Here is a 72089-nt window from a genome sequence, read left to right as displayed (position 1 = left end):
TATCAAGCCAATTTTTTAAAATTTAGATTTAATCTTTAACTTACAAGTTGCATTACATTATTTATGTGTAAGTCTAGTCCTTAACTTCTACATCTGTAGGTGTTTTAGCTATATTAAATTTGAATTTAATTCTGTTTTGGGATACCACATTCTAAAAAACTTTATTATTTAAAATTTTGTTAACACTTGATTTATTGCCTATCATTGTTTAAGTTTGGATTGTATATATCCTATTTTAGTGAATGCCCGTGTGAATTTAAAAATAAAATGTTCTTCTGTTGCTCATATAATGCTTCATATATAAAAATAAAGTACAGCTTGTCAATCATAGTGCCAAGTCCTTTATTTATTTACTGATACTATGGGCTGTTTTATAGTTTACTGACATACTTTTTAAAATCTGCTGTATAATTAGGGATTTGTTCTTCTATCATAATTATCACATTTTATGAATACAATAAGTAAAATATAGTTTTAAGGTATAATAAATAAAAATTAAAAATACATAAAATATAATTTTTATTTCTAGTAGCATGTCTTGTCTAACATTTTGTTTTAGGCAATACTGATATAGCTATGCTAGCATTTGTGTGTGTGTGTGTGTGATCTATTTATTATTCTTTTACTTTGAGTGATGTGTATCCTTATAAATACATAGTTCATAAGCAGTGAATAGTATACTGTAGTATACTCCTTTTATAAAATTACAGTATGCCGTTTATGACAATTTATTTTATGATAGTTTATTTTCTAATACTTCTAAGTGGAATATTTCTTTGATTTAAACTTAAGGGTATACATATTTTCAGATTAAATCTACTACTATATTCTTTGCTGTTTTTCTAGCTGTTCTTTGTTGTTTCTCTTTATCTTCTTTTAGATGAATCAAATACTTAATATTATTCTATTTATCCCTTTATGATTATCGTGATTATAATTTTAATCACTTTTTAGTCAGATCCAGTTAAAAAGAGTAATGCCCATTTGATTTAAAAATGGGCAGAGAATGAACGAGAATGAAATTTTGCCATTTACAATGATGCAGATGGAGCTAGAGTGTATTATGCTAAGTGAAATAAGTCAGAGGCAGACAAATACCATATGACTTCAATCACATATGGAATTTAAGAAACAAAACCGTGAACATGGGGGAAAGAAAAAAAAAAAAAAAAGAGGGAGGCAATCCACAATAGAGACTCTTAGCTATAGGGAATAAAGTGCTGGCTGCCGGAGAAGAGGTGGGTAGGAGGGTGAGCTAGATGGGTGATGGGCAGGCAGGACACTTGTGATGTGCGCTGGATGTTGCACGTAAGTGATAAATCACTAACTTCTACTCCTGAAACCAATACTACACTATGTGTGAAGTAACCAGAATTTGAATTAAAAAAGTTAAAACATTGAACATATAAAAATAATTTAAAAATGGCCACAGGACCTGAATAGACAGTTGTTCCAAAGAAAACAGACACATGAAAAGATGCTCAACATCAGTAATCATCAGGGAAATGCAAATCAAAAGCACAATGAGATATCATCTCACACCTGTCAGAGTGGCTGGAATCAAAAAGACAATAGTAAGTGTTGATGAAGATATGGAATAAAAGGAATCCTCGATGCACTATTTGACTATTTGTAGGAATGCAAATTGGTACAACTGTAGAAAACAGTATGGGTGTTGCTTGAAAAAAATAAAAATAGGAGCACCTGAGTGGCTTAGTGGGCACTGAGCATCTGCCTTCAGTGTAGGTCATGATCTTGGGGTCCTGTGATCAAACCCTGCATTGGGCTCCCTGCTCAGTGAGAATCCTGCTTCTTCTTTTCCCACTCCTTCTACTTGTGTTTCCTCTCTTGCTGTCCCTGTCAAATAAATGAAATCTAAAAAAAAAACTAAAAATAGAATTATGATATGATTCAGTAATTCCAGTAATGGATATTTGCCCCCCAAAAATGAAAATAAAAACAATAATTTTAAAAGAAATGTGCACTTCTGTATTTACTGAAGCATTATCTGCAATAGATAAGATATGGGAGGAAGCCAAGTATCCATCAACAGATGAATGAATAAAGATGTGGTGTGTGTATATGTGTATATGCACACACACATACACATATACACTCACTGGAATAATACTCAGCCAGAATAAAAAATGAGGTCTGCCATCTGCAACAACATGGATGGACCTAGAAGGTATGTTAAGTAAAATGAGTCAGAGAAAGACAAATACCATATGATTTCAATGTGGAGGCCGAGAAAATGAAGGCCATCCCACCTCAAGTTTAGCTGATGTGGGAAACAGGGGCAGAAGAAAATTATTAAAATTCCTTACCTACTGACAAGCCCTTGAAACAGACAGAGTAGCTCTCCCCTGGGAACTCAACTGCCCTCATCTTGAGGTTTTGCTAAGGACAATCATGTGCTATAAATTTTATGTGTATTTTTATAAGGGTTTCAAAGTGTTCTATGATACTACATAAATATAAATATTTAACCCCTGACCAACCCCCTACCCCAACAGGTCTGACCAGGATCCTGTAAGTCTACTTTAGGAAACTTTATCTCTAAACCTCCAAGATAGTGTCGAGAATCATTCCCAAGCATATGGCCCACTGATATACATCTAAAGGGTCTCACCAGAAGGTTTTTTACTACTGGTGATAAATAACCTTTCTCCCAACAATAGCTAGTCCCTTAAGGTCCTGGAGACCTTGCTTCCTTAGAGACTTACATCATCCATAATCACCTTTGTCTTCACCCACTGCCGAGTCCACCCCTACTCTGCCTTTAAAAACTCTGACTATAATCTGGTTTGGGGGCCAAATCCCTACTCCACTGCATCGGGTATACTTGGGCCCAAGCTTAAGCTTGTCAAATAAACCCTCATGTGATGGTGTGATCCCATCGGTGCTTGGCTCCTTGGTGGTCTCTCCGACGTGAAAACACAGGCATAACACACTAATATGTGGAATTTAAGAAACAAAATAAATGAACAATCAGGATAAAAGGAACAAATGATAAAAACGGACTCTTAAGTACAGAGAACGAACTTGTGGTTACCAGAGGGCAAATTGGTGGGGGAATAGGTGAAATAGATAATGGGGACAAAGAATATGCTTATTTTGGTGAGTACTAAGTAATGGATAGAATTATTGAATCATTATATAGTATATTTGAAACTATTATAATTCTGTATGTTAATTATACTTCAATAAAAATAATAATTTTAATCATTTAAAAATATTTAATGATTATATTGTGTATCTTTGACTTGATAGAATGCATCCAAAATTAATATTTTTATATTTTAAAGAATAAGGAGGACCTAAGAAACTTTTAAGGAGAACATCTCTTAAATTCCAGTTTAAATTTATGTACATAGATGCATATATAATATGTGCAGATGCATGGATTGTTGGTATACAAATACCACTTGGGGGTTAGCAGATATCTCCAGGGGATGTTCATGCTTAGTTTAAACTCAGTTATTTCTAACTCTCTTCTCTCTGAGATCTTGGCTCCTCAACTCATAACCACTTTCAAAGTCTAAACTTCAATCACAGTCTTTCCAATTTATATTTTTAAGAGATTTTGTTTATTTATTTGACAGAGAGAGATATCACAAGTAGGCAAAGGGGCAGGCAGAGAGAGAGAGAGAGAGAGAGAGAGAGGAGGGAGCAGGCTCCCTGCTGAGCAGAGAGCCTGATGTGGGGCTCAATCCCAGGACTCTGAGATTATGACCCAAGGCAAAAGCAGAGGCTTAACCCACTGAGCCACCCAGGCACCCTCAGTCTTTCCAATTTAGTTGCAATAAAGGAAACACCAAGCTAGCTGCTGCTTCCCAGAAGGCCTCTGTTCTCTCCAACTACTATATCATTCTTCCTCTCTCTTCAGCCTTTTGATTGACTTGATTGCTCTTTGTAATGAAGAGTGACTTTTCTGGAGGTACTGGGAGTAATTTTTTAGAGTTTTTCTCAGTGAGAGAATTATTGTAACATCAGCTGCTTTCTCGTGTCCAGAAAGAGACACTTGTCATAGTCTTTATGTGCTTTCCTGACCCCCTTGGTACCCAACATGGTTGCATGGTACACATACTTCTTTAAGAAATATTAATTTAATGAAATATTGTAGAAGCTATTTTAATAATGCAACACCCTTAAACTACATGGAAATGAGAACCATGCAAAATACTAAATCTAAGAGTACTTTTGAGAATTATCTGAAATATGGGGTGAATTCTTTTAAATGAATAACAATGAAAACATTAACTGTTACATAAACTTTTAATTGTAGAAAATCTGACTAAAGGATAGGTAAGTAAAATAATAATCATACTGTATTATAGTAAATACATTTAAAGATATAGTAAAGAATCATGTGTGAACAGGGAAGATGAACATTTGTATCATCAGTGGAGAGTTTGAGAAGGCTTCCTTGAGGTTAAATTTTGCCTAAAACTAGAAAGTAAATTAATAATCCAAGTAAAGAATAAGAAAAGGTCATTACAGACAAGAGGAATGGCACATGTGAAGGCCCAGAGGTATGAGAGTAAATCTACAACAAAAGAAAGGGGCATGCAAATGTAACTAAATGCTAGGGGCATAATTGATCCCATTAAATATTAGTCAAATAAAGAAAGGATAGTATTATAAATCCTTGACATTTGTTAGTCCCATAGTAATTAACCCCTCAATATGAATAGCCTCAAGAATATTTGTGATAAATTAAAAAAGATATCAGGATAGTGAGGAAAACTGTGTTATTGAGGAGCAGAACTCTAACCCGTATTAGCTCACGTGATTGAGAAAGACTACTAGGTCTCCTACAAAATATTCACTCCTGCTACTCTTGCAGGCAGTGCACTTTATCGACTAATCCTTTTTCTGTTGAACACAGAAAGTATTTTCTTATAGAATAGATGTTCTAGATAAAAGCCCCATACTGCTTTGACATAATATTTCTATATTTATTAGTGGTTCAAGTGGTTTAAAATACAAATCTCTACATCGAAAACTAACGATGATACAGTAACTAACATAACAATAAAAAAATACAGATCTCACCTTTTTGAAATGAAAGTATTGATGTTGATATGTTTTCTACAAACACAATTTTTAAAAAGATTTTATTTATTTATTTGACAGATGGAGATCACAAGTAGGCAGAGAAATAGGCAGAGAGGAGAAGCAGGCTTCCCGTGGAGCAGAGAGCCCGATGTGGGGCTCGATCCTAGGACCCTAGGATCATGACCTGAGCCAAAGGCAGAGGCTTTAATCCACTGAACCACCCAAGTGCCCTAAAAATACAATCTTAACTAAAGAGTTTTCCCTTGCAGAAATTTTTTTGTTGTTGTTGGAAGAAGAGTAATATATTATGGCCACAACTCACTTCTCAGTGCTGCCAATAGTAGTACAATTAAATTGTACTTAAATATACGAAAATGAACCTCAAGTGAGTGTTAAAAATCATCATTTTGTTAGCAATGTTTAGACCTAGAAAAGGTCTTATTCATTTTAGTGTATTAAATATAATGTATAAAAATTCTCAGATCCTCATTAAGAACATCAGACTTCCAAATATAAAATTTACTTAATACCCCATTATATTTTGAGCATACTTGGTACAATTTAGAAAATGGGTTGTTACAAATCAATTTAAAAAAAAATAAAGAAATACATAAGACCTAAAGAAGAAAATAGCTTTTCAGTAATTCAAGGCAGCACATAAGAACTTAAAAACCTGGAGTAAGAAACCTAGTAACTGTCAGCTTAAACTTGTGATTCAAAACTAGCAGTAAAGAATTAGGATTGCCTTATAAGTGCAACACAGGGTGTCTAAGGAATAATAAAAAAGGAATAAGTTTAATTGCCAATATGTTACAAATGGGTTTCATTTTGCTACTTTAAAGTGTTGCCCTATTTTAACATCTTTTTCTAATTAAAAGGCACGTTTTAAGAGCTTAATTGTTAATACAACTTCACCCTTTTATTTTAAATTATTGATATGCTCAGGGCTAAAAATACATTTCTCAGGGCACAGGCTGGCTCAAATGAATTCAATGGCTAATTCTCTAGGAGAAAGACGGCTCTGCAGATCTATAAAAATCAAAGAAGTGGAAAACTGCAGACTTGAAACCGTAACCAGTTGTTCAAACTCAGACTATGCTTCATAGGCAAATAGGTGTTAAGTCACACACACTGGAGCCTTTATTAAATGGCCCAGTGATATTTTGTTAAATTGATGAGTTACTATAAGTTATCTTGATATTGATATCAAGGTATCTGTGTTGTTACAGCTATACTCAAGAGAAAATTAGAAATCCTTGGAAGAGGCTATAAGATAATTCCTTTTTTTTTTTTTTCAGGGAATATACATTTTATGAAAGAAAGAGAAAAAGAAAGGAAAAAAAAGAAAGAAGGAAGGAAGAAATAAAGGAAGGGAGGGAAAGAAAAGAAAAGACAAAGAGAAAAGAAAAGAAAAGGAAAGGAAAAGAAAGAAAAGAAAAAAAGAAAAGAAAAGAGAAGAGAAGCAAAGCAAAGCAAAGCGGTGCCTGGGTGGTCAGTCTGTTTGGTGTCAGTGTGTTGGATGTCTGCCTTCGGCTCAGGTCATGATCCTGGAGTCCCTGGATCAAGTCCCTCATGGGGCTCTCTGTACAGCCCCATGGGTAGGTAGTCTGCTTCTCCCTCTGACCCTCCCCCACTCTCTTGCTTTCTCTCTCTCTCACCCTTTAACATAAATAAATAACATAAAAAAATAGAAAACTTAGTTTTCTAGTATAACATGTAACTTCATTTAAATCTGGATTTGCATATTTTCAAATATTGCATGTCACTAATAGTGACAGTGAAATAATTAAAACAAAAAAGATATGTTAATTATTATCAAAAGAATGGTAACAGATTTAGATAGTACCTTCATTTTTTAAACTGCTTGAAATAGTATTTTCTGCTTCCTACAATTAGAATTAAAGAATTAAGTCAACAAAATTAAGAACAATGGCAGTCTGTTAGTTTCATAACTTCTAACTTCATAATTACACCTCTATGATTATTCTCTTCATTTTGTATAATTTTGATATTTCTAAAATAATGTCTTTATTCCAGACATGGAATAAATAATGTCTTTATTTTTTATTAAAAATTATTTTTGTTCTAAAACTCTTGAAGTCAATGTTCATCAAAGTGTGTTGTGTCCAAAGACAGAGAAACGGTCCAATCACGTGAACCTGAAAACTTCAGAAGAAAACTGATTTTCTCTGCTCTTCTTCCAATACTGACTTTATTTAGAAAAAGTGAAACAATAATAAAATAAAGCATTTGAGCTTCCAGAGTAAAGTTTAATAGCTAACAATAAAAATATTTTAAAATGCATATTTAATAAATTACAGAATGGCAAGTAAAAGAAATATAAACAGTATTTGGCATTTTCAATTGAACAATATATCTCTGTCCTTCAAATAATATAAAAAAGCATTCATAAACTATCAAGTAGTTCTTCAGGCAGTGAAATATTTTCAGAGCATATCTAATGAAAGTAGAAATGAAAAGCAGTAGAAATCATTTGAAGTGTCAGTTTGAAAAACTTACTTTAGATATAGTTTTGCTTATTTTTTTTCTACAAGAAAGGTATTTAAGAAGAAATATAGTTATTCTCTTTAATGTGTGAACAAAATAAATCACCAACTTAGTTTTAGATGGTGAATTGGTTAAGATTTCATATCTATGGAAGGGTTTCATATGTAGTGGTTTCAAGAGAAATAGTGCCTAAATCTATTTATTATATGTAATCCTTTTGAATTATAATAGCCAGCATGTATTAAAAAAACTAATTTGGTACAGACACTGTGCTAAGTATTTTCTTGAATTTTCTCCTTTGGACTCCATGACAACTCCATATAGTAACTCCATATTGTAATATTAGTAATTATCTTTCAAAAATTAGAGAACCTACATAACTTTTCCAGTTTCACAGAGTGGAATCTGAAGCCACATCTGTCAGCTTCCAGAAACTGAAAGTTCTTACTTTCATGGCATACATCTTCTGTCATTTATTTTATTATTTTATTTTATTATTTTTAAGATTTTATTTATTTATTTGACAGACAAAGATCACAAGTAGGCAGAGAGGCAAGCAGTGGAGGGGGGAAGCAGGCTCTCTGCCAAGCAGAGAGCCCAATGCATGGCTTGATCCCAGGACCCTGAGAACATGACCTGAGCCGAAGGCAAAGACTCAACCCACTGAGCCACCCAGGCACCTTCATCTTCTGTCATTTTAGAAAAGTGTTTCTGATAACCTTCACTTTTAAGCAGAGAAACTTTGTTAGAAGTTAGTAATAGCATCCACTGCAGAAATAAAATGATGTGTTGTTTATGACTTGATTAAAATATATTTCTACCATATTGACATCTTTAAGGAAGAGGTGAAAACTGATTTATAAATTAGGAATTTATACTGTATAATGGTTCAGTTATGTAGTATGTTACTTAGTATATTTTTAATCAAAATTATAAATCCCATTTTGTACCAAATAAAATTGAGGTCATGAGTGTTAAGAAGTTTCCCTTTTTTATAACTTTTTACACACTTAACATAATGCAGTTGCAAGAATAGTAAAATAATTTCCTTATACTTTTTACCTAGATTTAAAATTTTTGTCATTTTTAATTTATGTATGTATTATATATATGTATATATATGTCTCTCATCAACTTTTTATCAGTGGATCTGAGCATCAGTTATTGAATCTTACCTGAAACAATGATTAATATGATTGGTAAAAGACCGTTTTTAAAAATCTGCATCATTCCATCATTTCTGTCCATTAAGTGTAGTTCAAATCTAAATGCTTAACTCTTTTTCTCCCTCTTTATATATTTCTTTATTTAGGTGTGAACACATGATTTATCACTTTATTTATTGGGTTAGAATTTGTAGGCATTATTACTGCATCAGGCTGGAGTCAGACAGGCTGAAGTTACACAAAAAGGTAGTGGTCTAGAAGCAAGGCCTCAGAGGGCTTATTGAGTCAGTTGAGGCAGAGCCCCAAGCAGCAGTCTGAGGGATCTCCCAGTGGCAGGAGATCAGACTGGTAGCCCACAATTTGTGTTGTTGATGTAATTAATACAATTTTGCTACTTATCAATCTAAACTCATGGAAACCTTTCTTGCTGGTGGTTTAGAGCAATTCTATAGTAAAAAATTTGAGAGTTTTAAATTTCACTAAGGAATTTGCTGCAGGAATCAGACCAGTTTAGGTCTGTATCATCTATCTGTAAGTAAACAGGGAAATAGGATTTGAATTAAACCAGTTTGTACATATGAAAAACCTTAAACATGGTCTAGCATATAGTAAGCACAGAAAAAATGTTAGTATCTATTGTTGCTGCTGTTAATGGTGATGTCATTGCTAGAGCAAGAACCATTTCCAGGATAGCCGGAACTCTGAGATTGCTAAAAACTTGGTTGAGTTTTGCTCTTCTGTGGTGGATAACTGCAGCACTGCTTGAATCTTCTATCGCCTTAGGCTTCTCTGTTTGCAAATACCAGGTTCCTGGATATTGAAGTTTAAATACTGGGAGGGATCAAATATTAGGCATTTCTGATAACCTTCTATCCATCTCCTCAAAAATATATCCCATCTTCATTCTGTTTTGATCTTACATGACCCCAGAAATATATCTGCTGGTATTATCAAAGCCCCAAAGGAAGCATATGTGACAACAAAGTGTGAGAAAAATGGCCATCCCAAAAAATTGCTAGACCAAAAAGGAACTTGAAAGAATGGATTGTCTGGGTGGCTCAGTTGGTTCAGTTATCGACTCTTGGTTTCAGCTCAGGTCATGATCCCAGGGTCATAAGACTGAGCCCCACGTTGGCTCGGAGTTCAGCACAGAGTCTGCTTGTCCCTCTCCATCCTCTGCTCCTCTCCCCTTCTCTTCTCTGCAGGCAAGTGCATGTGCTCGCTCTCCATTACAAAGGAAGTAAAATTTCAGGGAGAGAATAATTTAATGGGCTAGCAGATCCTCCTAAGAGATGCTCTGTTTAATTTAAGAATGTGGGCAATTCATTACAGCACTTTTCAGTTGTTCATTCGTTAATATAAACATGACCCTATATCGAGCAATCACTGAAATGAGAAACTGGAAGTTCACCTATAGGGATGATGGAAGGGAAGCTTTGAACATTCATTCTGCTCCTGCTTTCAGTTATGTCTCCTCTCGCCCTTGACTCTCTTCTTGGAAAATTATGTCTTTCCTCAAACATTATTCAAACATTAACACCTGAAACTTCTCCTGCCGTCTGTGACTACAATGCCTTTGAAATTTACTTAAATTGTAGCTCATGACACATTATTGTCATAGGATAGCTAGCAGTGATGATCATGGTAGTTAATTAACTTAAATAATGCTCCGCTTCTTCATTATAAAAGAAGGGAAGATGTTATACATATCTCATCCTGTTCTTAGGATTGAAAGAGGGTATGTATTGAAACAGTGAGAGTCAGAAGAGTGGTAGGAGTTACTTCTTTGTAGCTAGCGCATGCTTATTTTCACATATAAATAAAGAATATTCAAAGCCTGTGTAGCCAAACGGAAATAATTTTGTTACATCTACACTTACCATCTCGGCTACAACTATTAAAATTAGCAGTGCTTCTCTGTGGTCCATCTATTTATGCATTTGCCAGTGAAATGCAATGATGAGTGAACACAGACACAGATCTGCTTTCCAAAAGTTTACAGATATTGACCAAGAAGCAAGCCAATAAATAAATAGATAAGTAATAGTGATCTGTGTTTCTAAGCAGATAAAAACAACATTTGAAAGGACACTTATTGGAGAGAAAATGGCCCATTCAACAGAAAGATGTTGCTGTCACTGACGAGAAGAGAATGTAAGAGAATGTAAGTAGTATTCCAGTGACCAGTGTGGCTGGAGCAGACAGCAAGGACTTAAATCATGTAAGATTATAGAACAAAGCTGAATGGATGGCAGATGCCAGATCATATACAGCTTTGCATGTATCAATATTATTTTTATATTTATCCTAACAGCAATGAGACAAAATCTAGCAAATACAAATTAACAGGCCCAAAGACAATATTTCATGAAGATAAGATGTATTAGTTTCCTAGGGCTGCTCTAAATATCTCAACTGGGTGTCTTAGGATGATAGAAATGTATCTTCTCACAGTTTGGAGGCCAGAAGTCTAAAATCAAAGTGTGGGAAGACACATGCACCTTTTGAAGATGCTAAGGAAGGATCTTTTCAGATATCTTTCCTAACTTCTGGTAGCTCCTTGGCTTGTGGCAGTGTAACTGCAGTCTTCTCATGGCATTTTCTCTGTGTGTGTCTGTGTTCTGGTTTCTTGTTTTTATAAGGATGTCAGTCATACTGAATTAGAGACTACTCAAGAGGCCTCATCCTAACTAATCACATCTGCAGTGATCCTATTTCCACATAAGGTCATATTTTAAGATACTGGGGGTTAGTAAGTCAACATAAGAAAGTTGGGGAGAGGGGCACCTGGGTGGCTCAGTGGGTTAAAGCCTCTCTGCCTTCAGCTCGGGTCATGATCACAGCATCCTGGGATTGAGCCCCACATCGGGCTCTCTGCTCAGTCAGGATCCTGCTTCCTCCTCTCTCTCTGCCTGCCTCTCTGCCTACTTGTGATCTCTATCTGTCAAATGAATAAATAAAATCTTAAAAAAAAATAATGTGGGGGAGACACAATTCAACTTATAAAACAATACATATTTTAACGGTACAAAATTGATCATAGCAATCAAACAAAAAACTTACTTCTTATTAATGCATATTTTATTTTTATTGTTACTACTAAACACTATTGTGTATTTACAGCTTATTGTCCACCATATTTGAGATCTTCTAAAAGATTTAAATAATTTTATTTTATAGACTAAATGATATTTAAGATATACTTACATAAACTATATTCATTTTCCATTAATTATGTAGGGTTCAATTTAAAAAATATGCTAGGATTATATTGTCACATATATTTTCTATATAAAATCTAAACATTTGGATTAACATGGCACTCAAAAGTCACATGTGTTCACCTTACCTTTTATGAGAAACTAACACTACAAAATGCAAAAAATAAAAGATTTGAAAAATAAAAAAAGACAGGCATGAAACAGGAGATTAACAATTCTGGAAGAGAGAAGGAGAGTAGAATTGGGAGAACATAAGAGCAGTAGAAATGTGAATGAGGTAGGGCCTTCATGTACCTTGTGTGTGGGGTTGGAAACACACAAGATAACCAGGATGAGGGCATAGAGGTAAGTCAGAAGAAAAAAGAAAGTTAAATCAAAATCACACTTTTAATTAATTTTAGTAAAAAATATTGAGCACTTACCACAGTTAAATAATAAATACGGCATGTAAGCAGCTAAAAATTAAAAAGTCCTAAATATTAGATACATGACTGGTCAAAATAAAAATTCCATGGAATGACTGGTAGATAAAAATTCTGAAATGTTTTCAAATGTGGTGGAGGAAAATAATCCCAGAAAATGGAAGAGAAAAGAAGCATATATAAAAGCAATAAATAAGAGCAAATATATAAAAAGAATCCTGCAAAAGAGGGAAAAATAGAGCAGGAGTATTACACATGTGCATGCACACAGTATACCAGCATTGTAAGAACGGAGATATAGCCTGGATCTTTAGATTGAAAATGAACAAGGGGGGGGGGGGATGACCAAGTGACTAGAATTGTATTTAAAAAGGAAAAGGAGAGGGGCGCCTGGGTGGCTCAGTGGGTTAAAGCCTCTGCCTTCGGCTCAGGTCATGATTCCAGGGTCCTGGGATCGAGCCCCGTATCAGGCTTTCTGCTAGGCAGGGAGCCTGCTTCCTCCTCTCTGCCTGCCTCTCTGCCTACTTGTGATCTCTGTCTGTCAAATAAATAGATAAAAACTTTAAAATAAATAAATAAATAAATAAAAAGGAAAAAGAGATATTCTTACAGTTATTTGACTCTCTCTAGAATGTCAAGGGCAAAATCAGGTAAAGATCTAAGAATAAAGGTAAAGATTTAAAAATTGGGTGTCCTCTAAGATGTAGTATCATAGAACACTTTGAAACCCTTATAAAAATACACATAAAATTTATAGCACATGGAAATAATGAAGCCTACTACCAGCAGAAACTTTCCAGCTGTGTGAACTGTGATTTTATAACACTATGTAAATATGTCCTATGACCTTTCAGAAGTGTCAGCCAGAATGTTGGGTAAGCAAAGTGTTTGTTACAGTTGGAAGATAGATGTTATGTGCCAATAAAAGTCATGTCGCTGCACAGATTATATTCTTCAGCTTGTCATCCTTTCAGCATATGTCAGTTAAAAAATGTGTGAGTTTAAAAAAAATTAAAAAAAATAAAAATAAAAATAAAAAATGTGTGAGTTGTGACATCAGTTATAGTAGTTCATTTTTTTTTAGATTTGTACCACAAACATAAGTTGTACAAGTTAAGAAATACAATAGATATAGCAATTAAGGAAGCTGAAGATAAAAATTAGTGACAAAGGGAAAGATCTTTGCATTCCTTAATTTAGGGAGATATTTGAATAGCCCCAGCCTTCAGTGTATGCTTACTATATGGAGCTAGTCTGTAACCACCACATTGATTAAGAAAAAGAGTTCAGACTCATATTTGGGAGAATTGTTTTGAAAGTATTGAAGTTTAACATCCAAAACTAATGATGTACTATATGTAAGCTAATTGGATATAATAATAATTTTTTGAAAGTACTGATGTTTACATTTCTATGATAAAAAGTAAATTGCAGTGGAAGTTATACAACCAATTAAGTAGATTTTTAAAAATAGAACTTACACTGTGTGAATATGTATTTCTTTCTTATGAATGACAATATATTGTATCCAAATCTAATCTAGTCAAGAAAAACTAAAATTCCTGGCATTTTGTTTTATGAAGGAAAACACTGACTTTCTATCACTTCTTAATATGCCACCCTGAAAATGCAATGAGTTTAAATAAAACAATGAGCTTAATTACATGAGCTCTAAAATATTGTTTATTTAATTCTCTTGAAGCTTTCATTTACATAATGCATTTATTTCATGAGCATTCTTTTCCAATGTATGATGTAGATTATAAGGGATGATATTTTAGAACAATTAAATGTATTTCCAAAAAATATGTTAAAAGATAATTGTGGATTGAGAAGGACAGCAATGTCTTTAAAATGTCTTCACATTGATTCTTCATGGTCACAGGTGAACTTTTATTTTATTTTATTTTATTTTATTTTTGAAAAATGGTTAGAAGTGATTTTTTTCCTTTTTTAAAAGATTTTACTTATTTATTTGCCAGAAAGAGAGAGAGAGATTCCCCATATGGGGCTCAATCCCAGGACTCTGAGATCACGACCTGAACCAAAGGCAGAGGCTTAACCCACTGAGCCACCCAGGAGCCCCAGTATTTTTTTTTTTTTATAAAAGTTTAATATAAGAATTTCTGAACTTAATCTGATTATAGTCATCATTTTTCAATGGCAAATGGGGGGAAGTGATTTTTTTTTTTTTTTGGTAAAAATATTATGATAGGCTATAAAAATATAAAAGCCAAGAAGTATTAAAAAGTTCAAAGCTGGGGCCACTGGGTGGTTCAGTTGGTTAAGTGTCTGACTTCTACTCAGGTCATGACCTCAGGGTCCTGGGATGGAGCCCTTTATTGTCATTAGGCTCCCTGCTCAGTGGGGAGTCTGCTTCTCCCTCCCTGTCTGGCCATCCCTCCTGCTAATGCACACTTTCTCTCAAATTAAATCTTTAAAAAAAATAAAAAGAAGTTGGCTAATTTTATTCATTAAAAAATGCTGCCATATATTACACAATAAAACATAGAAATTCACTTTACCAGAAATCACAATAAATCAAAAGATGAAAAATATTTATTTAATACCCAAAACAAAAATAATAAATATAAAATATGCTATGAGAATGAAAACATTATTTATTATGTAGCTAGGTATAGCCAATCTACTTTATTACAAATAAATTTTTAGTGAGCTTGTTTTAAAAAAAAGTACATATATATGTATGTCTAATATATAACAGTTAAACAAATACTTGCTAAAATGGATTGTTCCTTTAGAAGGACATGTCTTTTTTACTAACCTATAAAAGTTTTGCTCTTGTTGCTTTGTTTGATATTATTTTTTACTCTTAACTATATAGTTTATAACAGATATACCACCATGCATTATCAAAGACTTCAGTAGAGTTTCTTAGATTAGGTTTTCATATAAGCTTTTACTCTTTAGCCCCAAAGAGTCAGGTTATAAAAGATAATTAAAGATAATTCAGAATTGAATTCAAGTCAATTGAATAGCTCTAAAACAGTTTAGAACTAATGTTGAAAGAGATGGCATTAATTTTATTTAGTCTTGACAAAAATCCTATTTGATATACTGGAATCCAATATAATTCAATCACTGAATAAAAAGATCATGTAAGTGTCCATACCCAGTGTTTCTACTAAGTAACAATGCCAAATAAAGAAAGGAAAAACAGCCTAACAGTAAAAAGGTTATAATGATTTGAGAATGAACCTTCAACATTAAATGAATCCATTTAACTATATTCTTGAATCTGAATTATTGACAAATATTGTTTAAATGTAAGCAGAATAGAAGCAGCTGTAGCTTTGGTAACTAAAAGAGAATATGGTGTCAGGGTCCCAGTTGAAATGCTGGCAGAGGTCTGGCAGGAAGTTGGCAGGGACAGTTGATTGCAAGATTTAAATGTAAAGATACAACATCAAGTGTAGAAATTAAAAAGATATAGAGTAATTCTCTGAAGAAATTGTACACTCTTCGGGGAAAGCAAATTTTTTATAGTTTCGGTAATCATCCAGGGCAAGCATTTATTTATGAAATACCACCTGTGGGGCAGGTCGCACTAGTTTTCAAGCAAGCATGCAACATGCAGCTTCATCTAAATATATGCCCAAATATATATGCCAATATAGTTCCCAGAGGTACAGATTTATATAGACTAAGGCAGAAGAAACACACATTGGACAACCAAGCTGATAGTTTTTAGTATAAAAAGTGACAAGAGCTATATAGATAAGATAAAACACAATTTAAAAAAAAAATGATTAAAGATGTGGGAAGAAATATAATTTAATTTATAGGTGAAAATACATAAAAATACTTCCTTAGAGATCAATGCATATACAAGAGGTTTACTATATACTCTTCAGTATATAGTAATACAGTAGTGTAAGAATTATAGAAGTATAGGATTAAAAGGATATTATGCAGAAATAAGCAATAGGACAAATATAGAGTTGATGCAAGTAAAAATTATGATTGACAAGGAAACCAAAGATTCAAAAGAAGTATAAGAAACTATCTACAAAAGTGATGATGCAACATGGGGGCTTAAGTGGGTAGGAGAAGAATAAATGAAACAAGATGGGATTGGGAGGGAGACAAACCATAAGTGACTCTTAATCTCACAAAACAAACTTAGGGTTGCTGGGGGGAGGGGGTTTGGGAGAAGGGGCTGGGATTATGGACATTGGGGAGGGTATGTGCTTTGGTGAGTGCTGTGAAGTGTGTAAACCTGGTGATTCACAGACCTGTATCCCTGGGGATAAAAATATATGTTTATAAAAAAAAGAAACTATCTACAAGACAATTCTCTTAAAATTAGGAGCAAAGATACAAGTAAGGAAAATATATGAGAAATGGTAACAGATAAAAAAGATACAATAGCTGAAAATAACAATCTAAGAACCTGTAAGAAAAGAGATTATCAATCAAATAATAAAGTTTCCAAGAACATTTGGAGAATAGCTTTCTAAGAAAAAGGGTCCACTGCGTACTGTATCAAATAATCTGACACATAGTAATTACTCACTTATGGAGTCTCATGTCTACAAGAACAAAGAGAACCCAAGTGATTCATGTCATTTACAAAGAAATGCATGTCATGTTGGCACAAGTCTTGTTATCTGCAAGTCCGGATGCCAGAAAATCATGCAACAACTCTTCAAACTTTGAGATGAAAATGGACTGCATATGGATTATATTAAAGTCCACAAAAATTGAAATAAGTCAAAGAAGTGAAGAGAAAAGATATGAGAACCAGAAATAGTCACTCCCATGTGGGAAACCATGCAGGGGGTAATACCAGAGCAATAGTTTTAGTGCAGTTCTTAAGAGTAAATAGGTCAAATTAGAGGTGGAAGACAGGACACTAGGAAAGAGGTCTACAGGAAGGAAAACAGGATTCTGCTAAACATATGTTATGTTACCAATCTAGATAAGTGCAGAAATAAAGCAGACCTGTTTTTGTAAACAGAAAAAATAAGGTTAATTTCAAAATATCACATACACCCCCCCACACACTCATACATGCACAAACACAAATGGCATAAAAGAAAATGTTAATTCATGTTCAAAGCAAACGATTATGTGGCAGGGTTTTCAGTAAGTGAGGAGTGTTAAAAAAAAAGGTGGGGGAGGGGGCGAATATCAAGATCTTAAGCAGACTCTGCCAAGCTTCTCCATCCCAGGACCTCAAAATCATGACCTGAGTGGAAATGAAGAGTTGGACTGAAACTTCCTTCCAATTATATGTAATTATGTTGCTTTTCTGGCTCAGATTTCAGGAATGCTATTCATTGATAATACCCATGCCTTTGAATGACTTTTATCCTAAATTTTATTGCAGGTCATCTGCTTTATGTATAAAAATATTCTGTAGAGTATATTTCTATGATTTCATGTATTTCACCATAATCATATGTTTAGTTAAATTTTATAAATTTTAGATTTTTCTATATGACTTTAACGTAGTATATTATTTTGATTAAATACATTGTTATTTTTTAAATTCTCCATATATTCCATCATAATTACTAATATGACAAAGAAAATACTTCTCCACTGTCTTCTGTTTTTAATGTTTTATTTGTAGTTTTTGTGTTAATATTTATTAACGTGATTGCAAAAGTTTTCTTGTTTTTAGATAGTTTTGAATATGAGTCATACATGATTTATAACATAATCTGTTAAATGCTCATTCTGTTTACTCTGGAATATTTTCATACACATGGGATTTCTGCATCTTATAAAGTTGCAGACTTTGATTCCAATATGTAGTTTATGTATAGGGGCTATTCTTTGGTATACAGTGATCATTAGAAAACACTGGGTACTGGAGACGAGAAAGAAAGCTTGATTGACAAGACCACAGATGGGATCCTGGAGGAATTAGATATAATGGATTGTAAGTCAGTATAATGCCAAGGGCTTCTTGAAGCCAGTTGAAAGGAAGGCAGACTTTGAAACTAAATAATAATTCATGAAAAAATAAATGCAGAAGATTCCATGGGTGGAATGTAAATATATAGAAAGTATTTATTATATTAGTGGGTGAAACTTCCAAGCAACCAACTAATCATATAAAGATTTCTCAGTCAGCAAAGCTTCCTACTGAGAATATAATAGAAGCCAAAGCTATATGTGGTCTAGTAATTCCTGCCGGTAGTTAGTGCCCCGTGGCTGAGAATGCGGGGAACAATCTCAGTATACAATAAAACAACCTCCTGGTAGTTACAGGTCTCCAAACAATAAAATAGGCCATTGAAAAATAGTAGGCTCTTGTTATGAGCAGATTCTTTGACAAATTATAAAAGATAATAAGTTATAAAGGGCATTTCTATATAAATAGAAAGATTATTCCTGATTCCTGTCATTTCTGATTCTTCTTTTTTTTTTTTTTAAATGGAAGTCTGCATAGGAAGCTAGCTTGCACCAGGCTTTCCTGACTGATTTTTAAAATTTAAAAGAAGAAAAAGAAATTAAGACCTAAAATATCCTGCTGGGCACCTGGGTGGCTCAGCCAGTTAAGCACCTGGCTCTTCATTTTGGCTTCAGGGTCCTGGGATCAAGCTCTATGTCAGGTGTTCAGTCTGCTTAAGGATTCTCTCTCTCTCTCTCTCTCTCCTTCTTCCCCTCACCTGTTGTGTCCTCTCCCCTTCAAAGAAATGAATATTTAAAAAATAAAATACATTTCTATAAACTACTAAAGTTTATAGAAAGTTCAAAAAAACAGACAATTTTTTATCATTCACTCAACTACAATTGCACATAAAAACAGCAACATTACTTAATGGTTGCAGTACTGGAATTGAATATTAAGCAGAAATAAAAGAATTCTGTTTTCTTATGAGCAATAGCTTTAGTGCAGTTCTGAAGAGTAAGTAGGTCAAATTAGAGGTGGAAGACAGGACACTAGGAAAGAGGTCTACAGGAAGGAAAACAGGATTCTACTTTGTTTTGTTTTGGTTTGGTTTGGTTTGGTTTGGTTTGGTTTTGCCAAATACTGAGGAGGACAGTAACTTTACATTGTAACATCACTTTTTTAGTTTGTTTCATCTTATTTTTTCATCTTATTTTAAATTAGAGTTGGACATCCTTGTTTATTCTGTTTGACTAAAGTATCTTTCCTTATTGTAGACAAATATTGAAGCTTCCTTAATGATAAATGTAATGCAAATCAAAATGGCTGAGCTTTAAAACTAAAGGTATTCCTTAAGTATGTTTCTAGGGATACTTTTATTTCACTGGTTTCTTATATTCCTAGTGCTCTCCATCAACTTATCCTGAAAAGGAATAGCGAAGTAGGATTTTATTTTACTATAAAACGAAAGAAAAAAAAGGGGGGGAACTGTGGCAAAAAAGATGGCTTGTTTTTTGTTTGTTTTAGATTTTATTTATTTACTTGATAAGGTAGACACAGTGAGAGAGGGAACACAAGCACAGAGAGTGGGAGAGGCAGAAGCAGGGTTCCCGTTGAGCAGGGAGCCTGATGTTGGGTTTGAGCCTAGGACCCTGGAATCACGACCTGAGTCAAAGGCAGATGCTTAATGACCAAGCCAAGAGTGGCTTGCTTATACCATCTAAATTTGAAGAACATCAGTTTTCTTGGTTCATAATACAAATGACTGGTAACTATCAAACCTAAAGGAAAATATGTTTGCTAGAATTCATGTAGTTTTCTATTTAATGTGCTTCAGAGATTGAAAATAAATTATTTAAAGATATACATATTTTATGTTCTCTGATTTAATACTTCCCAAAATAAGTCATAACCCATCAAATATTTTAAACATGGCTGTGATTTCAAGCTTTTATATCAGCATTTTATAACTTTTTTATTAATTGCATGTTTTATATTCATAATAGCTTGGTGAATATTTTTTTAATTTATGGCATTCAACTTTGAAAAATAAATATTTGACAAATTTTACAAAATATAGCAATTTATTTACCTTTTCTTTTTTTTTTACAGTTGACACTGGTGTGGAGATATTATAGCAGCAAAACTTGGATACATGGATATATGGATACAAAACCTGGATATATGGATTTTTCCTTATTCAGATACAGGTTAGATTCACTGCATGTAAATAACATGGCATACAGAAAAATCTAAATACATAAAATTTGGTGGGTTTATTATTAATTTAACCTCAGTTGTAATTTAACCATGAACTTTTAAGTAAATTATGCAAATGTAAATACTTATAAGCTTGAGTAGTAAATCTTCTGGTTCTGTGTTTTAATTCTCTTAAGTCATCACAAGTTTGGGTAAATGAAATTGGAACCTGAGAAACTTCTTGTTAAATAAAAGTAAAATGGCATGAAATTTCAAAATATACCTGGGGGCTTAAGTGGGTAGGAGATGGGATTGGGAGGGAGACCTGAAAACTCTTTTTAGGCAGACATAATGTCATTCACATTAGTATGAATAGATTTCTAATCTATAAAGTCTGTCATTTTGATAGTTTTTCTTTATTTTCAACTCTACTCAAGTAATTAGTAAATTCTCCAAATTTAAGAAATAGAGAATTGTTTTATAACTGATATTGAGGTTTTGTTTGTTTGTGTGCTTTCTGTTTACATATAGGACCAAGAAAGAATCCAATCCTTTATTCCCTCGCCAATGAACTTTTTAGACTTCAAGATCTTGAGCACAAGTAGTCTTGAGCATTACCGGATACAAGAGCACGCCATATACATAAGAATATTAAGCACTGGAACACCTGGGTGGCTCAGTTGGTTAAGCAGCTGCCTTCGGCTCAGGTATGATCCCAGCGTCCTGGGATCGAGTCCGACATCGGGCTCCGTGCCCCGCAGGGAGCCTGCCTCTCCCTCTGACTCTGCCTGCCACTCTGCCTGTGCTCTCTCTCTCTCTGACAAATAAATAAATAAAATCTTTGAAAGAAAAAAAAAGAATATTAAGCACCAAGGAAAGCAGGAGACTGTCTTGCAATATTCAGGATCTATATTATTGAGATTATTTCTTTATTTGTTCCGTAACTGAAAGACTGTACCTCCCGTTCCTCTTCACCCATTTTCCTCTCCCCCCATCTCCGTCCTCTCTGACAGCTGTCAGTTTGTTCTCTGGTATTTATAGGTCTGATTCTGCCTCTTCGGTGTTTATTCATTTGGTTTTAGATTCCATGTATGAGTGGAATTTGTCTTCTTGGTTTTAGCAAGTATTTTTAAGATCTGTATCAGTTAGAATGGAATACTATTTGAATTATTTCTTTGTAAATAATAACATTATAAATCTTACAAGGGGTTCAAAAATAAAATATTCAGCACATTCCATATTGGATTTTGCTGACTTTTTCCTACTTTCTATTGATTCTAGTTTTCAGTGTTTATTTATTCAACTAATAATATAGTACTTTATAGCATTTTGACATAATTAGAAATGTATTTCCAACTACAAAAAGAATTTCTCTTACAAGGTAAAGAAACCAGAGTAAGCCTATACATCATGGAAAAAAAGTTGTGTGATAACAAAATATTCTAATATATGAAAATGTCTGCTTCTCTAGTCATGTCAATAAGAATTTTTTCAGTTTTGCTCACTATTTTACCTCAGTGGCTGAAATTATGCCTGGCACATACTGGGCACTCAATAAATATTTGTTGCAAGAATAAAAAAAATCAATTTTTTCAACCCAATCACTACTTTCATCACAATAGTCAATTTGTAATTAGTTCAACTTAATTTTACTATGTTAAGCATTTGCATGTACCAAATTCTGGAAAGTGATTTAAATCATTAACACATATAGAAAACAAGAAAAAAAAATAACAAACTACATTATTAAAAATTAATGTATACACTAAGCATATAATTAAATTAATATGTAAATTACAATATGTAAGATGTGAACTTTAGAAAGAGAAACAGAACATAAATATTGGCTGTGGAATATGGACATAAAATGACTCCATAGTGCTCTAAATTATTTTCTGTCAATCTGTCTCTTTCTTCCCCTTCCCCTCTTCTCTCTGTTTCTCTATCTTTCTCACACACACATACTCACTCGAGAGACAGTCATATATTACTACATGTGAGCCATTGTGCTAAATGTTCAGAATAAGGCAGTAAACAAATAAATAAAGACTGTCCTAGTGGAGTTTATATTCTAGTGTTTGAGGCAGATAATCCAACAATTATGTAAACTACCACTTGTATGACACGTTAATGGTAAGGCAAAGCAATAGCAGATATGAAGCTCATTAGCAAGGAGGTGTAGATTCTGAAGAAGAGTATCTGACTGCAGAGGTTAACTAAAGAGTTTTGGAAACCCATCCATATTAACAGTTTATTTCTAGTGTGGAATTTCTTAGACTATTGCAAAGATAAACTATTTTGTAAATCTGTAAGAGAAAGCCATAGTAAATAGCATTTGCCAAATTAAAAAGCCATAAATGGAAATGTTTGGTATTTAAAGGAATGTCAAGAAGACTAAGAAAAGTAGAATAAATTAGAGGAAGAGTAGAAATGTGGTTTGAAACAATGATTTTGTTTTTGAAGAGGTATAATGCATTTATTAAAAATTCTTCTTTATTCTTTTTTAAGAGTCACAAGAGCACATGGAAAGAACCTCGATTTTATTTTAAATGTGATGCCATTTGGCTTTAAGCAGGAACTGGCGTGACCCGATGACTACACTGAGGCCTTTGTGGAGAAGAGACTGCAAATAAGGAAAAAAATAAAAGCTGAGCAATTGGTAGGAGGTATGAGAAGATAATAGTGTGGGATTGAGGTCTTAGGGATAGAATTGGTGAAAAGTGATCTGATTTATAATACAACTGGAGGATGTGAGATTTGCTGATGAAATGAACTATACGAGAGAGTATAATATGTATTCTAAGCTTTTAATGTGGGAAAAACCCAGAATAGAGAAACTGAAAGAGTCACAGGTTTGAGGCAGGGAATCGTGTTCATTTAAAATTACTCATTAGTCATCCAGGCAGGTGGATAATAAGTTTGCAGTTTCAAGATCATTTCAGGACTTGAGAGAGATATTTGGGCATTTGGAAGCATATGCATGGTATTAAAACTGTATAACTAGATGAATTCATTCAACTAGTATGTAGACAGAGAGAGAAGCCATAAAATGTGAACTCACATTCCTAGAGAACTCCAATAATTAGGGTCAGAAAGAGGAGGAAATTCAGCCGACAAGATTGAAAAGTAGTACTCATCAATGAGATCACCCGGGCACCATGATGTCTTTGAAACTAGATAAAAGTATTTCAAGGAGTCCTCAATAGTTTCAAATGGGTTGAGAATATGTAGGGCATCCAAGAATGTATAAAACAGTTTCAAATTCATAATTTCATTAAATAACCAAATAAACATCACACAATATTTATTTCTATTTCCATAGTATAGATTTAAAAAAAAAAATAGGGTCTGAAGAAGCCACATAGTTAAGCTATCAAGTAACGCAAGGAAGAAATTAACCCAAGTTTTGATTCCCTAAGTGCACATCCCCAAAATAATAGATCTTGTCACTGTTATCTCCCATTATATACACCTTAAAATGCCTTTCTTGCATTGATACTAAGTTTAAGTTGTTCTGGAACATCAACATCCACATGCAAAAAAAAAAAAAAAAGACTCCAGGCACAGATTTTACATGTTTCATAAGTCAATTCAAAATATATTGCAGACTTAAATGTAAAAATCAGTGGGGCACCTGGGTGGCTCACTGGGTTACAGCCTCTGCCTTCAGCTCAGGAGGTCATGATCCCAAGGTCCTCTGCTCAGCAAGGTTCTCTGCTCAGCAATGAGCCTGCTTGCCTCTCTCTCTCTGCCTGCCACTCTGCCTTCTTGTGATCTCTGTCTGTCAAATAAATGAATAAGAGCTTTAAGAAAAATGTAAACATCAAAACTATAAAACTCCCAGATGACAACAGAGCAGAAAAGTTGCATGACTTTGGATATAATGAAAACTTTTTACATATAACACCAAAGGCATGATCCACAAACAGTATATTGATGAACTAGACTTCATTGAAATTAAAAACTCATACTCTGTGAAAACAATGTCAGGAGAATGAGAACACAGCCCTAGATTGGGAGAAAATATTTGCAAAATACATATCTGCTAAAAGACTGTTATCCAACATGCACAGACTTCTGAACAACTCAACAATAAGGTAACAAAAAACCCTATTAAAAATAAGGTAAGGGCGCCTGGGTGGCTCAGTGGGTTAAGCCACTGCCTTCAGCTCAGGTCATGATCTCAGGGTCCCGCATTGGGCTCTCTGCTCAGCAGGGAGCCTGCTTCCTCCTCTCTCTCTCTGCCTGCCTCTCTGCCTACTTGTGATCTCTCTCTGTCAAATAAAAAAATAAAATCTTTAAAAAAAAAATAAGGTAAGAAAAACCCTATTAAAAAACAGCCCTATTAAAAAATTAAAAATCTTAACCACAGAAGATATACAGATGGCAAAAAAGCATATAAAAAGATGCTTCACATCATATGTCACCAGGGAAATGCAATTAAAGTATCAGTGAGGGGGATGCCTGGGTGGCTCAGTCGGTTATGCATCTGCTTTCAGCTCAGGTCATGATCCCAAAGGTCCTGAGATCAAGCCCCACATTAGGCTCTTTGCTCAGCAGGGAGCCTGCTTCTCCCTCTGGCTACCACTCCCACTGCTTGTGCCTACTCCTTCTCTCACTTTCTCTCTGACAAATAAATAAAATATTAAAAATGAACGAACAAACAAACAAAACAGTGAGGTACCACTACACACCTATTATTATGTCCAAAATCCGGAACACTGACAACACCAAATGCTTCTGAGGAATGGAGCAACAGGAACCCTCATTCACTGCTGGTGGAAATCTAAAATGATCTAGACACTTTGGAAAACAGTCTGGTGATTTCTTTCAAAACAAAACATATCCTTACCATATGATCCAGCAGTTGCATTCCTTGCTATTTACACAAAGAATTGAAAACTTATGTCTGTGTAATCACTTTAACATGAAAGTTTAAGGCAGCCTAATTCGTAACTGCCACGACTGGGTGTTTAACTCTTGTGATAAAATATATGGTTAAAATAAGGTATGAACAAGGGTTGGAAAAATTTTTAAATACTTGCTTTTTTTCAAATATATAGTTATTTACCTGTTAATTTTAATATCCATTTAGAGTAATTAGTGCTTTCTGTATTCATAAATAATCTATGCTTATACACACATTTTTCAAGTACACATATATATTTATATATACATGTATATATAATATATATGAACAAATCTTATTGACATGTGATATATTTCTGCATTTTCAGACTTCCATTTTTATTTAAATTGAAGCTAATTTTCAAAAGCTTAATTTGCTGCATGTCTCACAAGCAAAGATTTTGAAAGAGAACACCGGAATATAATTTTATCTTAAATGAGATTCTTAAAACCGATAATCCTCTGCATTTTTGTGGATTAAAGGTTTTTCTAGTACACCTTTGGACCTTTCTTGTTTCTATTGTTCTCTCTTGTTCTTTCTCCACTTAATTTGGTGAATTCTTGTTTTTTTTTCTCCATGTAATTTGTGAATTCTTGTTTCACTTTTGCCAATTGGCTGTATATTTTATTTTTGTGATCATAAGCCCACATGCGTAATTATCTGTACCCCTTAAGAAAGTTACCCAAAAGCATATGTCTTGCTTTAAAATAGGAAGAAAAAGCCTTCAGTTTTGTAGTTATAAGACTTAGGACATAGGAAACCATCCCCAGAAAAGCACTTTGTGTCACATCTTATTGCTTCATACCCTTTTCATTGCATTGGGAGAAATGAAACGATATAGAAGTTTCTGGAGCTAGATTGCACAGGAAACAATTGGTATATTAGAAAGCTATCACAACTAAAATAGTTTCTGGAAATGTAACTGAAAGTATTTGAGTAGAGAATAATTGAGATTTTGATATTAGAAAATAACTTAAATGCATTTGAAAGAAAATGCAATTAAATGTTTTAATAATGAAAGTAGAAAAACATGAAGCTAGAGTTTTGTGTTCTAATATGTGACATCTAAATTCTCATGGTATATACAGAACTGAGTACATTGTTTTCATACATTTAATATTAATAACTTCCATAGAAATTACTTTGCATATACATTTCTGTTTTTAATTAGCAGTTTCTTTTAGGTATAGAAATTTTTGTATCATTTTCATATTGTAAACATGCCCCAAAGATAGTTATTTTAAACCTCTTAAATAATAATGACAACTGATATATTTTTATTCTTTAACATATGACACAATATCTTCTCACACTATATTAAGGCAAGATGAGTGATTTGAACTTTTGTGCACTTTTTCTTGCCTATGATGTCATCGCTGATGCTAAGTGAGGACGGACTTGACAATATCTAAGCCCTAAATTTTCTTGTTCCCATAATATAATAGATCAAAATAAAATCACAGGAGACTGATAATACTTGACGGAGGGAGGACAACATGTCAGACTTCTGTTTTAATTTGTTCTAGCCACACATGCTTGAAATAAGCTTTACAAAGAGAGAACATAACTTTTGATGCATGCAATGGATTGGTTAGTGCATATTTAAGGAAACGTAAGTACTCTTCTTCTGTGAGGGACAACTACATTCCTTAACTGAACCAAAAGACAGATAATATATGCATATATTTTCCAAACCAACCAACCACGCAGATGTAACATTTTCACAAGAAGTTATCCACTGAAGCACAATTAAATAAACAAAAGCAATAAAATTAGAACATTGAAGAATACCTTTTATAAATTAAACAGATAATGTTATCTGAATTTTTGTGACCTTAATACACCTATTTCCTGAGAGAATATTTTCCTCTAAATTACTTACATTCTTATTCCTGTTCTTCCAATTCCTTGTTAAGTACAGCCAACAATTAGAATAACAACAAAGGAAACAAATCGAAACAAAATTACCCCAGAAGTTTTTGTGTGTTGTAACTCGTATAATACTCTGTTTTTCTTTTAACTATTCAAAGAAGGAAAAGTAACATGAGCAGAGGGAAAAAATCATCTCTCATATTTGTTAAAAATTCATGAATAAAAGAAAATAAATGAAATGAATGAAATAAAGACGGCAGAAAACATGGGCAAAGAAAAAGGGGAAAAATGAATTAGGTCAAGATGATGTAAAAGTGGGCAGATTCTACATAAACTCAAGAAGCCTATCACACACAGAGTGATTAACTCCGAATCACTCCAAAGCCATTGGGGAAGTTTGATGTTGTTGTTGTTTTCCAACAGCAGATTTTTTTCTTTGAGTAGGATTTCCTGTGATAGCTAATAGATAATAGAGATTAAAGTAAGGCTGCTTAGCTTGAAGCAGATGGGTGAATGAGGCCCCATGAATCATACCTCCATGACTGCTAAGGGCTCCATGTATTTTGGAGTAGTCTCCTTTGCTAGTGATTTCTTTTGGTCAGGAATATAACCCACACTTTCTGCATTAAAAAAAAAAAAAAAAAAAAAAAGGCTTTCACTTCTTATTTCCTTAAAAATAGAATGTAATAAAAAAAATAAGGTATATGGAAGAATAAAAAAATATTTTTTCTAACTGCTATAATGGAAAGTTGACATCCAAGGGCAGAAATTTTGATTTGTATTAATACTTAGTTTTATACAATCTGAATGCTAATAAAACTAGAAATTATTTTCAGTTTTAGAATACTGCTTCCTGGGGTCCTTACACATTAACACCCTTTGTATGTTGCTATTTTGTAAGATGGGTAAAAATTAACACTTAGAAGCAGTTTCTTTTTCTGGTGTGAAAAGACAGTTTTAGTAAAGCATGGGGACAAGACCCATGGGCAGAAAGGTTAGAAAGGTTAGAAAGACCCGTGCCTAGAAATAATTGTTTTTCAACCATTTCTTAGAAAGCAAAAACAAATCCTAATTTAAGAACAAAACACAGTAATATGTTTAGAGCAATATTTAAAAAGTATTCATGCTCTGTTAAGTTGCAAACAGAAAGATAAAATGTTAGCAGTTTATTTAGTAATGGTTTATATAATTAGAAAAATAGATACTTTTTAACACATAGAATTTATTTTCATGAATTCCCTATAAGATACCATGATATTTGCCTTTAGCTTTTCTCTAAGTAGTTTTTGTTTTATCATCTAACTTTCATATTAGTGCCTTATAGTACTGACTAAGGCCTTACCTAATTAAACTTATATATCAAAAATATTTTTTCAAAAGAATATACATATAAAATTTAATGTGGACAAGACCCAAATGATAAATGGTAGTAAGTTTAGCAAGACTTTTAAGAAATGTCTATTAACAATGAACTGGGAAAATTTTAATATATTCAGAAGTGATAAAACATATAATACTGTTAATATGAATCATAGTTATAAATGAGCTATATTTTTATTGGTCAAAAAGAAAACGATGGCTTGTAACTGTTCAGTTATCTAGAAAAAAAAAACCCACACAAACAATTCAGTGGCAAATATTAGAAATAGACATTAACAAACAAATTTATTTTCAAGACTGATATATTTGCATATTTCTGTTGAATAAGGAGTGATATGCAGAAAGTATGAAGGCACGAAATTCCCCCCAAATTATTTTACATAAAAAATTCTATAAATTTGACCTATTGACAAGTAATAGTGAAAGGATTAAAAATATCAGTGTGTTGGTGTTGATAGCTTTCATCTGCACTCCTATCAGAGCATTTGGACATCACCACAAAGCTGCTTTCATCACCTGTGTGGACAACAGAACCTATAAAAATTGGGCAGAATTCATGACAATGTGGATGGACCTAGAAAGTATTGCATAAAGTAAAACAAGTCAGTGAGAGAAAGACAAATACACTATGATTTCACTCATATGTATAATTTAAGAGACAAAAAAGATGAACATATAGAAGAAAAAAAGAGTGAGGCAAACAGTAAGAGACTCTTAACTATAGAGAATATACTGAAGTTTGCTGGAGGTGAAGGGTGGGGGATGGGGTAACTGGGTGACGGGCATTAAGGAGGGCACTTGTGAAGAGTACTGGGTGTTATATACAAGTGATGAATCACTAAATTCTACTCCTGAAACCAATATACTTGAAACAAAACAAAAAAAGTGTATATTAAAAAAATGGTGGGCAGAATCCAGAACATGCAGCCTGAGAAGAAACCCTAAATTTCTAGGGATAGTAGTAGTAGAAAAACATTCAAGAGAGGAAAGGTTCCCATGATTTTGGATTACCGGAGTTAGGGCAAAGAAATTTCCATAATACTCTTAGTAGAACACTTCCTGTTAATCCTTTCAGGTTTTCAGAGAATAAATTAATGACTGAAATTTCTGTTGTGACCACATTAAAAAAAAAAAAAGTTACCACTTCTTAAGTGAAATGTGACAGTTTTAACTTTATCTGCCAAATATAAGTCAAAGAGGCAAGAATTTTGGAAATCTTTAGAACTTCGTATCCCGTGATTTATTTTCAACCCCATCCCAGTGCCTTTTGCCTTCTGTCACTTGACATGGCTGTCTGGACCCCTACTGGGTTACAGGACAGTCATAGCATAGTCCGTGTTCTGGGTTGTTCCATGTAATAACTCGCAACACCGACTTTCTTTTTTCTTAGCCGTGTTTAAGGGTGATTCTGATACAAGTCTACTGAGTTCTTGAAAACACAAGGAAAATATATCAAATGTTCTGCAGGGTTCTGGTGAAACTCCATTTCCTAGGGTTGAAGTAAGCACAAGTACCTCCCAACCTTTATGGCTGTCACTGAGAAGAGTGGGGGTGCAAACACAATCAGTGGCTGTATTTTATTAGTACACTTTTCAGAGAATTAAAGGCAGTAATCACAAGAATCAATGCCACTAAAATACCCCATCATGGCTACATTAATAGTTCTGCTGAATTTTAGAGTCTTTAATTTTTTTTTTTTTTTTGTAAATTTTCGTTCTGAAAATGACTCCCAAGAGATTGCACAGGTAATGCAGAGGGTTCTCATTTATCTTTCACCCAGATTCCCTCAATGATAATATCTTCTATAACCATGGTACAATGCCAAAACCAGGAAACTGACTTCAGCATAATGTGATTAACATAGTTAAAGACCTTATTCAGATTCACTTTATTTATTTTTTTTCGTGCACAGTTTTGTTGGTGTATCATATTATATAATCTTATTTATATAATCTTATCACATATGTGGATTTGTATAAGCATGATCACAACCAGAAAACAAAACATGTCTCATTACCATAAGAAGTGGGGGCTTAAGTGGGTAGGAGAAGAATAAATGAAACAAGATGGGATTGGGAGGGAGATAAACCATAAGTGACTCTTAATCTCACAAAACAAACTGAGGGTTGCTTGGGGGAGGGGGGTTGGGAGAAGGGGGGTGGGGTTATGGACATTGGGGAGGGTATGTGCTTTGGTGAGTGCTGTGAAGTGTGTAAACCTGGTGATTCACAGACCTGTACCCCTGGGGTACATGTTTATATGTTTATAAAAAATTAAAAATTAAAAAAAAAAAAAGAAGTTCCCTTGTGTTACAACTTCCTCCAAACCTTAATACATGAAGGACAATAACTGTATAACTAAGAAAATTGTATCAATGGACTTACACAGTATGTAAACTTTTGAGATTAGCTTTTTTTTCATTTTTTCTTTTCCACTCAGCGTAATAACCTTGAAATCCTTCAAAGTGGTTGGGTTAAAACAACAGTAAATTCCTTTTCACTGCTGAATGGTATTCAGTTGCACTGGTGTACCACAATTTGTTTCCATGTTTACCCATTAAAGAACATTTGGATTGTTTCTAGTTTTTGGCTTGGTATAAGCCCAAAGTTGCTATGAATATGGATAAAAAGGTTTTTCTATGAATGCAAATTTTTCATTTTTCTAGTATAAGTAGCCAACAGTGTCATTGTTAGGTTATATGGGAAATCCATGTTTTATTTATATAAGAAAGTGCCAAATTGTTTTCCGGAATGACTGTATCATTTTATTGGCCTTAAGGAATGTGTGAGAGATTCAACTCCACATTTTCCCCACCATTTGGAATAATCAGGGTTTTTTTTTTTTTTTTTTTTTAATTTTAACCTTCCTAATATGTGTGTAGTACTATCTCAACATGGATTTAATTTGCATTTTCCTAATGACTAATGATGTTAGACATCTTTTCATGTGCTTATTTTCTATCCTTTAATTTTTTTTTTTAAAGACTTATTTATTTGAGAGAGACTGAGAGAGGGAATGAGTGGGGTGGGGCAGAGGGAGGAGAGGGAGAGTCCTCAAGCAGACTCCCCACAGAATGGGAAGACCACCAAGGGGCTTGATTCTAGGACCTGGAAATCAGGACCTTAGTTGAAATCAAGAACCTAACCAATTGAGGTACCCAGGCACTCTATAAACTCTTATCTTTTTTAATGAATGTGTCTGTTTAACTCTTTTGCACATATTCTAAGTGGATCTGTTGCTTTCTCACTGTTAAGTATAGGGAACCCTTTATATAGTCTCGGTAAAAATCCTTTCTCAGACACATAATTTGCAAATTGTTTCTCCCATTTTGTGGTCTTTCTTTTCATCTAATTCATAAGGTCTTTTGCAGAGAAGTTTCTAATTTGGATGGCATATAATTTATTGGTTTTTCTTCAGTGAACCTATTTTATTTTAAAGATTATTTGAGAGAAACAGAGTGTGTGGCGGGGGTGGGAAGGACATGGGGGAAAGGAGAGAGAGAGTCTTAAGCAGGCCTCATGCGGAGCGGAGAGCCTGATGTGGGGCTCAATCTCACAATCCTGAGATCCTGAACCTGACATCACTACTTGAGCTGAAATCAAGAGTCTGACATTTCACTGACTGTGCCACCCAGGTGCCCTAGTGAACCTACTTCTATCTTAATCTCCAGTTCTGACCATTTTGTGTCCTGATGTGGGTGATGTTGAACGAGTCACAGACCGGTTTTTGGGAAACTTCTTTGCTTATCTTGCAGATAATATATCTTATATGTATATCTCACTTTGATATATGAATAGTTGATATTTTATTATCTTGGAATTTGTATTATATGTGAAATTTAAATAGCCTGTTATAACAGTCATTAATTCTTATAATTTTCTCCAATGACTGGTGACAGAACTATCTTTTAAGAGCAAGATAGAAAGAGTATATATATAGTATGGTGAGATGAAATAATAGAACCCTGAGGCCTCACCACATTTCAGATATTTTGTATGGGAATTAAAGGTGCTACATATATGTAACATATAAGATCATATGATCATAAGCTCCCAGAAGTTTATTTTAAGGAATCTTAGAAATTAAATTCACTCTATATTTAACTGAAAAATATATTGCTAAGATCATTACATGCATATCAATAACTCTATCACACAATTAAGTCTGAGAGTTTGCCAAAAATTCCTAAAATTATGTATTATCAGTGGATGATGGGAACCCTAAGCTTCTATTAGAACTTTTATGATATACTCATATTTTTCAATTAATGGCTTTTCATCATCCTTAATGGATACTAATTCATATAAAGTCTATGAGGTCAGATACTTTGAGTTTTTCGTTATGGTCTGACAAAGCTATAATTTAATCTCTTCCTTTTATATAGCTCATAAATTTAGTTATCAAAATGAAGAAACTATATACTGTTGGAGATCATCTTGATGCTTATATCTTATTATATGAAAGCAAGAAGCTACAAAATTAGAACAGATATAGAAAGAAAACAGTTCTATTTCAAGTACATATTTAATTGACATTAATAGAAAGGGTAGTGACCAGTAACAATGATTGGCTATCCATAATCATTCTTATTCAAGAAGTATTTGTATAATGATAACAGAGCAATTTGTCTTTATCATGAGAGAAGAGATAGATTTTTATTTTTTAACAGATTGATATGTGACTTTTGACAAGGTACTTAACTTCTGTTGTTCAGACAACCTTCTGTGTAAAATGTCTGATGATTAGTATTAGTTACCACTATATCTTCTAATAGCTTTTGATGATTAATTAGCTACCTGGGTATATATACATATACACTTACTAAGATAGTGGGCAATAACTAGGGTTTTCATATCCTGTTTGTTACAGCAGGCAATTCAGAATACTGCCAGCATTAAAACTGGTTCATTTATATAGTGTTTATTCTGTCCAAATTGGGATATACTGGTGAGTGAGTGAAATTATTTCCTGACTTTTTTTTTTCCATTTCTTTCTCCATTTATTTAAGATAAATGAGCTAAAATGACAGAGGAAAAGGAATGTAATTGACTTTGTTGTATTAGAATTTTGGCTGAGTACATTTGGTAATTCAATCAAATCCTTCTGTCAGTACCAATTTGTTTTAGCATTTGATAGTCTACTAACAATAAGGATTTTGCCATAATAATCTGACCTTCCACAAACTAGGAATAAATTTTCAGTGCATCAGTTCCAAGAAAACAAGTGGCTCTCTGGATTGGCTAGCAGTTTTCCATTTTACTTTGGCAATTTTATAAGAAAAAAGTAACATTTTAGACTTAATTAGACACAAGGTAGCAATAAGTAGTACTCTTTCTTTTCCTCTGTTTTTAACCTGCAATTCCCTATATATTTTGTATCAGTTTCTATATGTATAGTTATGTTTCTGGATTCTGCTCTCTTCTTTTAATATTTATAAATTTTCGTTCCAAAACATAATTTCCTAATAACCATAATTTTTATTTATGTCTTGCTGTATTAAAAATTATACCTAAGCTTAGAATAACAACAAATGTTTATTACCTCATACTATTTCAGGGTCATCTATTTAAATATGACTTCGTCATGTGGTTCTCAGTCAAGGTCTCTCAGGAGGTTGTAGTCCAAATACGGTCTGGGCTAGAGTGTCAGCCTGGGGGAAGATCTACATCCAGATTTGATCTGTCTTGGTCCCTCACCACCTAGAGTTTTCCACAAGGATGCTTCATGAAATGATAACCATTTCCCATGCCACAGAGAGAGCCACCTGAGGAAGAGTGAGAAAAGCACTCAAGACAAAAGCCACAGTCTTTTTACTTTTTCACATATTACCTAAATTAGCATCACATCATATCTGCTCTATACTATTTATTACATTTAAGTCAGTAAATCTAGGGTCACTTAAGGTGGGAGGATTATAGTGTGTGAAGACCAAGAAGTGCAGAGCATTAAACTCCATCCTTGAAGCTGCCTACCACAAGGTGTATTTAAAATTAGCATTCCTATCTGGCAGGGAAGTGCAACCAATGTAACTTTCTTTAATATATTGGCTATCCTTGGGTCTTTATTACTTTATATAATGTTTACCAAGTTTTCAAGAGGAAAAAAAAATGTTTATTATCACTTTGATTTAAACTTCATTGAATCTCTGAACCTATTTGAAGGTTGATAAGTTTGTAATGTTGATCATTCTTATCTGTGAAAATGGGTTAAATGTTGATTTTATGCATCCTTTAAGGTCATGCCATAAAATTAAATTTTTTTCTCTTTTAAAGTGCTCATATTGTGTGTTAGATGCATTCACTAATTGTTAATTCATGTATTTATGTAGTTATTTAACATCTAGTATCTCCATCCTTTCTACCAAGTTCATGGATTAAAGAATTGAACACAACAGACAAATATCCCTACACTTACATGATTTATACTTATTTAAAAGAGAACTAGAACAAGAGTGTAAACAAATTAAGTTATGTTTACAGATTACATAGTAAAAGTGTTATAAAAATAAGATGAGGAGAGAGGAAGAATAAGGAAAGAGAACTTGATTTTAAACTTCATGGTTAGGTATCTCCCACTGAGAAGTTAGAATTTGAGAAAAGACTTGAAGCTGATGAGTGAACAATCCAGGTGAATAGCAGGGGAGACAGTATTTAAGGCAGAGAGCCAAGGAAATGACAAATCCTGGAGGACTGAGCAGGCTTGGTTTGATTTAAAAGATCAGTGAGGCCTTTGTGACAAGATCAGAGAGAATATGTGGAAGATGACACAGGATCTGACTGGGAAGCCAAATCCTCTCATCCGTGCTATCCATTTTAATAGCCATTAGTTCTTCTCTGAATGAGATAGGAATGGATGGTTTTTGAGCAGAAGAGAAATATAATATGAATTACTTTTATTAAGATCTCTATGGAGGCTGTTGCAGATAACCATGTGAAATGGAAATTTAATCCAAAATGGAGTAACGTATGTGTTAATAAGTCACCAAATTACTGGTATATTAGAAAGGCATAACTAAAAAAAAATAAAAAAGTTAAGATATAGCTTATGAAAGAAAAAAAAAAGGTGATTTTAGGGAATTTTTTTTAAAATTTTTTATTTTTTATAAACATATATTTTTATCCCCAGGGGTACAGGTCTGTGAATCACCAGGTTTACACACTTCACAGCACTCACCAAAGCACATACCTCCCCAATGTCCATAATCCCACCCCCTTCTCCCAAACCCCCTCCCCCCAGCAAAATTAAAAACAAAACAAAACAAAAAAACACTAGTAATAAGGAATTTTACTGAAAAAGGAAGTGAAGATTTTAGGGAATTTTACATGAGGAACTAGAAAGATGTATTAGCCATCATCTGATATACAAATATGAGACATATTTAACTTGGTGGCAAAAAATTGGTAATTTGCTAAAAATTGTCCAGGTGAATTTATGTTTGAAAAATAAGTTTAGGGGCACCTGGGTGGCTCAGTGGGTTAAGCCTCTGCCTTCAGCTCAGGTCATCATATCAGGGTCCTGGGATCGAGTCCCACATCAAGCTCTCTGCTCAGCAGGGAGCCTGCTTCCCTCTCTCTCTCTCTCTGCCTGCCTCTCTGCCTACTTGTGATCTCTTTCTCTCTGTCAAATAAATAAAAATTTTAAAAAAATCTTAAAAAAGAAAAAGAAGTTTAAAGTCTAAGCTTCTGCATTAATCTTTTACATCTTCTATTCATTGTAACTCCAGGATTCCCCTTTTATCCTTTGCTTTGGGTCCTATGTTTTCTTTTTAGTTTTTTTTTTTTTTTTTAAGATTTTATTTATTTATTTGACAGACAGAGATCACAAGTAGGCAGACAGGCAGGCAGAGGGGGGGGGGGAGCAGGTTACCTCCTGAGCAAAGAGCCCAATGTGGGGCTCAATCCCAGGACTCTGAGATCATGACCTGAGCCAAAGGCAGAGGCTTAGCCCACTAAGCCATCCAGGTGTCCCTCTTTTTAGTTTTTATTTCATTTTTGTATATGCCATTTTTTTGGTCAGAAGCCAGAAATTAATTTAAACATCCACAAAATAAGTGAAAATATCTATTAGAGAGTGGAAAGCGCACTGCAGATAAATAGAAGGATGTGATAATGCAATACTTAGTGTTTGGTTGAGGAAAGACATTTCCTCTGCAATGGGGCCATTAAGGCTGAGACATGAAAATATAAGATGTCAGCTACATGAAAACAAAGGAAAAACATTTTTCAAGAAAAGCAGCCAAGTATTGGAAAGACCCTGGGGCAGGAACTGTCTGGAGCATTTTTAAAAGCCAGCGCCATTGGAAAATAGTGAGAATGTGGGAGAGTAGACAGTTCTGTAATCCAATTTTAAAAGGTGATGCTTTATTCTTACTGACTTGGGAAACCAGTGAAACAATATAAGCAGGGAAATTCCATAAATAATTTTGTTTGGAATAATTGGCTTGTGGAAAGTGAATTATAAAGGCCTGATAAGAAGCAGAGAGGCCATAATGTATGTATTGAATAGCTTAGGAGACAGAGAGTAGTGATGTGGATGGTTGAAGTAGATATGGAATATGTGAGGGAATTTAATATACATCTTAGAAAGAGATTGAAGAATTTAATGATGGATGAGATAAGGTTTGGGAAAGGGAAGAACCAAAAATATGTCCTTGATTTTTATGTTGGGTAGATGGGATAGATAAACTGAATCAGGAAAAACTGAGGAGGCATCAGTCACTGGGGAGGGCAGGAATCCATCATTCTGTTTGTGTCTATGTTACCATTAATGTGTTCTAGGTTGTCAAATGCAGATGTCAAGGGAATTTATATATGCAAGATATGGAGATGATGGAGCTGAAAAATCATAGATTAGGGAGTCAATAGTATGTATGATATTTACAGGCATGGGAAAAAGTGATCACAGAGGTAAAGCTAGAGAAGCAAAGGCAAATTTTTGCTTAAAAAAATACTGTTTAAAAATCGTATCTGCTTATGTACTGAGTTAATTGGGAGTGAAAATACTTGAAAATACTCTAGTATGTTGTATCAAAGACAGCACATTTTTACCTTTTGGTACTTTAAGGACTTTTTAATAAATTTGCTTAAATCTGCAGTCATAACACCCCTTGTACTTAGAGAGTTCCTACCACATTCTCAACTTTTATTTCTTCAGTCTTTCAAGATACATTTTCTATTACAGCCTGTCTCTAATATTGAGTGACCTTTTTCTATAACAAACTGGTCTGAAATACTAACATGGTATAATGTCAAAGATCTTACACCATCTGTCTTTGTACGTACTTTGTATTAATCATTCACCCAAAAGGTTTTCATATATACTTTAAAAGGCCATAGACCTTTAGATCCATTATTATTGTTCGCAATGTCATTGCTATGTAATAAATCATTAGACTATTTATGTATTAAAAACCACCTCTGAGGGGGGTGCCTGGGTGGCTCAGTGGGTTAAAGCCTCTGCCTTCGGCTCGGGTCATGATCCCAGGATCCTGGGATCGAGCCCCACATAGGTCTCTCTGCTCAGCAGGGAGCCTGCTTCCTCCTCTCTCTCTGCCTGCCTCTCTGCCTACTTATGATCTCTGTCAAATAAATAAATAACTTTAAAAAAAAAAAAAACACTGAAAACCTTAAATAAATCTAGCCAATATAATTGAATCAATGTTGAACATGTTTAAATGAGAATGCACTTATTACTAAAGGAAAACATTAGGGATTAGAATAAAGTTAGTTAGAAATGGAAAGGAAGTCAATTTAGAGTTTCTGACAATACAGAATATATGGGGGTAAATTGGTGATCCATCTGAAAACAGAAGATTGTGATTCTTAAGGACATCAAGAATTTTCAGCTGTATCTTATTAAATTCCTTTAGCACAATCTTGTTGAAAAGTAGAATTGGCTAATTTGACTTTCCTACAGAACCAAGGCTAATCTCTTTAATGTCGGTTATACAGGTTACAGCACTTCCTACTTCTCATTCTTTCCATTACTGAACATATTTGTTCTCTTTTAGACAAGAAGCTCTTTATTATGCTTTTACTTCTCTAAAGGGAGCTTTTGATGTAAAAATGCCTCACATTTGTAATTATAGTCTTAGCAACAGAATATTTAACTCCTTTTCACTTTTAATAATTCATATACACATCTATCTCAAGCCACAGACTGATACTGCTTTTAAAATATTTTGCAAAGTATACAGGGCAAAAATGCAACATCAATTTATTAGAGTGTGACATTTAAAAACTTTATTTTCTAAAACCAAATTTAATGAAGAAGAAAATTATCACTTTTTGTAAATCGCCTTCTGTCACATCAAAATATTGTGTCTAACAACAAAATATTGTGAAGCTGCATGAAATTCATGGATCCTGTAAAATCCCTGTACTTTCTTTAAAGTAATTACACACACGGGCGCCTGGGTGGCTCAGTGGGTTAAACTGCTGCCTTCGGCTCAGGTCATGATCTCGGGGTCCTGGGATCGAGTCCCGCATCGGGCTCTCTGCTCAGCAGGGAGCCTGCTTCTCTCTCTCTCTCTGCCTGCCTCTCCATCTACTTGTGATTTCTCTCTGTCAAATAAATAAATAAAATCTTTAAAAAAAAAAAATAAAAAATAAAAAAAAAATAAAGTAATTACACACAAAAAAGTTGTGTATGATCTTCTCTTGCTCTGTTTCAGATTGTAGAATGTCTTTTTTTAAGTTGATGCTGAAATAGTAAAAACATTAGGTGAAATGATGTAAATAAATAAATTAGTGAATTATTAAAACTAGGGCAATGGAACAGCAACAAAAAAGTATAAAGGAATGTGGACTAGCTGTGAACAACATTTTGGTGCTCTTGATATTAATTCAACCAGTTATTATGCAATCCTAGCTATAAAATGGGTAGGACAGATGTGTGTGTGTGTGTGCTTGCATACACAGTGCTTGTGTGTGTATGTTTATTAATGTGTGTATTCTGTGTGCATGTGTGTGTAGTTGCAATGCAAGAGACCTAATTGTTAGTTTCAGAAGAAATTCATGAATTAATGCCTAAATTATTTTAAAGGATTAAAGGGGGGGGGAAGAATAGTGGAAACGTGTTATTTTTTAAATGTTTGCCCAAATACTAATAAGTATGTTATTTAAAACTACTTTGCTTAATAATGAAAAAAAAGTTAAAAAGAGCTGAAAGTTTTTCCTTTCAGGAGATAAGAATCAAAGGGGTAGAGTGTGTGGGGAAGAGAACTGCTGTTCTGTTTGGGTTTCGTAGCTGTTTGTCTAAGCCACTGCATTTACACTATTTCATAAATTTGTGATTTGCATATGTCTGGAACTCTTTTCAACTTGTATGTTTTTTTTTTTAAAGATTTTATTTATTTATTTGATAGACAGAGATCACAAGTAGGCAGAGAGATAGAGAGGAAGAGAATCAGGCTTCCCGCTGAGCGGAGAGCCCAATGGGGGACTCCATCCCAGGACCCTGGAATCATGACTTGAGCCGAAGGCAGAGGCTTTAACCCACTGAGCCACCCAGGCGCCCCTCAACTTGTGTTTTGCCAGCTAACCATCATGACAACCTCTGTTTTGGCTCAACCAAGCTTAGCCCCAGTAGCAGGCACAATCCAGCATCTCTTTTCCTTATGTCCAAAGCAAGTGTCCCTTACCTCCCCCTCAATTATTTCCTATGACCTTGAGACATGCAAATCCATGGACCATGCATATCAGCCTCACATGTCTGACCTTGAAGAGACATTAAAGCAAAGTTTTGAGCAATGAAAGATAGAAGCCAGCAGGTTAATGCTTATCCTTCCACTCCAGGGCTCGGTTGTGACACATACTGTTTCTCCAAAAAATGGTTTCATTTGATACAAACTTCATGGTAACTACCCTGGTAACATCTGGTTTTGTTTCCTCACTGGCATTCCCTGGTTTGCTCACCTGTTCCCCGCTCTGGTTTCTTTTGGATTGTATGTCCTAATAAAGTAGTTTCCTGAGTGTTTGCTTCAAGGTTTCCTTTGTGAAGAGCCCACAATTAAAGAGCTGATACCAGAAATAAACTGGTGGTAAAATATGGCCTGTATTCACTTCACAAGTGTTAAGGATTTCACCTTTGATTAATTGAGATTAGGTGTAAGTGGATGGAGAGGTGCTGGATTTATGGGAACTGTGGCTCTTGAATGGTACGAGAGCAAAGATAATGATAATGACTGAAGAGTGGATGGGCTTCTGTTAATGACATTGGAAGGCCTGCAGAAAGAAAATTATAGGCTTAGGACAAGCCAACTGGAAATTGAAGGTGTGCTGTAAAACTGTAAAAGCAAAGAGCTTCTGTGGCAGTGTTGGGTAGACTGTCATCTCTTATTGGCTTAGGGCAGCTTTTAAGCTTTTATTGAAAATTAAGTCACAGACCTAATTGTAAAAGTAGCAAAGCTGACAATTAAAATTAATAGCTAGCTTTGACAGTGTTCTTATGTTATGGTAAGTCTCTGATAAGTAAATATTGGGGACTTTCAAACTGGCGAGGAGATTGAGGAAATTGAACCTGAAAATATCAAACCCTTATATTGCTCTGAACCCTCTGGGTCTACATAAACAGAATACCACTTCCAGTATTATGTGTGAGGAATGTCCTCCTGCCTAAACATGTACAGTGACCTCACAGGAAGCAAGTTCCCCAAAAGGTGATAGTTTTTCTCCTCAGTGTCTGTCTATATCACCTCTCATTGCCTTTAGGCCATTAATCAGGACCATTCCTCAGAGCCCAGGAAAGGGCTGTGTGATTCATCCATCAAAAAGAAATTTGTCATTAAGAGGATAGAATCTGGTAAATAAGTTGTTTAAAACCTGAGGCAAGGCTTCCTAGGTAGACTGGAAAGTGTAAAAGTAGGACAAACGAGATACAATTTGGGTTGTAGAGAATTTATTGATAAGACCACAACTGTTGCTCACAATACTATATCCTGGAAGGGAAATTGGGCCTGGTCCTCACAGTTTTCTTGAATGTCTCCTCAAAAGTTGAGCATGATGATAGTCTAGAATAAGTGAGGTGAAAATGACAGTACCATTTTGTTGGAGTATTGAGGAAGGGATAAGGAGGTTCAGAGTATATTTAGCACATAACATCTAAGAAGTCTGTGCCTGGATAAGCCCAGAAAATACTCCTTTCCCTGAAAAATAAGGAATGTAGTTGAGGGGACTACTGATATTTTTGATGGACTCCATGGTGGCTATTCTCTGAAGATGAGAGTTAATGTGGGCACTGTTGTCATGGAAATTGCATGATCCCAGGGTCCTGGGATGGAGCCCCGTATTGGGCTCTCTGCTCTGCAGGGAGCCTGCTTCCCTTCCTCTCTCTGCCTGCCTCTCTGCCTACTTGTGATCTCTGTCTGTCAAATAAATAAATAAAATTTTTTTAAAAAATTAAAAACAAACTGAGGGTTGCTGGGGGGAGGGGGTTAGGGAGAAGGGGGTGGGATTATGGACATTGGGGAGGGTATGTGCTTTGGTGAGTGCTGTGAAGTATGTAAACCTGGTGATTCACAGACCTGTACCCCTGGGGATAAAGATATATGTTTATAAAAAATAAAAAATTAAAAAAAAAAAAACTAAAACAAAAAAAAATAAAAAAAAAAAGAACAAACAAACAAAAACACATGCTGGTGCATGTATGCTGGTTATGTATGTTCCTTGCAACCTACCTGAAAATATCAATAGCCAGTTGTGAACTCCTAGATTTTGAATCTTAGTTGACACTGCTGTTAGGGAACCACAAATATTATACAAAGCAGAGAATTCCATGGATGCTAAACTCCACATAGCATCCTATTGTAAGGCTCTATTGAGGGTAAGTGATAGGAACAGGAAGGGAAAATGACTGTGGACAAGTTTGGAGGCCCCAAAGACTCCCAGGCATATCCCTCAGTGTTCTTTTTCACAATGCTATTTCTTAGTCTTCAGATTTTGAATGATGAAGGTTTGTGTGAAAAATGTGAATTTTAGGAAAATTCCATAACAGTTTCCAGCAGGATGTTTTATATCCTTGTCACATTAGCCACCAATAAACAAGCCAGCCTTGGGAGCCAGTATGGGAATTTAGATTCTTAAATATTATAAATTATTATTTAGCCCATTTGATATTAATTTGGCCAAAGATATGTAGTAGAATAACAAGTTTCTTCAGAGATAAGTAAAAGGCAGTCTCAGTCAAGCTGTAAAATAACCTCTTTTTTTTTTTTAAGATTTTATTTATTTATTTGAGAGACGAAGATCACAAGTAGGCAGAGAGGCAGGCAGAGAAAGAGCGGGGGGAAGCAGGCTCCCTGCAGAGCCTGATGCAGGACTCTATCCCAGGACCCTGAGATCATGACCTGAGCTGAAGGCAGAGGCTTAACCCACTGAACCACCCAGGTGCTCCATAAAAAAGACCTCTTATACTAGGCCCTAAAATAATACAATTTTCTTATAAAACAAACTCCTTCCAAGACATAAAAGATAAATTCCATGAAGATTCGGAAGCCTATTCTATACAAGGAAATGTTTCAGGAATCCAGTAGTCAAGTCCATATTAGGACTACTAAGGTAGGGCTTTTTTGTTTGTTTTAACTTCACTCTCCTATCATTAAGGCACAGCACTAAATGAGCCTCTTTGTACTGTAGAGACAGCATAATGTGTTTCAAAAAACTATTGTGGACATTTTGGTAGAGTTAGAAGGCTGAAAGTTTCAAGAGGATCCCAGAGCAAAAGCAAATTCTGAGCAAGTTGAGAGTGTGTTACAAACTACATTACTACTCGAGCCATATAACCCTGCAGATCTGATAGCTGTAGAATAGAAGTATGTGTCATTGATGAGGATACTCTGCTGGCTAGCTTCAGTAGAACAGTAATAGAATATAATCTAAAGATTCCAGAGCAAGGCTATGATTTCCTTATCAGAAAATTAACCATCATGTCTAAAACAGTTCCTGTACAAACTTAATACTGAGCATTGAAATATGGGGCATCAAATGATAATGCAATTCTATTAAGACCTTCATGAAGTAGGTATTAGAATCACCAAGTGAGAGAGGAGTCAAGATGGCAGAGAAGTAGCAAGCTGAGACTGCTTCAGCTAGCCAGAGATCAGCTAGATAGCTTATCTAAAGATTGCAAACACCTGAAAATCCATTGGCAGATCGAAGAGAAGAAGAACAGCAATTCTGGAAACAGAAAAACAACCACTTTCTGAAAGGTAGGACCGGCGGAGAAGTGAATCCAAAGCGACGGGAAGATAGACCCCGGGGGGAGGGGCCGGCTCCCGGCAAGCGGCGGAGCAACCGTGCACAAAATCAGGACTTTTAAAAGTCTGTTCCGCTGAGGGACATCGCTCCAGAGGCTAAACCGGGGCGAAGCCCACGCGGGGTCAGCGTGGCCTCAGGTCCCGCAGGGTCACAGAAGGATCGGGGGTGTCTGAGTGTCACAGAGCTTGCGGGTATTGGAACGGGAAAGCCGGCTACAGAGACAGAGCCGACAGTAAGCTCGCAGCTCCGTGTTACCTTGAACCGGTCGCAGGCTCGGTGAGCTCGGAGCGCGGCCGGAGGTCAGGCAGACGGGAGTAACTGGGCGCGGTTCTCTGAGCTCGCACTGAGGAGTGCGGCCCTGGGCTCTCGGCTCCTCCAGGCCGGAGACCAGGAGGCCGCCATTTGCATTCCCGTCCTCCGGAACTCTACGGAAAGCGCTCAGGGAACAAAAGCTCCTGAAAGCAAACCCGAGCGGATTACTCACCCCGGCCCCGGGTAAGGGCGGTGTAATTCCGCCTGGGGCAAAGACACTTGAGAATCACTACAACAGGCCCCTCCCCCAGAAGATCAACAAGAAATCCAGCCGAGACCAAGTTCAGCTACCAAGGAGTGCGGTTACAATACCAAGGAGAGCAGCAGAATTCCAGAGGAGGAGAAAGCCAAGCACGGAACTCATGGCTTTTTTCCTGTGATTTTTTTTAGTCTTGCAGTTAATTTAATTTTTTCTTTTTCATTTTTTTTTTTTCTCGCCTTCGGGTAAAATTTTTTTTTAACTGTTACCTTTTTCTTTTTTAACGATTTTTTACTAGTTTATCTAATATATATATATTTTCCTTTTTACATTTTTCTTAGGTGTTTTCTTTTTTTAAAAATTCTTTTCTTTTCTTTTTTTTTGTCTTTTCTTTTTGTTTTTTTTTTTTTTCTTTCTTCCTTTTTGAGCCTCTTTTTATCCCCTTTCTCCCCACTCACGATTTTGGATCTCTTCTAATTTGGTTAAAGCATATTTTCCTGGGGTTGTTGCCACCCTTTTAGTATTTTACTTGCCCCTTCATTTACTCTTATCTGGACAAAATGACAAGACGTAAAAATTCAACACAAAAAAAAGAACAAGAGGCAGTACCGAAGGCTAGGGACCTAATCAATACAGACATCGGTAATATGTCAGATCTAGAGTTCAGAATGACAATTCTCAAGGTTCTAGCCGGGCTCGAAAAAGGCATGGAAGATATTAGAGAAACCCTCTCGAGAGATATAAAAGCCCTTTCTGGAGAAATAAAAGAACTAAAATCTAACCAAGTTGAAATCAAAAAAGCTATTAATGAGGTGCAATCAAAAATGGAGGCTCTAACTGCTAGGATAAATGAGGCAGAAGAAAGAATTAGTGATATAGAAGACCAAATGACAGAGAATAAAGAAGCTGAGCAAAAGAGGGACAAACAGCTACTGGACCACGAGGGGAGAATTCGAGAGATAAGTGACACCATAAGACGAAACAACATTAGAATAATTGGGATTCCAGAAGAAGAAGAAAGTGAGAGGGGAGCAGAAGGTATACTGGAGAGAATTATTGGGGAGAATTTCCCCAATATGGCAAAGGGAACGAGCATCAAAATTCAGGAGGTTCAGAGAACACCCCTCAAAATCAATAAGAATAGGCCCACACCCCGTCACCTAATAGTAAAATTTACAAGTCTCAGTGACAAAGAGAAAATCCTGAAAGCAGCCCGGGAAAAGAAGTCTGTAACATACAATGGTAAAAATATTAGATTGGCAGCTGACTTATCCACAGAGACCTGGCAGGCCAGAAAGAGCTGGCATGATATTTTCAGAGCACTAAACGAGAAAAACATGCAGCCAAGAATACTATATCCAGCTAGGCTATCATTGAAAATAGAAGGAGAGATTAAAAGCTTCCAGGACAAACAACAACTGAAAGAATTTGCAAATACCAAACCAGCTCTACAGGAAATATTGAAAGGGGTCCTCTAAGCAAAGAGAGAGCCTACAAGTGGTAGATCAGAAAGGAAGAGAGACCATATACAGTAACAGTCACCTTACAGGCAATACAATGGCACTAAATTCATATCTCTCAATAGTTACCCTTAATGTGAATTGGCTAAATGCCCCTGTCAAAAGACACAGGGTATCAGAATGGATAAAAAAACAAAACCCATCTATATGTTGCCTCCAAGAAACACATTTTAAGCCCGAAGACACCTCCAGATTTAAAGTGAGGGGGTGGAAAACAATTTACCATGCTAATGGACATCAGAAGAAAGCAGGAGTGGCAATCCTTATATCAGATCAATTAGATTTTAAGCCAAAGACTATAATAAGAGATGAGGAAGGACACTATATCATACTCAAAGGGTCTATCCAAAAAGAAGATTTAACAATTTTAAATATCTATGCCCCCAATGTGGGAGCAGCCAACTATATAAACCAATTAATAACAAAATCAAAGAAACACATCAACAATCATACAATAATAGTAGGGGACTTTAACACTCCCCTCACTGAAATGGACAGGTCATCCAAGCAAAAGATCAGCAAGGAAATAAAGGCCTTAAAGGACACACTGGACCAGATGGACATCACAGATATATTCAGAACTTTTCATCCCAAAGCAACAGAATACACATTCTTCTCTAGTGCACATGGAACATTCTCCAGAATAGATCACATCCTCGGTCCTAAATCAGGACTCAACCGGTATCAAAAGATTGGGATCATTCCCTGCATATTTTCAGACCACAATGCTCTAAAGCTAGAACTCAACCACAAAAGGAAGTTTGGAAAGAACCCAAATACATGGAGACTAAACAGTATCCTTCTAAAGAATGAATGGGTCAACCGGGAAATTAAAGAAGAATTGAAAAAAATCATGGAAACAAATGATAATGAAAATACAACGGTTCAAAATCTGTGGGACACAACAAAGGCAGTCCTGAGAGGAAAATATATAGCGGTACAAGCCTTTCTCAAGAAACAAGAAAGGTCTCAGGTACACAACCTAACCCTACACCTAAAGGAGCTGGAGAAAGAACAAGAAAGAAACCCTAAGCCCAGCAGGAGAAGAGAAATCATAAAGATCAGAGCAGAAATCAATGAAATAGAAACCAAAAAAACAATAGAACAAATCAACGAAACTAGGAGCTGGTTCTTTGAAAAAATTAACAAAATTGATAAACCCCTGGCCTGACTTATCAAAAAGAAAAGAGAAAGGACCCAAATAAATAAAATCATGAATGAAAGAGGAGAGATCACAACTAACACCAAAGAAATACAAACTATTATAAGAACATACTATGAGCAACTCTACGGCAATAAATTTGACAATCTGGAAGAAATGGATGCATTCCTAGAAACATATAAACTACCACAACTGAACCAGGAAGAAATAGAAAGCCTGAACAGACCCATAACCAGTAAGGAGATTGAAACAGTCATTAAAAATCTCCAAACAAACAAAAGCCCAGGGCCAGACGGCTTCCCGGGGGAATTCTAACAAACATTTAAAGAAGAACTAATTCCTATTCTCCTGAAACTGTTCCAAAAAATAGCAATGGAAGGAAAACTTCCAAACTCATTTTATGAGGCCAGCATCACCTTGATCCCAAAACCAGACAAGGATCCCACCAAAAAAGAGAGCTATAGACCGATATCCTTGATGAACACAGATGTGAAAATACTCAACAAAATACTAGCCAATAGGATTCAACAGTACATTAAAAAGATTATTCACCACGACCAAGTGGGATTTATTCCAGGGCTGCAAGGTTGGTTCAACATCCGCAAATCAGTCAATGTGATACAACACATCAATAAAAGAAAGAACAAGAACCATATGATACTCTCAATAGATGCTGAAAAAGCATTTGACAAAGTACAGCATCCCTTCCTGATCAAAACTCTTCAAAGTGTAGGGATAGAGGGCACATACCTCAATATCATCAAAGCCATCTATGAAAAACCCACCGCAAATATCATTCTCAATGGAGAAAAACTGAAAGCTTTTCCGCTAAGGTCAGGAACACGGCAGGGATGTCCATTATCACCACTGCTATTCAACATAGTATTAGAGGTCCTAGCCTCAGCAATCAGACAACAAAAGGAAATTAAAGGCATCCAAATCGGCAAAGAAGAAGTTAAATTATCACTCTTCGCAGATGATATGATACTATATGTGGAAAACCCAAAAGACTCCACTCCAAAACTGCTAGAACTTATACAGGAATTCAGTAAAGTGTCAGGATATAAAATCAATGCACAGAAATCAGTTGCATTTCTCTACACCAACAGCAAGACAGAAGAAAGAGATATTAAGGAGTCAATCCCATTTACAATTGCATCCAAAACCATAAGATACCTAGGAATAAACCTAACCAAAGAGACACAGAATCTATACTCAGAAAACTATAAAGTACTCATGAAAGAAATTGAGGATGACACAAAGAAATGGAAAAATGTTCCATGCTCCTGGATTGGAAGAATAAATATTGTGAAAATGTCTATGCTACCTAAAGCAATCTACACATTTAATGCAATTCCTATCAAAGTACCATCCATCTTTTTCAAAGAAATGGAACAAATAATGCTAAAATTTATATGGAACCAGAAAAGACCTCGAATAGCCAAAGGGATATTGAAAAAGAAAGCCAACGTTGGTGGCATCACAATTCCGGATTTCAAGCTCTATTACAAAGCTGTCATCATCAAGACAGCATGGTACTGGCACAAAAACAGACCCATAGATCAATGGAACAGAATAGAGAGCCCAGAAATAGACCCTCAAATCTATGGTCAACTAATCTTCGACAAAGCAGGAAAGAATGTCCAATGGAAAAAAGACAGCCTTTTCAATAAATGGTGCTGGGAAAATTGGACAGCCACATGCAGAAAAATGAAATTGGACCATTCCCTTACACCACACACAAAAATAGACTCAAAATGGATGAAGGACCTCAATGTACGAAAGGAATCCATCAAAATCCTTGAGGAGAACACGGGCAGCAACCTCTTCGACCTCTGCCGCAGCAACATCTTCCTAGGAACAACGCAAAAGGCAAGGGAAGCAAGGGAAAAAATGAACTACTGGGATTTCATCAAGATCAAAAGCTTTTGCACAGCAAAGGAAACAGTTAACAAAATCAAAAGACAACTGACAGAATGGGAGAAGATATTTGCAAACGACATATCAGATAAAGGACTAGTGTCCAGAATCTATAAAGAACTTAGCAAACTCAACACCCAAAGAACAAATAATCCAATCAAGAAATGGGCAGAGGACATGAACAGACATTTCTGCAAAGAAGACATCCAGATGGCGAACAGACACATGAAAAAGTGCTCCATATCACTCGGCATCAGGGAAATACAAATCAAAACCACAATGAGATATCACCTCACACCAGTCAGAATGGCTAAAATCAACAAGTCAGGAAATGACAGATGCTGGCGAGGATGCGGAGAAAGGGGAACCCTCCTACACTGTTGGTGGGAATGCAAGCTGGTGCAGCCACTCTGGAAAACAGCATGGAGGTTCCTCATAATGTTGAAAATAGAACTGCCCTATGACCCAGCAATTGCACTATTGGGTATTTACCCTAAAGATACAAATGTAGTGATGCAAAGGGGCACATGCACCTGAATGTTTATAGCAGCAATGTCCACAATAGCCAAACTATGGAAAGATCCTAGATGTCCATCAACAGATGAATGGATCAAGAAGATGTGGTATATATACACAATGGAATACTATGCAGCCATCAAAAGAAATGAAATCTTGCCATTTGCGACAACATGGATGGAACTAGAGCGTATCATGCTTAGCCAAATAAGTCAAGCAGAGAAAGACAACTATCATATGATCTCCCTGATATGAGTAAGTGGTGATGCAACATGGAGGTTTAAGTGGGTAGAAGAAGAATAAATGAAACAAGATGGGATTGGGAGGGAGACAAACCATAAGTGACTCTTAATCTCACAAAACAAACTGAGGGTTGCCGGGGGGAGGGGGTTTGGGAGAAGGGGGGTGGGATTATGGACATTGGGGAGGGTATGTGATTTGGTGAGTGCTGTGAAGTGTGTAAACCTGGTGATTCACAGACCTGTATCCCTGGGGATAAAATATATGTTTATAAAAAAAAAAAAATAAAAAAAATAAACATAGAAAAAAAAAAAAAAGAATCACCAAGTGATGAGGTTAAATAAAAACTGAAATAATCTTCTGTCCATTGAAAGTGGTTTGTTTGAAATCAGGCTAGAATATCTAGAAGACATGAGTAAATTATACAATAAGTGGTCCAAACAACTATATTACTTACCTCAAAACTAGAGATTCATGGGGGTCTTCTCTACAACTAAGTGATGATAGATGGATAAGTAAGTAAGGAATAGACCCAAGGCTCCATCACAGACAAATTAGGGATTTGTATTGGTGATAGTCAGAAATTAAAACAAAGTTTTCACACTAGTAAGCTGCAGCAGTTACCTATAACAGGAGAAAGTTAACTAAAAGAACAAGCATCTCCAAGATGATAGTTGAGACCCATTACTAGTCAGAAAAAAGACCAGTAGAAATTCTGTTTGAAAAGTGTAGGAAATATTGAATGGATTGTGGGAAAAGATCATTTGCACCCTTGGGAACAGCTGCAGTAGATGTTGTGGCTGGTCACCAATATGAAGGAAGTTATGTGATGGTGTGGATTTGTATGTCTACTCTTAGAGGTTAGAAGTGAAGGTAAATTATTTGTTATAAAATTTACCATTTCTACAGAGTTGGATACTACCTTGATAATAAGGGCACAGATGGATTTGAATGGGCTAACATGACTTTATAAGGTACTTACTAGATACAATCTCAGATCTTCTTGACTCTCTTTCCTGGCCCTTGGTCATTTGCTTCATCCTAGATTCGGCTGGGAAAACTGACTATGAATAGGTTTTTCTCATTATATATCAATTTTCTGGATTAAAACATAAAAATGCAAAATTATTCTATCTCTATTGTTATATTGATCATTAACCATTAAATTGACTATACTAAGTATTTCAGGTTGTTTCTCCTGTTTCTCCTGTTACTCCTGTTAGTTACTGGAGGATATGTTTAATTGCTTAGTAGAAATACAGAAAAAGAGTTAAATTATTTAACTCAATTTGTTTTCTTAAATTACCCAATATATCTGTATTTATACCACTAGGTATCTGTTTTTAGGTGTTAACTTAAATTTTAGTTAGTTAACATACAAGTGTAATATTAGTTTTAAGTGTATAATATAGTAATTCAACACTTCTATACAACACCTGGTGCTCATCAAGAGAAGTGCATGCCTTCCTCCCCATCCTATTTAACCCATCCCCCCATCTACCTCCATTCCTGTGACCATCAGTTTCTTCTCTATAGTCAAGAGTTAGTTTCTTGGTTTCCCTTTCTCTCTTTTTTCCCCTTTGCTCATTGCTTTTGTTTCTTAAGTTACACATATGTGTGAAATTATGTGGTATTTGTCTTTGATTGACTTATTTCACATAGTGTAATATTGCCTAGCTCCATCCATGTCAGTGCAAATGGCAAGACTTCATTCTTTTCTGTGACTGAGTAATATTTCATTGTGTGTGTCTGTGTGTATATATATGTGTGTGTGTGTGTGTGTGTGTGTTTATGTATAGATATGTACACACTATACAGACAGACAGACACCACATCTTCTATATCTATTCATCAGTCATTGGACACTAGGACCGTTTCCATAATTTGGTAAGTAATGTGATTATAAATATCAGAATGCATGTATCCCTTTGAATTAGTATTTTTGTGTTCTTCAGGTAAATACCTAGAAGTGAAATTGCTTGATCATTGGGCAGTTCTAACAATAGACATTTTTGACACTAATTACTGTTCAGGCCTGATCACCAATGATTAAGGATAAATTCAGAGTACATACTCCAAGCAGAAATATGGGGTGTCCATTTGCTTGTTTCTCAGGAGTCTAGAGCATGGAAGGTAGTATGTAGGAAGTTCATACAGTACAATGAAGTGGAAAACTAACCTCTTGGGTAAATAAATGTTAAACAATACCTTAACATTAATCAGTTGAACTGGATTATGCAATTTTTACATATCCTTTTTCTCCAGCATACATGTATGCTTTTCTTTTCATAAACTTATACTTCAAAGAGGAGATATATTAAAAAATGAGAGGAAATACAAACATCAGTTATCATTTTTTAGGATTTACTTAATAAAGAGTTAACAATGAAAAATATATATAATTCACTAATAAGAATATGCGAAACTATTTGAATTAACTTCTCACTCAGCTTTGCTGTGCTGACATTAACTATAAATGTAAATAAATCATACAAAAAGCATGCATTAGCCACTATATATTTCCCCTGGTATATCAATCAGACAATATCTTTAAATGGGTACATTTAATATCACTAAATATATGTAGATGTGTGTGCATGTCTGTGTAAAGGGAGAACTAATTTTATTCTGATTAAAATAATAAACTACTGAGATGATTTATGTCTTTAAAAAAATTAGAGAAGTTGACCAGAAACATACCCACACCTGTTTTATAGTGTTAACTTATTTAAGGTGACTTAAAGAATATGAAGAATGGATACGAAGAATATAAATATGACTTAAAATATGAAGAATGAATTCAGGCAGGCTGCGGCAAGATGGCAGAGAAGTAGGAGACTCTGTTTCAACTGATCCCCTAAAGTGACCTCATTATCTACCAGAACACTCTGAAAACCCACAAAATCAGCCTGTGATGTAGGATTATTCAATTCTGGATCTCTACGGGGATAGAAGATCCCAGTGGAAAGGTAAAGCATACTGGGAATGATCAGACTGATAATGGAGGATAAGCAGAATGGGGAGGGAGCCACCAGAAGCCACCCATTGGAAAACAATACCAAAACATGAGAGTGCCCTGTGTTTGGGGACCAGCATTAACTTGGAGTCTGGTTAAAAGCACTCAAAAAGAGCAAAAGATCTGAAAGGGCAACTGGTGGAATCAGGCAGTCATGGACACTGGCCTAAGCCCATGGATCCAGGATGGCCACTGCTGGCAACCACCGATGCCAGAGAGCATGCTGTGAAGCCTCCAGACTGTGGTCCCTGAGCCCCCAGCTTTCAGCTGCTTGCACCAGCACAAGGCTGGTGCACTTCCCACTCATGTACATGAGAGAGTCTCGTGTGGACACCAGCCAGTGCTCTCTAGAACCACAACTTTTTGCACTCTGCAAACACACTGCATGATGTGGGCCCAAACCATGCTCCCCACCCTCTCCAAGAGAGCTCTGTGCTGGTGTTGTCTGGTGGTCTCTAGGACCAGTCAAGAGTCTGAACACTCCCAGCACAGGCTTGAAAATCTCAGTACACAATCACTAGTTGGGATCTCTCTGGTGGACTGACCCCAGAGAGCAGTCCTAGTAAAGGCAGCAACTGGAAGTGGGCTCCCTGGACCAATATCGCTCTTGGTTTTAAGGGTATAGGGATACAGAGACAAGCGGGTGCTTTGAGAGACCGCTGAGACAGTGGCTTGGGATGTGCACTGCCTGTGGGAGGTTGCACTGCTCAGTGGAGTTTAGAGAGGAGGAGTCTGTGTGTTCTGTTCCACCCCGAGGGGAGCAGACTGAGGCTTCTCTCTGAGATGGAGGTCTGGGTGCAGTTTGCTTTCCACTAAACCTCTGAAAATCTGCAAAAAGCTGTGAAAGAACAAAAACCTCCAGAGAACAAAAGCCTGAAAAACTGGTATCCACAGAGCCCAGCCCCTTGATAGGGAGCAGGGGGACTCAACCCAAGTAAGACTGACTAAAAAACAATGCGGCAGCCTGAACTCCCAGAAAGCCAACCAAAAGAACAAGAGGACAACCACCACAGGGTCCTCATAAAACTGTAAAACCCCAATATCTGGGGAAAACAAGATATTAAGCTCCTGGTATTGCCCTAAAACCAGTACATTTCATAGATACAAATTTTATTTATTTATTTATTTTTAATTTTTTAAAAGATTTTATTTATTTATTCAACAGACAGAGATCATAAGTAGGCAGAGAGGCAGGCAGAGAGAGAGGGGGAAGCAAGCTCCCTGCTGAGCAGATAGACTGATGTGGGGCTTGATCCCAGGACCCTAGGATCAAGACAGGAGCTGAAGGCAGAGACTTTAACCCACTGAGCCATCCAGGCACCCCACAACTTTTATTTTTAATTCCCCCTTGCTATTCATGTTCTTTTTAATTTATTTTAACCTACTTACTAATACAACGAGAGGTTCAATACAACAAATCCCATAATAACCTTTTAACATAAACTTTTCACATACATATACCTGTGTTTTTCTTTTGCTTTTCTATTTTTTAATATACATATAGATATAAGCTTCAAGGTAATTTTCTTTCCCTAATCAATACTACCCCTATATATAAATTAGTTTTAATCTCCATTTATCTCTGGAAAGTTGAGTCATTTAACAAATATATCAAGATACACCCAGAAAATATCAAAATAACCTTCCTCACCCACATTGAGGATTTATAGTCATTCTCCCATCTTTTTCTTCTGTCAGTGATTTTGTGTATTTGTTTTTGATCTGGTATTATATAAATTTTATACTTGGGGTTCATTTTGGCTGGGTTCTTCTTTTTTTCTTGTCAATTACCTTTGCCAGTCTTTTTGTTTGCCCACTTTTGTTTGTATACCTTATAAATCTTACCATTGGACCCATTCTGGCTGGGTCTTCTCTTTCTCTCTTCTCTGTCTCTCTCTCGCTCGCTCGCTCTCTCTCTTTTTTTTTTCCCCGTATCTCTCTTTCTCTCAATCTTTTTTCTTTTTTTCTTTCTTTTTGGTGGTGACTTCTAATTGCTCAGAAGTGTTCCAGGGTGCACCTTGCCTGGATCACAGTTGATATATTCAGCTACGCAACCCCTTAATCACCCCTCACCAAAATGACTAAGAGAAGGAATGCCCAACAGAGGAAAAATTCAGAGACTGTGCCCTCACCATCAGAAGCTATTGGATATGGACATAAACAGTATGTCAGAAATGGAATTCAGGGTAACAATTATCCAGCAATGGCTAGGTTGGAGAAAATCATTAATGACAACATGGAATTGATTAGGGCAGAAGTGAAAGCCACCTGGGAAGAAGTTAAAAACTCTACCAACGAGATCTGACCTAATCTAAACTCTAAAAGCTAGGGTAACCAAGGCAGAAGATAGAATTAGTAGTTCTGGTGCACAAAATGGTAGAGATAAAGAATCAGTAGGAGGCCTGGTACAAAAAGCTTAGAAGTCATGAAAACAGAATTAGGGAAATATGACACCATGACAATGACACCATGAAACATTCCAATGTCAGAATTTGGGGGATCACTAAGGGGAAAGAGAAAGAAAGAAGACTAGAAGATATAGCTGAAAAATTCTACATAAAATTTTTTCTAATCTGGGGAATGGAACCAGTGTTCACATCCAAGAGGTAGAATGGTCACCCCCCAAGATCATAGAATTTAGAAATACCTTGAGACACTTGATTGTGAAAACTGATGAATCATAATTTTAGACAGGAGCTCTTGAGAGCAGCTAGGGGGAAGTGATTCCTTACATACAGAGGAAGGTCCATCAGAATAACGTTAGACTTGTCCACAAAAAACATAGCAATCCAGAAAGGACTGGCAAGACATATTCAGGGCACTAAATAAGAACATGCAGCCAAGAATACTATATCCAGCAAGGCTAACATTCAAAATGGATGGAGAGATAAAGAGATAAAAACTGGCAAGGTTTAAAAGAGTATGTGACTGTGGTGCCTGGGTGGCTCAGTGGGTTAAAGCCTCTGTCTTCAGCTCAGGTCATGATCCCAGGGTACTGTGATCAAGCCCCACAGTCAGGCTCTCTGCTCACTGGGGAGCCTACTTCCCTTCCTCTCTCTCTCTGCCTGACTCTTTGCCTGCTTGTGATCTCTGTCTGTCAAATAAATAAATAAAATCTTAAAAAAGAAAAAAAAATGGCTAGTCTTGACCACCAAGCCAGCACTACAAGAAATATTGAAGGGCATTCTATAAAAGAAGAAAGAACCCAAGAGTGTCATAGAACAGAAATTTACAGAGGCAATCTGTAGAAACAAGGACTTCACAAGCAACATGATGTCAATAAAAACATACCTTTCAATAGCCACAGTCAATGTGAACTGCCTGAATGCTCCCATAAAATGGTGCAGGGTTGCAGATTGGATGAAACAATAGGACCCACCCATATGTTGTCTGCAAGAGACACATTTGGAACCAAAGGATGCATCCAGACTGAAAGTGAAAGGATGGGGTAGCATCTTTCATGCCAATGGGCCTCAAAAGAAAGCTGGGGTAATGATTCTCTTATCAGATAAATTAGATTTTTAAACTAAAGACTGTAGTCAGAGATACAGACGGACACTGCATCTTTCTTAAAGGGTCTATCCACCAAGAAGATCTAACAATTGTAAATATTTATGCCCCTAATATGGGAGCAGCCAACTACATAAGCCAACTGTTAATCAAGATAAAGAGTCATACTGATCTTAATATATTAATAGTAGGGGATCTTAACATGCTGCTCTCAGTAATAGACAGATCATCCAAGCAGAAAATCAATAAAGAAACAAGAGCATTGAATGACACATTGGACAAGATGGACCTCATAAATTATACAGAACATTCTACCCTAAAAGAACAGAGTGCTCATTCTTCTTGAGTGCACATGAAACTTTCTCCAGAATAGACCATATATTGGGTTACAAATCAGGGCTCAACCGATACCAAAAGACTGAGATTATCCCCTGCATATTCTAAGATCACAATGCTTTGAAACTGGAACTTGACCACAAGAAAAAGTTTGAAAGGCATTCAAACACTTGGAAGCTAAAGACCACCTTGCTTAGGAAAGTTTGGATCAACCAGGAAATCAAAGAAGAACTTAAACAATTCATAGAAACGATTGAGAATGAAGACACTTCAGTCCAAAATCTATGGCATACAGCAAAGGCAGTCCTAAGGAAAAAATATTAGGCATCCAGGCCTCCCTCAAAAAAATCAAAAAATTCAGAATACACCAGCTTTCTTTACACCTTAAAGAACTGGAAAATCAACAACAAATTAAGCCAACCAAAAGCACACACAAGAAGGTAAATCAATATTAGAGCAGATATCAATGAGATAGAAACTAGAGATACAGTAAAACACATCAACAAAACTAGAAGCTGGTTTTTTGAAAGAATCAATAAGATTAAAAAACTATTGGCCAAACTAATCCAAAAGAAAAGAGAGAGGACCCCAATTAAAAAAATTCTCAGTGAAAAGGAAAATATCATGACTAACACCAAGGAAATAGAAACCATCATTGGAAATTATTTTCAACAGTTATATGACAATAAGTTAACCAACCAAGATGAAATGGATGCATTCCTAGAAACCTATAAACTTCCCAAACTGAATCAGGAAGAAATTGACAACCTGAATAGACCAATAACTAGTAAAAAAAATTGAAGCAGGGATCAAAAATCTCCCCCAAAACAAGAGCCCGGGACCTGATGGATTCCCTGGAGAATTCTATGAAACATTCAAAGAAGAAATAATACTTATTCTCCTGAAGCTGTTTCAAAAAATAGAAACAGAAGGAAAATTTCCAGACTGTTTTTATGAAGTCAGCATTCCCTCATCCCCAAACCAGGCAAAGACCCTACCAAAAAAGGAGAATTTCATACCTGTATCTCTGATGAATATGAATGCTAAGATTCTCAACAAAGTCCTAGCTAATAGGATCCAACAGTACACTAAAAATATTATCCACCATGACTGGGGGGATTTTTCCCCGGGATGCAAGTGTGGTTCAACATTTGCAGATCAACCAATGTGATAGAACAAATCAATAAAAGAAGAGAGAAGAACCACATGGTCCTCTCAATTGATTCAGAAAAAGTATTTGAAAAGATACAGCATCTGTTCCTGATTAAAATGATTCAAAGTATAGGCATAGAGAGAACATTCCTCAACTTCATAAAATCTATCTATAAAAAACCCACAGCAAATATCATCCTCAATGGGGAAAAACTGACAGCCTTCCCCTTGAAATCAGGAACATGACAAGGATACCCACTCTGGCCACTGTTGTTGAACATAGTACTTAGAAGTCCTAGCAACAACAATCAGACAACAAAAAGGAAAAAGGTATTCAAATTGGCAATGAAGATGTCAAACTCTCTTCACAGATGACATGATACTTTATATGGGAAACCCAAAAGACTCCACCCCCAAACTTCTCGAACTCATACAGCAGTTCAGTAATGTGGCAGGATAAAAAAACAAAAAATTAATGTACAGAAATCAGTTGCTTTCTTATACACTAACAATGAAAATATAGAAAAGAAAATTAGAGAATCGATTCCAATTACTATAGCACCAAGAATCATAAGATACCTGGGAATAAACCTAACCAAAGAGATAAAGGACCTATACTCAAGGAACTACAGAACACTCCTGAAAGAAATTGAAGAAGACACAAAAATATGGAAGACCATTCCATGCTTATGATCAGAAGAATAAACATTATTAAATTGTCTATACTGCCTAGAGCAATCTATACTTTCAATGCCATCCTGACCAAAATTCCACCGGTATTTTTCAAAGAGCTTGAAAAAACAATTCTAAAATTTGTACGGAACCAGAAGAGACCATGAATTATTAATGAAAAGTGGGAAAAAGAAAAAAACAAAACTGGAGGCATCACACACATTTCCTGATTTCAAGCTTTACTACAAAGCTGTGATCACCAAGACAGCATGGTACTGGCACAAAAACAGATACATAGACCAGAGGAACAGAGTAGAGAGCCCAGATATGGACCTGACTCTATGGTCATATAATCTTTGACAAAGCAGGGTAAAATATAGTGAAAAAAAGAGAGTCTCTTCAAAAATTGGACGGCTATATGTAGAAGAATGAAACTCGACTATTCTCTTACACTATACACAAAGATAAACTCAAAATAGTTAAAAGACCTCAATGTGAGGTAGGAATCTATCAAAATCCTAGAGGAGAACATAGACAGTAACCTCTTCGACATCGACCACAGCAACTTCTTTCAAGATATGTCTCCAAAGGCACAGGAAACAAAAATGAAAATGAACTTTGGAACTTCGTCAAGATCAAAAGCTTCTGCAAAGCAAAGGAAACAGTCAACAAAACAAAGAGGCAACCCACGGAATGGGAGAAGATATTTGCAAAGGACACTACAGACAAAGGATTGATATCCAAGATGTATAAAGAACTACTCAAACTCAACACACACAAAGCAGATAATCATGTCAAAAAGTGGGCAGAGGACATGAAGAGATACTTCTCCAAAGAAGACATGTAAATGGCTAACAGACACATGAAAAAATGTTCATCATCATTAGCAATCAAGGAGATTCAAATCAAGATATGAGATATGATCTTTCACCAGTTAGAATGGCCAAAATTAACAAGACAGTAAACAACATGTGTTGGAGAGAATGTGGAAAAAGGGGAAGCCTCTTACACTGTTGGTGGGAATGTAAGTTGTTGCAGCCACTTTGGAAAACAGTGTGCAGATTTCTTAAGAAATTAAAGATAGATCTTCTCTATGACCCTGCAATTGCACTACTGGGTATTTACCCCAAATATAGTGATGTAGTGAAAAGAAACCCTTTTAGGGTTTTTCTCAAGAAAGTACTTTATTAATACAAAATAGGCCATCATGGCAAGAGCCTTTTCCCAAAACAGCTCACACATATCTATACCCCAATGTTCATAACAGCAATGGCCACAGTCGTCAAACTGTGGAGAGAACCAAGATACCCTTCAACAGATGAATGGATAAATTAGATATGGCCCATATATACAATGGAGTATTATGCCTCCATCAGAAAAGATGAATACCCAACTTTTGCATCAACATGGGTGTGACTGGAAGAAATTATGCTGAGTGAAATAAGTCAAGCAGAGAGATTCAATTATCATATGGTTTCACTTACTTGTGGCGCATAAGGAATAACACGGAGGACATGGGGAGATGAAGAGGAGAAGGGAATTGGGGGAAATCGGAGGGGGAGACAAAACATGAGAGACTGTGGACTCTAAAAAATCACACTGAAGGATTTGGAAGACAGGGGGTGGGGGTTGGGTGAGCCTCATGGTGGGTATTATGGAGGGCATGTATTACATGGAACACTGGTAGATGCATAAACAATTCTGGAACACTGAAAAGAAATAAAAAAAAATGAATTCATTTATTTTAAAATGTCAAATAAAATATTTTTTTCCCTAAGGGATTTAGGTACAGCTGTAGATATAGGTTAAATTGTATGGCACTAGTATGTGTGTGTGTGTGTGTGTGTGTGTGTGTGTGTGTATAATGAAACACAGTTATTGACCCGACCATGTTTTATGTTATTAAAATATTGAGAATATTTCCCTTAGTTTAACAAAAATGTTACTTAAATAGAAATAATCCTTGGAAAACTAATCATTTACACCTTTGTATTCAAAGCCAAATATTCAATTTATAATTCTATTTAAACCATACTTTAACTTGAATTTTTAAAATAGTCCATGAAATATCCTTAATGGGAAAACTAGTTCTCTCTCAATAAAATCTAAAAGAATAATTTTACTCTTTATAATCATCATGAACAGCTTATTTCATTTATATTGAATCTACCAGCAATGGTTGTGTGTGAGCTATTTTTGGAAAAGTCTCTTGCCATAATAGTCTTTTTTGTATTAATAAGGTACTTTCTTGAGAAGAACCCCAAAAGGCTTTATAAATATTATTTCATTAATCCCCCAACACTCAAGTGGCAGGTATGTAGTGAAAATTATCATCCCACTTTGTTATATAAATGAGCCAAAGATGGCCCAGTGTATCGATCCCTAGGTTGTTTATTTCTTCATTGCAGGCTGACACCCATTAGTTTGAAAGGCCATCAGCACCAGACTCAAACTTTTACACATCCAATTATTTCAAAAGTAACATCAAAAAGCATATTTTTAACCATTTAGAGCCTGCCTACTTTGCACACTTCACCCTGTGTGTGTTGTCCATTGATAAGATAGTACCTTGGAGTTCTAAAGCCCCACACTTCTATAGCCCTTTGTATTTCTCTGGTGCAGAGACTCTCTGCCATGCTCCTGAGCAACATTACTTAGACATGTAAGTGCTTTCTCTTATCCCCCTCTTCCCTGGCAGTTCTACTATCCTCCTCCCTTTCCAGGTGGTGGTCCCCTAACCTTAAGTTTCTGAATGGTCTCTTGGTCTCAAGGACTTCCCCTCTTATGAAATCCTGCCCAAGCATTACTCAGTAAAACTTAATTGTGAACTGCTGCTTCTTATGGTCTATGTTGTTTTTTCTTCATCAACCCCCACATCCCTTGAACCACCTACACACTTTTAGATGGAAATCAGGCAAAGACTTTAAATGGTTATATAGTGAGCTGATAGCAGACAATGGGTAACTCAGCCCTGAGACACCCAGCTTCATGCTTTATTTAGGCATATTTCTCTTTTTAGGTTATTACTTTCTGTAATCTGCTTTGTGCACATACATAAGATCCCTGGAGTGTGCTTGTCATATTATGTTCTTTCACTGTTTCTACAGAGATTTAGTGAGTAGACACAGGATGTAACAAAGCATCAAAGACTGTGTTTGACACTGGGATTTATTTAATTTTTATAATTGTACATTTTTAAGGAATGGTAAAATTTAAGGTATGAGATTTGGTGGTCATACAGATAAAGCAAAATGGCTATGTTATACAGGTAAATTTTCTTTCTTTTCTCATATCATTAACACTACATCTATAAAGATTTATTAGTAACATGAGGGAACTGGCATGGTGATTTTGTGTATTTTACATTTTTCTATTTACAGGCTAGTTTTATGTATGGGTCTGTGCTTGAATAATAAAAACATAATTTGAGAGAAGTGGTTCTCGCTTGAGGAATAAAAGACAGTACAAAGATGCCTGCGTGGCTTAGTTGGTTAAGCCTTGACTTGGGCTCAGATCATGAATGCAGGGTCCTGAGAAGGAGCCCTGTGTCATAGGGCCCCCCCTCTCAGCAGGGATTCTGCTCGTCCCTCTCCTTCTGTCCCTCCCCCTGCTTGAGCTCTCTCTCTCTTTCTCTCAAATGAATAAACAAAATCTTAAAAAAAAAAAAAAAAGATAAAGAAAGGAAGGAAGAAAGGAGGAAAGGAAGAAAGAAAGAAGGGAGGAAAGAAAAGAACAACCCTGTCAGGACCTTTTTCACTCTTGAGAGCTTTATCTGTATCTTCACTTAATAAACTTCTATTGGTTTACTCACTAAAAGAAAGAAAGCATACAAGATATGCTATAAACATTTTCAAGTCTGGAAATGTGTAATAGCAGCAGAGGTAGTATATAATCTTTATATCATTGAAACGTTGGGATCAAATATAAACTCTTGGCTTACTGAGTCCACAAATTTCACAGTGGTAATGAATGGGTAACCTGAAGAAATAGGGAAGAAAAAAGCAAGGACATGGAGGAAGGTGAAGCCTGTGGCATGACAGCTACAACAAACTTGAAACACAGCCCCGCCTAGGTGGATTAACATAAATCTCACATTAAAGGCCTTTTTACTCTAGTACCTACTACTTAATATACTATGCCTGTCTTTCAACAACAACAAAATATAAGGCATTTGAAAGACAGGAAGAAAAAACACCAAAGTCTGAAAAGACAAAGCCTGCATTAGAACCAAACTCAGAAATTACACAGATTTTGGAATTATCAGCTAGGGGATTTAAAATAACCTTGATGAATACATTAAGAGCCTTAACAGGAAAACAACAACAACAACAACCAAAACATTCAATAACTATTGTGTGACATAAGAAATGGAAACTAAGAAAAAATTAAAAGAAAATATTAGAAATGAAAAACGCTGTAATAAATACTTCTGATTGGGTGCCTGGGTGGCTCAGTGGGTTAAAGCCTCTGTCTTCAGCTCTGGTCATAGTCTCAGGGTCCTGGGATAGATACCTACATCAGGCTCTCTGCTCAGCAGGGAGCCTGCTTCCCCCTCTCTCTCTGCCTGCCTCTCTGCCTACCTGTGATCTCTGTCTGTCAAATAAAAAAAATAAAATATTAAAAAAAATGCTTTCGATGTACTAATCCGTAGATTGAACATGGCCAAAGAAAGAATAATTATACTTAAAAGTAGGTCAATAGAAATTTTCCCAAACTAAAATACAAAGAGAAAAATTAATAACAGAAAAGAACATCCAAGAACTGTGAAGCACTTAAAAAAATGCAACAGATTCATAATTGTAGCACCAGAAGGAAAAGACAGAGCAGAGAGGGTATTTGAAGTAATAATGGCTGAGAACTTGGGAAAAATTAATGTCAGAAACCAAACCACTGATCCAAGAAGCTCTGAGAACAAACAAACAGAATAAATGCTAGTAAAACCCAACCGACTGATCGAACAACAACAAACTACACTTAGGCATATCATATTAAAACTGCTGGAAACAAACAAACAAACAACAACAACAACAACAACAACAAAAAACAAAGAAAAAATCTTTAATGAAGCCAGAGGAAAAAGAATACCTTTCTTACAGAGAAACAAGTGTAAAATTATGAAAGACTTTTTGTTAGAAACCATGCAAAAAAAGAGGAAAATGGTTTGAAACATTTAAAGTGTTCAAAAACCACAAAAGAAAAACAAACAAAACCGATCAACTAAGAATTCTATATCCAGAAAAATTATTCTTTAAAATGTGAAGGAGAAAAATGACTTTCTCAGGCAATAGGAATGGAAGGAATTAAAAAATATTAGATTCTTTTTCTTTTTTTCTTTTTTAGAGAGGAGGGACATTATAGAAGTCTGTAACACAGCTCTATCTAAAGAAGAGTTTCAGAGAAGGAATAATAAAGGTTAAAATAAGGTTTAATAGAGAACTGGAATGTAATAGACAATGTGAGGAAGAAATTAGGACTCCTGTATTATAAAGTCACTATACTGTTCCTGAATTTGAATTTGGACTTAACTGAAAGTGGACCTAGATTAATTTTAAATAAATCGTGCAAATGCTAAAGCAATCTATAAAAATGAAGGATAACTGATATGTTTTGGTTGATAAAGTTGTACCCATAGGATTATAGTTTAAAAATTCTGTTACTGCTGTAAATGTGTTCTGAAATTTAAGAATCAGATAAATCATGGAAGGTTGTGGAGCCAAATTTCTCACTGTTGGAATGAGAATTTACAGTAGAGGAAGCTAGATTAGTCCATGTGGTAATGAATACAAGTTGATGATAACAGAATTCATGTTTAATTTAATATAAATGCAGCTGGTTATATAGAGAATATTTATAGGTCTGTGTACATATCCAGAGATTGGCATTTACACCATACTTTTCTCCATTGGCTAACATGTCCTAGAAGAAATCACTTCTCAGTTACCAACACCACACCTAGCACCTGGGTGTTAGTTTCTAAAACCATTCTTCAATAAAATGAACTAGCACTCCTTGGAGAAATGGCTTATTCTAGGACTGGGACAGGAAATATAAAATGTGGACCTGGAGCATCATGTAGTATCAGAAAAATAAAAAAGCACTCAAGAAAACAAAACAAAACAAACAAACAAAAAAAAAAACAGACCCAAACCAAACCAAAACAAAAAACAATAATTTTCACATTGATAAAAGTATGTCAAAAGGGCCAAAGAGCCAAACAAAAGAGTTGAAGTGGCTAAAATGGAAATAATTTGAGCAAAAAAATAAGTAAGGTAACATTGGATTATAACTCAAACTATACAATAAATATATATATGAGTTTATATATACATGAGTTTATATGATACACATAAATGATCAAATAATTTAATAAATGGAAAAGACAAATGACTCATGCAGAATTCCGAATAACTTACATAGATACTGAATTCTTAAGGAAGGAGAACATAACTCTCCATGTAAATGTGGGCTATGCATAATGACTTCCTTTCAAAAAGAGTACAGTGTGGAGATGGAGAAAAAAAAAGAGTAACTCTAGAGTGTTAAACTTGACAAAGTGAATTTCATTCAGATCAAAGTCTATATCAATGATCATAAAACTTGGTAGTATGTGTCCTTTGTATGACGTGATGGAAATACCACTGTATAGCTGTGATCTTCCTCCCAAAACCCATAACCCCAGCCTACTCATAAGAAAAATGTCAGACAAATTCTAATAGAAGGACATCCTACAATATACCTGGCCAGTATTCCTCAAAATAGTAATCTGCAAAAAGTGATCAAAATCATGGCAATTCTGAGAAACTATGACAGCTCAGAGGAAACTGTGGTGATATGACAACCAAATGTAAGGTGGTATATTGGTGGAATCCAGGAACAAAAATATTAGGTAAATACTAAGGAATTTTAATAAATCCAGGACTTCAGTTAATAACAGTTTGTTAAGGGGTGCCTGGGTATTGCATTTGGTTGCATCCAACTCTTAGTTTCAGCCCAGTTCCTGGTGTCAGGGTCATGAGATCAAGGCCCAGGTCAGGCTCTATGCTCAGTGCAGAGTCCGCTTGAGTTTCTCAAATCCTATTGTCACTTTCAATTTTAAATTAAAATTGTGCAAAAAATAATAAAATCTCTGATAAAAATAATGGAATTATCTAATGGGATGTCATAACAAAGTCATTTTAAATAGTAGACATTTTTAGATGCTTTTGCAGATCCATGCTTATTAAATGATATTGGAGTCAATAGAAGAGAAACTTTCATGTTTTCTATAAAAATAATTCATTTGACAAAGTTTTGTGACACCTAGGACATGAATGACCCATAACTAACCATGTTTCTCTAATTCACTGTACATGTATAGATGCATTCAAGTATACTGAAAGAGAATTCCAATCTCAACTCACTGTTTTGAGGAATGTAGATAATTTTCATATGCAATTATTTCATGAACAATTGTAAGTTCAGTTCAGCACAATGGACTTGCCTCTTTAAAAAGCTTATTGCAAATTGGTCCTTTAGTTCTCCATTTAATTATTAGCAGGATTTTAATATAACTGTGTTTCCTTTTTGTGTGTAAAAAAAGTGAAAATGCCTGACTTCTTCTCAAATACTTATAGGTGTTTCTTTAAAGCAGAGAATAGGCTTTGCTAGAGACCATGACCCCACTGTGAAGCTGTTCAAAGATATTTAGAATAGATAAAATTATGATTGTGTTCAAAAAGTATGGCTTCAGTTATTTTAAAACAGTTATTTCTGTCACTTAATAACAGTAGGAAAAGGGATACAAAAGTGGTAGTTATGAACCTGATTTGCATTACTGTTCTTATTGCTATTATTTTTTTATAAAGGAAAAAAAGCCAGTGGCTCATAATTAAAAATATTTTTTTAATTCTGTCATTCTTTTCTAATACTCTTTACATAGTAAAATAAAATTCATGTATTAATGATTGAAGAGAATCCAAAATACTAATATTTCTAGTTCTTTGAAAATATGTCAAATAGTGCCCTGTAAAAAGCCAAATGTGTATCTGAATTCCTTTCATTTTGTGGGGTGAGGAATTTTCATTAGCAGCAGGTTGGGATGGAAATGACTGACTGGAGAACTTGGGAGTTGTGAATAATTCCTTACTGGGACAATAGACTTACCTGAATTGCAGTTTGTAATTAGGACAATTTGTGCTTCTGAATACAAGTTAGCATGGCAGAAATTATACACTACACTTGAGCAAGAAGTTCTCTAAGAAAGATATGAGTCTTGGGACCCTGGGGGAGCTCAGTAAAATAAGCATTTAACTTAGTTTCAGCTCAGGTCATGATCTCAGGGTCATGAGATTGGGCTCCATGTTCAGCGTGGAGTCTGCTTGAGAACCTCTCTCCACCTCTCCCTCCCCCTCTTCTCCTCCCTCTGCTCCTACTTTCTCTCCCTCAAATAAAATCTTAAAAAAAGAAAGAAAGAGAAAGCAAGCAAGCAAGAAAGAAAGCAAGATAGAAAGAAAGAAGAAAGGAAGGAAGGAAGGAAGGAATCTCGAGTCTAAATCATTTCTTGGAGCTACTGAGGGTTCACGCTTTACTAGGCTTGAGAAAGAAGGCAGGACTATTTCAAACTTGAGTGAAGAACAAGTACCTAAATGATCAGAAAAGAGCCTATAGTACAGCTTTTGCTGTACTAATATAATGCATCCTATTCTCTGCCTGAGATCTTTGGAAACATGGAAAATCTATATACTGAAGTCTTAGGCTTGGAACAATTAAAATTTGAATGTAATCTTTTGGTGCACATAAGACTAGCCACACTGCACCCTCTGATGAAATATCCTTTCCTCTGTACCTATTCAGTCACTTTTCTGTGGGAACAAGAATTGACATTATGATGAAAGGTTATTATTGAATCTGATGATGTAACAGATTCAAAAAGGAATCCAAAGAAGAAATACATATATAAATCAGGAATGTTGAGCATATAAATGGAGGCTTTTTTTTTTCTTTAGAGTCTAAGAAGTTTGTTAATTGAAAATCTCCTGGCCATAACAGAATTTAAATATCCATAGAAATAATTCTGCTTGCTTATCTGTTACTACCACTGCAGAGTTATAAAACAAAGTAAAGACAATGGAAGACTAGAATCAGGTACATAATCTTTAATATTGTCCTCATCCAGACATAGAACAGCTTTAAATGTCTATCCAATGAATCACATTTTTTTTATAATAGCAAATAATCAGTGAATAGGCGCACATGTATACATTTATTTTTTCAAGATGGATAGCTAGTATTCTTATTTCTAATTTTTTTTTTCTATTCTTCCATAATAGTTTTCTTCAATATGTTATAGGGAGGAGAGCCGTATCAAGGAAAAGCTTATCTAGCTAGACATCTGTCTAAGAGTAATACTGTACTTGGGGAAATTGGTTTATATATGTACATACAATAAATAGGTACTCTGTATAGACATCATTTGAATAGAAATTGTGCAATTTAACTATGAGTTTCTTGATGAATAGTTTTGCACAGTTAAGTAATCTCAGACTTGTATAGTAGTCAGAATACAATGTCATCGGTATTTTTTAAATGAACTTAATTTGGAAAATGATGAGGGCATTCAGTAAACAGTGGGTATACTATGATTAGCCTGCCATCTCCAGTTTCACCTTTGTTATTTTTAAAGCACTTACGACTTTTGGTGAGTTTATCTGACGACAAGCCTCTCTCTTTCAGTTTGCTATAAATACCTCCATGGCATGGGCTTGATTTATATATCACAATAGTTCCAGTGACTAGTACTGAGTCTGTTATGAGAGACTTTCAATATATTTTACTTTTAACTGTGAATGAAGAGCAATTTAGATGATTGAAACTTTGCCCATTTGGCAATTCTGCATAGGAATGGATAGGCTTAGATTTAGACTGTACATTAAATATTAATAACTGCTCTTTTATATTCCTTCCCTTTTGTACTTCGAGAAGCTTTTTAAATGTGATCTCCCTCTATTTCTTTCTCACACTATCTTGTTCACACACACAGACACACACACAAACACAGGAAAGTACACATTCAGTCCTACTGATATCTATCCTAGATTCTTTACATAATAGTCAAAACAGAGATAAAATTTTACATTATTCTGAAGAGAAGTTAATAATATTTGTATCACAGCCTACAAAGAGTTTTCTTTTCTTTTGGGTGCTATACATATAAATCTGGAAGTATTTTATGTTTATTTCAAAGAGAAAGCAAATTTTATAACACAAAAAATTAAGTTATATATTGCATTTGTGGAAATGTGATGATAAATGTGTCAGACACTATTAATTACCCTCATATAAATATTTGTTGAGTTTTTTTTTTTATGCAACACTGAGTAAGTTAGGTTAAACAAATGCAAATGTTTAGGTAAATTTTCATACTTATCCATGAACTTCAAATTAAAAAAAAACATTATCTTTTAAATTTGCAACTTTCACAAAAAGTGAATGAACTACTCAACCCCGTATATCTAATTGTACCAGTATCTTCCCAGTGATGTTTCTGTTTTACATAATTTTTGTGGTGTTTTAAATTTACATTTTTAAAGATAATATTTTATTAAGACATAATTTTCATACAGTATATTTAATCCTCTTATAGTGTAAAGTTTTGTGAGTATTGATAAGGCATATAGTTCTGTAACTGTTATAAAAATCAAAATAAGGAAAAATCTACCAACCCACCAAATTCCACTGTGTTCCTTCATAATTACTTAACCCTATGAATGTTCATAAGAATATGGGGAAGTTGGAACCATTATACATTTCCTGCCAATAAGTCCACTCTTAGGTAAATTCCCAAGGGAACTGAAAATATGTTAACACTAAAATGTTGCACTTAAATGCTCTTAATAGCATCATTCATAATAGCCAGAAAGTAAAAACCCAGTGCCTATTAAGTGATGAATGGATAAACAAAGCATGATATATACAAACAATGAAATATTTTTCAACCATAAAAGGGAATGTAGTATGGATACATATTTCAAAGCAGATGAACCTGGAAAATGTTTATGCTAAATTAAAGAAGCCCAACCAAAGAAAAAACACATATTGTATAATTTCATTTACATGAAGTGTCTGTAATAGGCAAATCCTTAGGGATAAAAAATAAATCAGTGATTGCCAGTAGCTAGCGGAGGGAAAATTATGGAAATGATGCTGATAGAGGGCTTAAGTCATGATAAAAGTGCTCTGGAATTAGAAACTAGTAATGGTTGTATAAACTTATGAGCATATTAAAACTACTGAATTATACACTTTAAAAACTGAATTGTATGGTTTTGTGAATTATGTCACAATGAAGAAAAACAACTATAGAGACTGGGGAAAGGTCAATGTTTGCCAGATTTTGGTGCGTGGGAAGTGATTATAAAAGAACAGTGAAGGGGACATTTTAAGGTAAGGGAATGTTATAGTGTTGGGGTGGTAAATGCATGACTATTTACTATGCATATGTTGAAACTCAAAGAGCTATACACAATAAATATTGAAATTTGGGACACCTGGGTCCTCAGTGGGTTAAGCTTCTGCCTTTGGCTCAGGTCACAATCTCAGGGTCCTGGGATGGAGCTGCGCCTCAGGCTCTCTGCTCAGCAGGGAGCCTGCTCCCCGACCCCATCAGCCTGCCGCTCTGCCTACTTGTGATCTCTGTCAAATAAATAAATAAGATCTTTTTTAAAAAATTAAATAAAAATAAATAAATAAAAAAATAGTGAAATTTAATGTGCACAAACAACAATAAGAAAATCAACGAGGAGGTTCGGGATCCTAGGATAGAATGTTTAGTGTGAGAAATGAATTTAACTGTATGATACATACATGGACATAACTACCCTAAAATGTTTCTGGGGGGGGAAGGAGTTGACCTAAGTAATATTGGAAAAAGTTGTTTTGACTGGAATCTATACAGCTAAAGACAAAATGAATTGTGCATAGTAAATATTGTATTAATGTTGTAAATTAATTTTCTTTAGCCATAAAATTTTAACATTCTGAAACTCCTTTACATGTATAATTGGTTAAATAAATGTGTAAATACATGGTTTATGATGGGAGCAATTTTAACTCTTAGCATAGAAGTTGCAGATAAGCAAAAGGGAAGACTAGAATAAACTGTTAGAATTGAAGACAATGTGAATTTATGCTTAGCTTAATATAAATGCACATGAATAGATGAAGAAACAATTATAAATATTCATGTATACATGGACTGGTCTATGTTAATATATTACTAATTCTGTCTGCTCAGAGGATCTTGACCAATGACGTGCCCCAACAGGCACTCCTTAACCCTGATCTAAGCTTTCCTAAATCTAAATACCTTTCTTTAACTAATAGATTAATAGGACCAAGACATCTATGAGAAATGGCTGGTTCTACAGCAGGGACAGGGCAAATACAAAATGGATCTGGACTATCTTGCATAATCCTGAAACCTAGGGAAGAGTTCAAAATACAAAAGGATGCGAATATGTTAAGGGACACAGGGGCCAACCTAAAATAGCACATGTTGTGATGAGCACTGGGTGTTATACACAAATAATAAATCATTGAACACTACATCAAAAATTAATGATGTATTAATGTTGGCTAATTGAACATAATAAAAATAAAATAAAATAAAATAGATCTAATCTGGAGCAAAAAAATAACATTACTTTTATATTAACTATATATATTTTATACTAACTATAAAATAAATACAAATTGATATAAATTATTGAAAAAATAAACAGTAAGGAAGAAATATATTTCTTACAGGGCAATTCCAAATAAGATGTGTAGGGGAATCTCCCTCCCAAAGGTGCTTAATATCTCCCTCTGTAGAGTGTGGTCTAGACTTGGTGACTTGCTTTCAAAATATAGGAGTACAGAAAAGGAATTCTATAGGACTGAAAAGAGAACCCTGGAAAGATCTGCCAAACACTACATTAACCAAGGGATCAAAGTTAACCTCATAAGTGATGCCATATGGATATCCTATAACTCCTTAATGTGATGTGATGAGGTTACTTTGCCTCTTTGGAATTCATTTCAACCAAATATCTGATCCTTACTCATCAAAATTGTTAAGGTCATGAAGAACAAGGAAAACTATCACATACTACTAGAAGAGACTAAAAAGATATGACAACTAAATGCAATGTGGTAATCTGTACTGTATCTCAGAGCAGAAAAAGAACATTAATGTAAAACCTTGTGAAATTTGAATACAGTTTGGAGTTTAGTTCATTAAAAAAAAGTGCAATCAAAATAGGAATTTAGACTAAGTTTGATGTATAGCCTTTATAAAGTGTATAAAATGACTACTTTTATTCCCCAAAACATTTCATGTTAAAGTGGTTAATTCTCCCATAATGACAGTAATTATCCAGAAGAAAAAGTTAATAATATGTGCTATCAAATCTGTTATTTTCTTGAGGTGTAGATCTCTAATGACACTTAAATAATATTTAATTGAAATGGGGATATGTATTAAATTAAATAATATTTTTGAAGAAATGCAAAGTTTTTTTTTTTTAGGAAATTCACATAAAGACAATTAGCAAATTAATTATCTGTAATATATTTATTTATGTCTCTTTGTTTGTTTATTTGTTTGTTTAAAACCTGCTATTTTTTTCTTATCTAAAGGATATGAAATTCCAAGGAAT

Source organism: Mustela nigripes, chromosome 2 (genome assembly GCF_022355385.1).
Source record: "Mustela nigripes isolate SB6536 chromosome 2, MUSNIG.SB6536, whole genome shotgun sequence".
Classification (NCBI taxonomy): Eukaryota; Metazoa; Chordata; class Mammalia; order Carnivora; family Mustelidae; genus Mustela; species Mustela nigripes.
Note: the sequence above shows the minus strand (reverse complement) of the source record.